Below are 72,089 nucleotides of genomic sequence, written 5' to 3'. Positions count from 1 at the left end.
GGACAGGTGGGTCCAAGTCTAAAAATGGGTCCTACTGCCACATGGTAGGGTCTGACTAGTAGTTGAACGGTCCGATCACATAGTTGGTCCGATCGGACCGGGTGGCTCGAGTCTAAGGTGGTATGTTCAATCGGGCGAGTGCTCCGATCAAACCACAGGTGATCCAATTGGTAGAGTTGAATGGTCTGACTCCGAGAGTCAGACAGCCCGAGTGTCCAATTTTGGGATTCAAACACCTACAGCCTTGTCCGACTACGTTTGCCGCGGTGTAGTTGCAAGGATGCGAGTAACGAATGCTACACGTGGGGGTCTTGGCACAAGCTCCAACTTTCCAAATCAAACAAGCACAACTCAGAGAAGGTCAAGGAATACTTGGGATGGCTGGGCGATAGCAAAAAGATCGAATTGGACCCCTTATGTATCTGCACTCACACTCTCTCTCTCAAGCTCTCTCTCTATCAATGTCTAACTGTAAAATGAGGCCTCCCCTGACCTTTTGAGCCTCTTATTTCTCTGCTCAAGTCTCCTTCAACCTTATGGTTGCCCTTCTTGCACCCATCTACTCAAGATTTAGATTTTATGCCCCTTCTCCCAGTTTTCAGCCTGTTTACAGCAACAGAAAACCCTTCTGTTTTCCCTATTTCCTTGGTCCTAATCCTATCCAAGCGCAATAAAAATCAAAAATAGTGGCTGAGGTTGATTTACGTACTTGCCTACTCAACAACAAACCAAAATACTTACTTGTTCCGAAGATCAAACCACCTAAATCTCCTATCTATCTCAAGCACCAGTTCGGGCTGAAAACCCTACCTCTATGCTTGATTCAAAGCACACGGCACTCAAGGCTCGATTCCGTTGGTCCTAGCAATGGAACCAAAATGAAGGGAGCTACAAGCTTAACCCCTGAGCCTTACCAACCGCTTATTGGTCAAGCATTTCAAGCCGAGCGGCCATGGCTACCTCTCACATAGCCGACGCGCCCTCCCTACCTATGGGGTGTAGTTAGCTTACCTTCATGCGCCATTGAGTACCCTCCTTTCCCGTGCATGCCGGTAGCTACACGATCCTTGAGGCAAGCTCAAGCAACCTCACAACAAGCTCCATCCTCCATAGCCGCGCAAGACAATAGAAGAGTAGAGAAGAGAAGTGTTGAGATATCGAGCTCCACTCGTGATATGCCAGGGTGACCGTTGTGCATTTATGTCACCGACGTGTCAGTTACAGATGCGGTTGGTACACCTCCCATGAATAATAGCTACATGATAGCTATCCTTATCTACTCTAGTTCGTGGCTCAGTTAGTATGCCACCTTAGTTAGTTGTCTTTGGTTTGAGACCCATATATAGGGTTCTTCTATTTCTTTGTATGAGAGTTCTTTTGGCTTACACAACTAAGAAGAGAAAAAAATTGTTTTCAGCCTCCACCCTTGTGTGTATTCCCCCATTGTGCAAGCAAGAAAGCTACAAGTGAGACTCCTTCCTTCTCTCCCACAATCTTGACATGGTATCAGAGCCTTGTTCGTGGTAAGGAGCTCAAGAAAGCAAGCCAAGCTTGCGGCGTTCTGGTAAGAGGAGCAATGTTGCTTTCATTTTCTGTTTTGGGAGCAAATCTCTGCAGGTAGCACAACCGGAAATTGCAAGAGTGCACTGTCTCAGGTTGAGACGCCCTTCGTGGTGAAGCAAGAGGGCAGTATATGCTTCGGGAAAGGGATTTAGCCGTTGGCGACCCTGTTTTTTTTATTTGAGACCATTTCGGGGCCTGTTTTGGAGGTGGAAGTTTTCTGCACGCACTCAAGAAAAGGCCCAGTTTTATGCTGTGCGACAACTGTTCTACAAGTCGGTGAAAAGTTACTGTAGAAATTGCATCGTATGCTTATGTGCAGAGACATTGGGAGTTACAGAATCATCCTTGTTGCCTGTTCATGCAAAATCGTCACTAGGGAGTGACTGTGTGGTCAAATACCACTTTCGTCAGTTTTGCAGATTAGCCCTTGTGAGGCTAAAGCTATGTTCTTTGCAGTGACAGAACTTTTTGCAGTGTTCTGTAATGGCGTCTGATTCTCTCTCACAGATTGTCACAGAAAAGCTTGACAAGAACAACTTCCAAGCATGGAAGTTTAGAATGACGAATTTCCTTATGGGAAAAGGATATTGGGAATTTGTTGCAGGAAATGAAGAAGAACCAGTTCTTCCTTATGTTCCCAATCAACAGCAAATGCAGGCATTTAAAGCATGGCATGAGAGAGCCAAGAAAGTTATGTACTGGCTGTCTATCAGCATTTCAGACTCTATGATTGTGCATATTCAGGATGCAAGTACGCCAAAGGAGGCATGGGATACTTTGTCAAAAATGTATAGCACAAATGCGCAAGCCACGAAAATGCAGCTCAAGCAAGAGTTGCATAATGTGCAAAGAGAAAATATGAGCATCAATGACTACCACATGAAGGTGAAGAAGATTGCAGATGCACTTGCTTCCATTGGGTCGCCAGTGGAAGATGATGATTTAGTTTCTGTGACCTTGAATGGTCTAGGAAAGGATTATGCACAGTTTTGGACATCCATTTCAGTTCGTGAAAGATTTCCTGATTTTGAGGAGTTGATTGCTATTCTAATTTCTGAGGAGCAGAGAAATGGTGGTGCATCTTCTTCAGGAGGAACTTCAAAAGAAGCTGTCTTCTACTCAAATGCTGGAAGAGGTAGAGGTAGAGATAGAGGAGGCCGATTTGGAGGCCGTGGTAGAAATCAGAATATGCAGCAAACTCAAGAAAACCAGTCCTATGGAGGAGGACGTGGTAACTCTAGAGGCAGGGGGAGTCAAAGAGGTCGTGGTGGATGGCAAAGAGGCCAAAATGCAAACATTAATGTTGAATGCTACTACTGTGGTAAAATGGGTCATATGTCTAAAGACTGCTATAAAAAGCAGAATGACATCATGAATGGAAAACTGCAACAAGGAAATTATGCATCTTCTAGTAGACAGGGTGATGACAGAAATGAGCATTTGTTTATGGTGCAGCACATGAACAATTCTGTGACAAGTGCAGAAGAAAGCAACGATGTGTGGTATGTTGACTCAAGTGCATCAAACCATATGACAGGTCATGAAGAATGGATGGAGGATGCAAGGAAAATGAAAAAATCAGGATTTGTGGAGACTGGTGATGATACTGCACATCCTATTGTGCAGATTGGAAAATTTCCTTTGTCTATGCAGGATGGGAAAAAGAAATACCTGTCCGATGTATTTCATGTCCCGAATATCACCAAGAATCTAGTTTCTGTTGGTCAAATGGTTGAACAGGGCTTGCAGGTCAAATTTAATCCTCATGGATGCTTTGTTGAGGATATGAAAAATAAGGGTCGCTTGATAGCAAAAGGAAAGAAGAAGGGTAGAATGTTTACGTTGGATGCAGACATGTGTGAATTGAGTGCAGCAATGTTTGCACATGGGACTGGTGTAGTTGCAGATATTGATATCTGGCATAAACGCATTGGTCATGTTAATGTACAGCGACTTAAATCAATGCAGGCCCAAAATATTGTTACAGGATTGCCCAAATTCAAGGTTGCAGAAATGCATAAGATATGTGAAGCATGTCAATTTGGAAAACAGGCAAGGAAACCATTTCCTAGACATGTTCAAGAGAGTAAGAAGCCATTGGAATTAATCCACTCTGATGTGTGGACTACTAAAGCTACATCTCTTGAAGGCTGTCATTATTTTGTCACTTTTATTGATGACTATAGCAGAAAAGTTTGGGTGTATTTTATGAAAAAGAAAAGTGAAGTTTTTGGGCATTTCAAAACTCTTAAAGCTATGGTTGAAAAAGAAACAGACCTGCAAATAAAATGCCTAAGGTCAGATGGAGGGGGAGAGTACCTCTCAAATGAGTTTGCAAGGTTCCTACAGGAGCATGGCATAAAGCAGCAATATTCATGCAGTCATACCCCACAACAAAGTGGAATTGCAGAAAGGAAAAACAGGCATATTGGAGAGGTATCTCGCGCCATGCTCAATGAAAAAGACTTGCCAGATTTTTATTGGGCTGAAGCAGTTGCTACAGCAGTCTACATAATGAACAGGACTCCCACTGCAGCAATACATGGAATGACTCCAGAGGAGAGGTATACTAGTAGGAAACCAGATATTTCTCATTTGAAAATTTTTGGCTGCATTGCCTGTGTACATGTGCCAGATGAGCTGAGATCCAAGTTGGATCCAAAAGCTGAGAAGTACATCTTTATTGGTTACTCTCTGCAGCAAAAAGGGTATAGATGCTATAACCCTTCTACTCGTAAATTTACAGTGAGCAGAGATGTTGTTTTTGATGAGATGAGTAGCTGGTATAAACCAGTAAATGTGATTGATGATGTAGATGCACAAAATGGTAATGCTGCACAGAATTCACAACAGCAGTCACAAAATATTAGTGGACCTGGAGTGTCCTCTAGCAGTGGTTCACATTCTTCACCATGGACAGGCAGATTGAGATCAGGAGAATCTTCTCAAGGCAGTGCAAATAGTGGTATGCAGGTGTCACGAAAAGGAAAAGAGAAGGTAGATCAGCCCATGTTTGATGTTAATGCAGGTCATTCTTATGTGGATGGTGAATCCAGTGGCTCAGAACAGAGCATTGATGATGAGTTGGGTATTCCTTCTATTGTTACACCTGGAGTAAGGAAGACCAGGGATGTTTTGAGAGTACCTGGGAGTGAACCTACTTTGCGCAGGTCAACCAGAGTTAGGTATCCTGTGGATAGGCTGAAATATGATGGATTTACAGCCATTCACTATGTATATATGGTCAAAGTGATACAGGAACCAGAACCCACTTCTTTTGAGCAAGCCATGGGAAAAGAAAAATGGGAGAAAGCCATGGATGAAGAAATGGATGCCTTGGAAGCAAATGCTACATGGGAATTGGTACCTTTGCCTAAAGGTAAGAATGCAATTGGCTGTAAGTGGGTTTATAAGGTGAAGCACAATGCAGATGGTTCTGTGAACAGATACAAGGCAAGATTAGTAGTCAAGGGGTATGCACAAACATATGGCATTGACTATGAAGAAACATTCAGTCCGGTTGCAAGGATGGCAACTGTAAGAGCAGTCATTGCTATGGCTGCATCAAAGGGATGGTCTTTACATCAGATGGATGTAAAGAATGCCTTCTTGCATGGTGATTTGCAAGAAGAGGTCTATATGGAGCAGCCACCAGGTTATGTGCATGTTGTTCATCCTGAGTTTGTTTGCAGGTTGAAGAAAGCATTGTATGGCTTAAAGCAAGCACCTAGAGCATGGTCTGACAAGATAGGATAGTATCTTGTCACTATTGGCTTTCAGATTTCCAAGGCAGATTTCTCACTTTATGTGAGAAAAACAGAGAAAGGTATTATGCTACTTGTCATTTATGTTGATGATTTGATTATGACATGTGACAGTGATGAAGATATCCTTCATGTGAAAATGCTATTGAAGCAGAAGTTTGAGATGAAGGATTTGGGAGAGCTGCGTTATTTCTTGGGCATTGAGGTGATTAGATCACCAAGTGGGATATAGCTCTTGCAGAGGCGGTATGGATTAGACATGCTGTCCAAATATGGGATGACAGGCTGTAAGCCTATTTCAGTTCCTTTGGAGCAGAATGTGAAGCTGAGCGCAGATGCAGGTGAGCTTCTGGAAGACCCTACTATGTACAGACGCATAGTAGGAAGCTTGATTTATATGACTATTACCAGGTCAGATTTGAGCTATGCTGTTGGATTGGTAAGTCAGCTTATGCAGGCTCCAAGGAAATCGCATTTGGATGCGGCTAGATGCATACTCAGGTATGTGAAGTCCACATTGCAGTATGGACTATTTTATGAGACTGGGGTTCAGATACAGTTGCATGGATACACTGATGCTGATTGGGCTGGTAGCATTTCTGATAGACGATCTACCAGTGGATATGTGTTCTCTTTTGGGAGTGCTGCAGTCACTTGGAGCAGCAAGAAACAGCCTACAGTTGCCTTATCCAGCACAGAGGCCGAGTACAGGGGTGCAGCAATGGCTGCATGTGAGGTAGCTTGGTTGCATAAGCTACTTTATGATATGCATGAGCCTACAGATGGGCCAGTTGTCATTTATTGTGACAACATGAGTAGTATACACTTGGCAAATAACCCAGTCTATCATGCTAGAACAAAGCACATTGAGGTGCATTATCACTATGTGCGAGAGAGGGTTTTACTAGGTCTTATTGATCTAGTTTATGTCAGCACAGAGGATCAGGTAGCTAACATATTCACGAAGGCATTGGGCGCAGAGAAGCTCCGCAAGTTTAGAGACCTGCTTGGTGTGCAGGAATTGGGATTGAGCTCGAGGGGGAGTGTTGAGATATCGAGCTCCACTCGTGATATGCCAGGGTGACCGTTGTGCATTTATGTCACCGACGTGTCAGTGCAGATGCGGTTGGTACACCGCCCATGAATAATAGCTACATGATAGCTATCCTTATCTACTCTAGTTCGTGTCTCAGTTAGTATGCCACCTTAGTTAGTTGTCTTTGGTTTGAGACCCATATATAGGGTTCTTCTATTTCTTTGTACGAGAGTTCTTTTGGCTTACACAACTAAGAAGAGAAAAAACCTGTTTTCAGCCTCCACCCTTGTGTGTATTCCCCCATTGTGCAAGCAAGAAAGCTACAAGTGAGACTCCTTCCTTCTCTCCCACAATCTTGACAAGAAGAAGTTGAAGAGAGGAGATGGGGAGCTTCTTCTCCTCGATCCCTCACTCTCACACACTCACTCCCTCACACTCACTCACTCCCTCTCTCAAGCACAAGCAAGAAGGCGAGAAGAAGAGAAGAAGAAGAAGAAGCTTTTTGCCACACACAAGAATGAGCTTCTCATTTACTTTTCAAGTTTATATACATGCCCTACTTCCCGCGGGCGGTCATCCTCAATTTTTACATGGCCAGCCATGGCCTAGGCCCTTTTTCTCCATTCTTTCACTTCCTAGCTAGTCATACCGCCCTTCTAAGTTTACAATTTGCACAGGAGGGAGCCTGACGCTCCTTTACAAGGATTTGAGAGCGCCTTTGCATTAAAAGGTGCTCTTTCTTGCTTTTAACTCCTCCAGACTTCGACGGCTGTGCCTTGGACTTTTGGCGGTTACTCCCATACTTTTAGATTTTTTTTGGACTTATTATTCTTCTAGGTGCCTTCTCCATGCCTGCCCTACACATTTTCCTGCTTCTTAGATTTTTCTATTTTCTCACTTTTTTCCTGTTACTAGTGTTGTAGTAAACAAATTCGATGGAACGAGTATGCGTAATGTTTTCGAGACGTCATGGCATGCTAATTAATGGATTTGGTGGTGTCAATGGCTATGTAATGGTATCAATGGCTCCAATTTATCAAAGATCGATGCGTCACATGTGCGGGTTTTAGCATAAGTATTGTTTTATTTTATTAAGTGTTGTGTCTTCATTTTTATTTATGATAAAATGGTTGAAAATGCTTAAAAATGATTGAAAATGTCAGAAATAATGGAAAATTTAGTCACTTTTAGTCTTGCATATGAGAAATAATAAAATCAAAAACTCAAAACACCATATCTAATGGAAAAATAGAGGTTTTGTTGGGTTTTTATAGTCAAATGTTGTTCATATGGAATAAGAATGAATATGCTCATAGACCACACTCCATACTAATTTTTAGAAAAAAAAACCTTTAAAATATGTTAATTTATATTCAAAAAATAACTTTTGGAGAAGAAAAGGTTATAGAAATTTTAGTTTTGGTGCATATAAAATTACAAAAATTAGGAGTGTGTTCGTGGATGCATAATGAAGATAGGGCATGAGAATGGCCTCATCCTACCTCCATTTATGTGTGAAAAGTGTGTGTTTGTCACTTATTTGCATGAAAAATCAATGGCAAACCTTTCTACATCTATGCACAAAAGCACAATCTAAACAATTGAGGGAATAGGGTTGATAATGTTATAATTGAATGGTCTCTAATTTCTTTGCATCATATGGCATACAAGCTGTGATTTATTTAAGTTTGAAGAGAAACGAAAGCACATGATATCCCGATTCCGTTTCCTCATCCCAGCACGGTGTTGCACAGAATACGCGCAAGAGTTCATGAAGTCGCCCATCGCAGGGACGCTTTGCGAGATGGAATCACGAAAATGGTTTGTCGCAGGGACACTATGCAAGAAGCCCTCCACTTTCCTCTCAAGATACAAGAAACTTAACAAGGAGAAGAGTAAGACAAGGGCCTCTTATCAAGAAACAATAAGCTTTACAAGGAGTAGGGTAAGGTAAGGGCCTCTTATCAAGATCAAGATACAAGAAGTTTTACAAGGAGTAGGGTAAGGTAAGGGCCTCTTGTCAAGATCAAGATACAAGAAGTTTTACAAGGAGTAGGGTAAGGTGAGGCTCTTCTCACCTCTCCTCCTTATATAGTTTTCCACACCCACACATATGTTGGGTTTTTATGGGCTTTTGCTTTTCCAAAAAGCCTAAGGAGTTTTAAGCCTTAGCTTTGCCTAAAATCCTTTTACGTTTATGGAAGAAATCAAAAGCTTTAAAATATTAATCTTTTTTTTAATAAGCTAAAAGCTTATGGCAAACTATAGAAGCTATCATCCTGGCCAAAATATTCCACCATGTCATCTATCAATCATACCGCCTAAACGGACTACTTGCATTGTGTCATCAATCCACCATCAATGTTGCCATCCTTCCCCTACAATATAAGCAGTCGCCATCTTTCTTTATGATCTAGCCTATGCTCATACTATGTTTCAAAACACCACATGCTTTTTATTAATGTCATATCCTCAATTCTTCATCAATTGGTGATCACTAAATATGGAACATAGCTTTTTTTTAGTCCTGCTCTCCTTCTCAAACTCATCAACATAACTTGAGCGTGTTCGTATAACTTCCATAATTCATTGGCAAGGTGGAAACAATCTTACTCTCAATCTCATCCATGAAAGGCTCTTCGCAGAATAACATGCCTTAGAAGCTTAAATATGAAATATGGGATGTCAAAGTTTGTAAGAGTAATTCCCAAGTAACTCCAATCCTTCCAAAGATAAACCCTTCAAGCATCTTTATGTTGTATAGACCTTCATCACAATCTTGACTAAATTAAGGCACAATGAGGCTTTTCTTATCAACTTTGCTCCATTCATAAAGCATTTTTTTGCCAAATGTGATAAGCTTGATTCTCTTTCCTGCAACAATTGGAATCCACAAGGCTATACCATCAAGCTCTACTAAGGAATACGTAGCATTGTCATGGACATGCTGCACCAAATAAGGCCCAAACCATCGTCTTGAAACCTTGCGGATAGCACCGTACTGGTTGTCTAGACTGCTGTCATAGACCAACACCCAATCTCCTTCCTCAATCTCTCTAGGTCTCAATCTATGTTTGCTATCAAATCAATCTTTACTCTGAATTTTGTCTTCTTTGAGCTTCTAAACAACTCTCTCAATATCCTTAGATATCCTCTCCAACTGACAAATACAAAGAGCCATAAGACCCTCTCTAGTCATCTCATCTTGTTGCCATGGTAAAGCACTCCAAGTGAGCATGCAAGTCTCTATAGGCATGATTGGTTTCTGTCCATACATCAACTCAGCTGGCATGTAACCTGTGGTCACACTATGGGTAGTGCGATCAGCCCGTAAAGCATAAGGCAACAATCTAGGCCAGTCCCTGACACTACGTGCTTTGGCCAAGGCTTTCACAATCGGCGGATGGCCTCTCTTGCTCTTCCCATTGCCTTCTAGCTTATATGCTAAAGTCAAAGCAAATTTAATGCCAAGGCAAGAGAAAAACTTACAGACCACTGAAGTAGTCTTTGTCCTCAATGCTCTTCCTTCCACCTGATTCGTGAGATCCTCTCATGCCAAAACAATGTAAGGCATCTGTAACAATCCAAGCAGATATTAATGATGGACTGCTTGGTTAGATGGGTCCACACATCTACACTTAGCATGTCAGTGGTTATTATGACTCTCACATAGCCACTGACTCATTACTTATTATATTCAGGTTGTTACACCTATTTACAGCTGGCATAGTTATAGCGCCAGTCGACTAGTGTAGTCAGTTATGCATTGTTTGACTTAGTAGGCCACTTTTCTTTATGTTGTATCTTATCTATACTTTGTATACATTGTAAAGAGTGTGGAAGAAGAAGAAGAAACTAGCAAGAAAACGTTTTGGCCTCCATCTCTCTTCTTGTCTCTTGAGTGAGCTTCTCCTTGTGCATTCTATGTGTGCTTGGCACCGCAACTCAAGCAAGTCCCCCCACCATGCAATTCTTGGCATGGTATCAGAACCGCGCCACTGAGAGAGGCTGATCTCGAAGGCTGAAGTGAAGGAGAACAAGCAAGGTTTGAGTAAGCAAGCCATGGGTAAGAAGCTCTCCCATTCTTCCACTCTTTCTCTTGGACAGTGCCTCTAGAGGCACCTGAAGCAAGGCAGAGCAAAAATCTCAGATTGCATTGAGATTTGGTGTGCGCGAAGAGCGCTGTATATTCTGCAGATTAGCCCTTTAGGGTTTTCCCGCTGCTATTTTGGCCATCCAAGGTCATTTCAGGCCCCGTTTTAGAGCCGCAAGGTTGCGGATAGTAGTTCGAGATACCCTGCAATTTCAGCTGTGTCTGCCGTATACAAGTGCACAGGTTACAGATTTCAGATCTGTAAGTTCAAAGGTGTTTACTAGCAAATAAACACAAGGTTTATCTGCAAACTGGTTGCAGATTGCATGTATTGTTGAGCAGACAGTGAAAAAGGCTGTTTGGTGTATTGCTGTGTACTATAGGTCGAGGGTTGCAGAAGATTTGCTTGCTGTTTGGTATTAGTTTTGTGATAATGGCAGAGAACAGTGGAAACCCCATCATTGAGAAGCTCGACAAGAACAAGTACCCTTCATGGAAGTTCCATGTTATGAACTTCCTTATTGGAAAAGGCCTCTACGAGTTTGTTTCAGGTGAAGAAAAGGAGTCGAAGGTGAGTGATCCTCCAACTGCAAAAGAGACAAAGGCACGAAAGGAATGGAATGCAAAAGACAAAAAGGTCATGTATTGGCTGTCTGCAGTAATTAACATTAATATGCTGGGACATATTAGAAATGCAGAGAATTCATATGCAGCTTGGACCATACTTGAAAGTGTGTTTTCTGTAAATACAAAGGCACGAAATATTCAACTCAAGCAAGAGTTGAATACATTGAAGAAAGGGAAGATGTCTATCAATGAGTATGCACTGAAGGTAAAGAGCATTGCAGATGCCTTGGCAGCGATTGATGCAATGCCCGATGATGATGATTTGATGTCATCTACCTTGGGTGGACTTAACAATGAAAAGGCTTGGAAGTATTTTGTAACTTTCGTATATGTCAGAAAGCCATTTCCACATTTCGATGAGTTGGTCTCCCTTATGATCACTGAAGAGATCAACATGCAGAGTGAGACATCTGAAAGAAGTGGTGAACAGGTCCAAGCTTTCTACTCCAGTTCAAGAAGGGGATGTGGCAGGTTCTCTTCAAGAGGCCGTGGTACAGGACGTGCTAGTGACAACCAGAAAAAGAGATTGAATCAGCAATTTGGCGATATGCAGGTTTCAGGAGGTCATGGTAACTTTAGAGGCAGGGGGAGCTTTAGAGGAAGAGGTGGATGGCAGAACAGAGGTTCTAACAACTTTGGTATTGTGTGTCACTACTGTGGCAAAATAGGTCATATTGCAGCCCAATGTTATGCTAAGAAAGATGATATTCGCAGTGGTAAGTTGCAGCAAGGAAACTATGCATCATCTTCACGACATAATGAAGACAAAAATGAACGTATGTTTGTTATGCAGCATATGATGAATGCTGTTACACGAAAGGGAACACATGATGATGTTTGGTATGTTAATTCAAGTGCATCCAATTATATGACCAGCCATGCAGAATGGCTTGGAGAGATACAGGATTTGCAAAATGCAGGTTATGTGCAGACGGGTGATGATTCATGCCACCCAATTTCACACATTGGAAAAGTTCCCTTGTTCTTGCATGATGGTAAGACAAAGAGTCTTTCAGATGTATTACATGTGGCATCTATTACAAAGAACTTGGTGTCAGTCGGTCAAATGGTAGAGCAAGGGCTGCAACTCAAATTTAATGCAAAGGGCTACTTTGTAGAAGACTTCAATGACAAGTGCAAGTTGGTTGCAAAGGGAAGTAGAGTTGGACGTATGTTTACTCTGGATGCTGGAATTCCTACTATGAATGTTGCTATGTATGCTAAAGGAAAAGGTGTTGTTGCAGATATTGAACTTTGGCACAAATGCATTGGACATGCACATGTACAAAGGCTGAAATTAATGCAGTCCCCAAAGGGTTGGTTACAAGTTTGCCTACATTTAGAGTTGCAGAATTTCATAAGGTATACGAAGCATGTCAGTTTGGTAAGCAGGCAAGACAACCCTTTTCACATGACAGAGATGTAAGCAGAAATATCCTTGATGTTTTGCATATAGATATTTGGGGGCCTACACAAAATGTATCTCTTGGAGGCAATTCATACTTTGTCACATTCATTGATGATTGTTCTAGAAAGCTGTGGGTATACTTTATGAAGGAAAAGAGTGAAGCGTTTGAGCACTTTAGAACTTTCAAGGCTACAGTTGAAAGAGAAACAGGCTTGAAAGTAAAGTGCTTGAGGTCAGATGGAGGGGGAGAGTACCTCTCGAATGAGTTCAGTGATTTTCTGAGATCTCATGGGATAAAGAGACAGTTCACATGCAGGTATACCCCACAGCAAAATGGGGTTACAGAAAGGAAAACATGCATATTGCAGAAGTTGCAAGTGTCTTGATAGCTGAAAAGAATATGCCTAAGCATTTTTGGTCTGAGGCTGTTCATACTGCTGTTTATATTATGAACAGAACTCCCACAGCTGCAATTCATGAGATGACTCATGAAGAATGCTTTACTGGCAAGAAGCCTGATGTATCGCACTTGAAGGTATTTGGCTGTGTTGCATATGTTCATGTGCCAGATGAGCTACGGAAGAAGCTTGATCCAAAGGCAGAAAAATGTGTCTTTATTGGATACTCTTTAGAGCAGAAAGGGTATCGATGTTATAACCCTATCAGATGTAAGTTCAGAGTGAGCGGGGATGTCAACTTTGATGAAATGAGCAGTTTAGTATGCATCTAGTGGTGATGCATTGGATGATGATGATGATCATGACACTCATGTGCAGGCTAAAAAGCAAGAATCACGGACTCTTAGTGGACCAGAGACATCATCTAGTAGTCCTTGGTCTGGGAGACTAAGGAGTAGCTCTGCATCTTCAAGTGCATCTAGTAGCACTACAGGTAAAGACAAAGGAAAGAATAAAGTGTCAGATGGCATTGATGCAATTCTTGATGGAGACTCAAGTGGCTCAGAGAGCTTGGATGATGAGCTTGGTATTCCTTCTGTCAGGACACCAGTGTACAAAGAGCTCATAGTAATGTAAAGGTTCCATTGAGTGATCCGGTGATACGCAGATCTAGCAGGGTCAGATACCCTGTTAAAAGATTTGGTTTTGAAGGTTATGCAACTCACCATTATGCTTATATGGTGAAACTAGTTGAGGATGTTGAGCCCACATGTTTTGAGGAGGCCGTTGGTCATGCTCATTGGGATGCAGCAATGGATGAGGAGATGGCTGCATTAGAGGCCAATAAGACTTGGGATCTAGTATCATTGCCGAAGGGCAAGAAAGCTATTGGATGTAAGTGGGTTTATAAGATTAAGCACAATGCAGATGGTTCTATTATCAAGTACAAAGCTAGGCTGGTTGCAAAAGACTATGCCCAAACATATGGCATAGACTATGAAGAAACCTTCAGTCCAGTTGCTAGGATGGCAACTGTCAGATGTGTGATTACTGTGGCAGCAGCCAAAGGTTGGAGGTTGCAGCAAATGGATGTGAAGAATGCCTTCTTGCATGATGATTTGCAAGAAGAAGTGTATATGGATCAACCAGCAGGTTATGAAGATTTAGAGCATCCCACGTATGTGTGCAGGTTGAAGAAGGTGCTCTATGGGCTCAAGCAAGCACCTAGAGCATGGTCTGACAAGATCAGAGAGTATCTTGTCAATATTGGATTTTATATTTCTGATATGCTGATCACTCACTTTATGTGAGAAAGGGAGATGCAGGTTTGGTCATCATAGTCATCTATGTGGATGACTTGATTATTTCAAGTGATAGTGATAGTGGGATTGCTGAAGTCAATGACTTTTTGAAGAAGAAGTTTGAGATGAAGGATTTAGGTGAACTAAGGTACTTCCTTGGCATTGAGGTAATCAGATGTGATAATGGTATATGATTGTCCCAAAGACAGTATGGCTTGGATATGTTGTCCAAGTATGGTATGATAGCATGCAAACCACTTTCAGTCCCATTGGAGCACAATGTAAAGTTGAGTGCTAATGTTGGGGATGAGATAGAAGACCCTACTATGTTCAGGAGGATAGTGGGGAGTTTGATCTACATGACCATTACAAGGCCATACTTGAGCTACGCTGTTGGCCTTGTGAGTCAATTTATGCAAGTACCTAGAAAGTCACATTTGGATGCAGTCAGACGCATATTGAGATATGTGAAGTCCACATTACATTATGGACTTTTCTATGAGGCAGGTACAGTTGTACAGGTATTTGGATACACAGATGCAGACTGGGCTAGTAGTATGTCTGATAGAAGATCTACCAGCGGATACATGTTCTCTCTTGGTAGTGCAGCAGTTACTTGGAGCAGCAAAAAATAATCTACAATTGCTTTGTCGAGTGCAGAGGCTGAGTATAGAGGTGCTGTTGTTGTAGCATGTGAGGTAGTATGGCTGCAAAAGTTATTGGTTGATTTAGATGTGCAGGTGGAAGGTCCAGTTATCATTTATTGTGACAACATGAGTAGTATACAGTTGGCTAGGAACCCTGTGTTCCATGCAAGGACAAAACATATTGAGGTACACTACCACTTTGTGAGAGAGAAGGTACTAGCAGGTGAGATTGACTTTGTGTATCAGCACACAGGATCAGATAGCTGACATCTTCACGAAGACATTGAATACAGAGAAGCTTCAAAAGGTTCGAAGCTTACTTGGAGTTGCAGAGATGCAGTTGAGCTTGAGGGGGAGTGTTGAGATGACAAGCTCAACACATATGGATATTAATGATGGACCGCCTGGTTAGATGGGTCCACACATCTACACTTAGCATGTCAATGGTCATTATGACTCTCACATGGCCACTGACTCATTACTTATTATATTCAGGTTGTTACACCTATTTACAACTGGCATAGTTATAGAGCCAGTCGACTAGTGTAGTCAATTATACATTGCTTGACTTAGTATGCCACTTTCCTTTATGTTGTATCTTATCTATACTTTGTGTACATTGTAAAGAGTGTGAAAGAAGAAGAAGAACTAGCAAGAAAATATTTTGGCCTCCATCTCTCTTCTTGTCTCTTTAGTGAGCTTCTCCTTGTGCATTTTGTGTGTTTGGCGCCACAACTCAAGCAAGGCCCCCCACCACGCAATTCTTGACAAATGCATAGCAGATAAGTAGGGAAAAGCTTGTCTCTATGCCTCATTGAAGAAAACAGCTGACAATCAGTGTATGTCTCAACAAACTGTGAGATATCTCTGTACATGCCTCTCCACCAATAGAGCTCTCTAATCTTCTCATAGTTTACCCAAATAGCTCTATGTTGTGCCCAAATAGCTCTATGTTGTGCCCAACGACTTTCATAAAACTCTCTCATGATTTGCCCTTGTGAAGCTCTATCACATACAGCTCTCAATGGCTATCCTCTTCACTTTCGTGGATGCTTCCAAATATCCCACTCCACAAGAAGAAACCATGAACTTCTTGAAGTTTGCATTAGTCCATCCATCCTATCTAGACATGGTACTCAATAACGGCCAATCTACAAATACTCTCCTGTATACAAAGACTCATCAAAGCTCTCCAAAGCAAATACATGACAAGTATGATCAGCATGCATGGCTGAAAGATCAACCCCATCATCAACATCATTAGTGCAAGAAGAATCCATATCTCACTCATGAAAGCATATCGGCTATGGGGTTGTATTTACATGCTATGTGCCTAAGCTCAGGATTCATGGATTTTATGTACCCAATCCACCTAAGCATGGAAATTTCGAGAGTAGAACAACTTGTGATCATACCTAGAAGAGGTAAACAATTAGTCTTGACCACCATAATAGCACCAATGAAGTACTCTTTATCATTCTCAAGAGTTGTGATAACTCCCAAGAGCTCCCTCTTAATCTGTGGATACCTACGATGTCGTTCATTTAGGACTGTCACCCCAAACCGAATGGCATACCTATTCCCATCTGCATTGTCTTGGGGCTAACAACCCATCCAATTTCGATAGGACTAATATCAACAGTGAGTACAATAGGTCTCCCACACTCATAATCTTCTTTTCGAAGTGTCAGCTCTCAACAATCTCTTCAGCTTCTGCATAGCTCTAGTGGGTCTCATGTCTCAAGAAAAATGTTTCCCTTTCCGCAAGAGCTGGTAGAGATCATCTACAATATGAGCAAAATGAGGAATCCAAATATGATAAAATACACAATCTCCAAGAAACCTACGAACCTCCAAAGTAGAAGAGCAAGTCTTGCAATCTTTTGTATGGCATCAACCTTCGCAGAGGAAGGCCTCCTGCCATAATAACCACACATATGTCCAACAATCAAAACCTCTCTAGCACCAAAAATAGACTTCATCCCCGACAATGTCAAACTCACTTCCTCTATCTTGCAAAGAATCCTCTCAACACCTCTAATATATGTGCAGCCACAAAGTACTTGCATCCATGATCATCTAAAGTCTCATCCTTCTCTTTCTCCAAACAACCCTTGATAGGCGGATCATGTAATAAAGCTAAATTCCACAACAAGATTTTAAACTAAAAATACAAGAAATAGACATAAAATGCCAAGAAGCCATAGCCAAGGTGGCTTGGCAAGAAATTATATTACCAATATTGGTTGAGACTCAAATGATGAGAGGCCGTAGCAAGGTATGCACCCCAAGCTATGGTGGCTTGGTAAGAAATGGTATTACCAACATTGGTTGAGACTCAAATGATGAGAGGCCACAGCAAGGTATGCACCCCAAGCTATGGTGGCCAAGAGTATTCACCCTCTTAGATGGTGGGAGGTTGAGACCTCAAACAAGTAATGTTTGTAAAATGGAAAAAAGATGCTACACATGTTACACCTCTACCTTTTATACTTACCCTAGACTAAGGCATTTATGCTAGGCATTTATGCTTTATTACAAGCCATCCCGGCCTAAAAGAGCTTTGTCTTAAAAGTTGGAATTGGGACAATTGATGAAGAAATATTACAAGAATAGCCTGTAAGTGATGAATCCATGCTGTAATGAAACTCCAAGCTGAAGAAGATCTCATATATCAATGAAGCATAGGTATGAAATTTGTATATACTGTTGGAAGCTGTCCAAAACAGGCTGCTACACAAGAATGGACATAACTTGAAGAAGGAATGTCCAATCATCATGTATGAGCTATAGAAATGTAGAGGACAATCCCAAGTATCCAGCCATGCCATAAAAATCCAATTTTGATGACCATAGAGCAATTATTTTTATGATAGAAATTTAATACAGCAAGTTGTCATGTTCAGATATTACTTTGTTTCCTGCAAAAGCCATGGAAAAGAATCAAGGTATGATGATGGTTTCCAAGTAGACTCCTCTATGGGCAAACCTTGCCATTTAATAAGGTACTTCAGTAGTGAATCGTTCCTTAAAACCTTTTCTCTATTACCAATAACCTTTTCAAGCTCATAAATGATAAGACCATCTTCATCCATGGGAGGTAACTCTTCTAAAACCTTTATGGATGGACCCACATATTTCTTAAGTTAGGAAACATGAAAGGTAGAATGAATCCTTGTTGAAGAAGGAAAATCGAGCTGTATGCAAGCTCACCAACTCTTTTGAGGATTTGATAAGGCCCATAGTAACGATGAGCCAACTTATTGTGACTGCCTTTGAGAGAAGCATACTAGATTTAGGCACTTTGAGGAATACCCAATCCTCTTCTTCAAACTCCAAAGGTCTCCGCTTTTCATCAGCATAAGCCTTCATAATATCTTGTGCCTTCCGAATGTTTTCCTTGCATTGATGCAAAAGAGCTTCCATTTTCTCAACTTTAGCCTTGGCTTATGGATTCACGTCTTCATGAAAAAGGGCTGAAGGTATTTGCATTTTGTATCCATAAGAAGCGCTTCAAATGGTGACATGCCAATGCTCATATGATGAGTATTATTGTAGTAGAATTTAGCAAGATGTAACCAATGATCCCACAAAGCTTGAGTGTCATGGCAAAAATGGCGAAGATAGACTTCCAACCATTTATTGACATGCTCCGTTTGGCCATCGGTTTGGGGATGATACGTTGTGCTAGGAGTCAAAATTGTTCCCATAAAAGTGAATAAACTCCTCCAAAAGCTTCCCATGAACTTAGTATCATGATAGGATACTATCTTCAATGGCATACCATGAAGCTTAAAAACACATTCCATGAGCTGTTCAGCCACTTGCTTTGCTGTAAATTGAGCCTTGGTAGGGATCAAATGAGCTGATTTAGTCAACCGGTCTACCACCACATAAATGCTATTCCACCCATGCTTTGTTGTAGGTAAGCCCACAATAAAATCCATTGTAATATCAATCCACTTGCCTTGAGGAATAGAAAGTGGCTGAAGTAAACCACCGGGTAGAAGAGAGGAATCTTTATGTTGTTGACACTGAAGACATTGCATAACATAATCCTTAACATCCCTCCAAATGCCCTTCCAATAGAAACTTTTATGGATATTGTCAAATGTTTTGAACAACCCATGGTGTTTCGCTAAGGGTGAAGAGTGCATCTCATGCAAGATACGGTCTTTGAAAGAAGATTGTGGTGTCAAGAATACTCTACCACGATACCATAAAAGACCGTTGTGCCATTTGAAATTTGGATACTCTTTTCTTTTGCCTTGCTGAAATTCCTTCCTCATCTTTGATGCTTGCTCATCAAGCAAATACTCCTCTTGAATATCATGGATGCAATCCTTATGCACGGTTGAAATGGTAGAAATGGAACATGCCCACATTCTTGGTAAGGCATCTGCCACCACATTGTCTTTTCCAACCATGTAAGATATATCCTTGAAGAGTAGCTAACCATCTTCATTACTTGGGAGATAAATTTTGTTGTGAAAGAAAATATTTCAGCACACAATGATCGCTTTTGACCTTGAAATGGCTGCCATAAATGTAATGATGCCACTTTTTGACAGCATGCAATATTGCTAACATCTCTTGCTCATAAACATGTAATTGACACTCCTTCTCATCAAGCTTTCAACTCTTAGAAGCTATGGCTCCATGATCTTGACATAAAATAGCTCCAATTCCTCTTCCACTAGCATCCGCACATATGATAAACTCCTTAGAGAAATCCGGACATACAAGGATGGGTGCTGAAATTAGAAGATATTTCAGCTCATTGAAACTTTGATCGGCAATGGAGTCCCAAAAGAAAGCTTCCTTTTTGAGCCTATCCGTCAATGGAGCTGCCACATGAGCAAAATTCTTGATTAACCTTCTATAGAAGGATGACAATTGAAGGAATCCTCTCAAAGAAGTTGCATTCGTAGGAGTAGGCCATTCTTTGATACATTTTACCTTATTGGGTTCCACTCTAATTCCTTGTTCTCCCACAACATGACCTAAGTATTCAACTTTATCTTCCATGAAAGAACACCGTCATCTTGGCAAAGAGTGTGTGTCTTCGTAAATTGTCAAAGACCTCTCTCATATACTTCAAATTCTCATCCTTGGATTACTATAGATTAGGATATCATCAAAGAAAACAAGAACTGTTTTGAACAAGAAGGGCTGCAATATTTTATTCATGAGGACTTGAAAAGTAGCGGGTGCATTGGAAAGTCCAGGTGGCATAACCAAGAAGTGGTATAACCCTCTTTGAGTTCTAAAGGTTGTTTTGAACTCATCTCCTTCCTTTACTCGAATTTGATGATAACCCGATCGAAGTTTTATTCTGGTGAAGACCTTTGCATCTTTAAGCTCATCCAAAAGATCTTCAATTCAAGGAATAGGATACCTATTCTTAGTGCACAAATCGGATGTTGTATGCTCGCGTAGTGAACACCGGAAGGTCCCCAAGAACAAAAGAACTCTACTTTTTGTACAAAACTCAAGGTAGAAAGCATGCACAACATGAACAAGAGACCAATTGGGTGCAACCTCCCCCCATGCCTTGTGTGAGCGCTCCACAAAGCATGTATTTTATGTATTAATCATCTTCAAGCTCAAATAATAGCCCAAATTACAAAATAGCACGCTTTTGGCTTTTGAGTTTGCTTTAGCACAAAATAGAAATAAAGCTAATGGGCGAGCGCCCAAAAGGGTCAAGCATACCCAATACAATGTCCAAATACAAACATAATCGTGCGTCCATGCGCATACAAAATAATAAATAAATATCCAATGCCTTAATAAATAGGCGCGACAAAATATAGGCACCATGCCTAAGGTATGCGCCCATCAAAATATAAGTGAAAACTCGAATACACGCTATCCTCCAATGCTTTCCTCCGCCACTGCTGCTATCTCTACATATCAACTGAAGCATTCAAAATCGTTAGTAATATAATACAATTAAACCGACAAAAGTGAATACCTAGCAGTCTTCAACTACATAAATAAATCAACTGGTTAGAAATCAATCCTAACCTTAATTTATTACGAGTGCGCACTCTAAACTCATAAACGTTTATTAATTTAATATGTATTTTGCGGAATCACACGCTATGGAATCACCCATGTACACACTAAATTAATGAAACGCCCGAAAAGGATAGGCATCCCCATCAACTTCTCGCACAAAGAATCCACTTTGTGTATGAGCCCCGGTCAACAAAGTTTACGGAATCCACCGTAAAACCTCACGGAATCCACCGTGAAATATGCCTCCTGGCATCATACCCCCGAGGTGGGATAGCAATTGTCCTCAATTGCTATTAGCTCAATGTGGAGCTAACAGAGTGGGGAAAGCATTTAAGTCTCTAGCGTGCATCCATTGGGCTTCCTCAACATGATGGTTTTTAAACTTAACCAAATATCTAGAATATCTACGACCAGTTCTAGTAGTCATAAAGTCAGTATCTATGATAGCTTCAGGCTCAAGTATCTCAGTCTCTTCATCTAACAAAGGTGAGTTTTCATAAACATGGTGTACAGGTAATTGGACTCTAAAGGGTCGTAATAAACTAATGTGAAAGGTGTTGTGAATTTTCCAATGAGGTGGTAGTTCTAATTTGAATACATTGTCATTGATTTTGTAAATGATCTTAAATGGTCCATAGAATCTAGGTGCTAATTTCACAACTGGGTGTTTATCTACACTTTGTAGTCTACGTTTTTCTATTCTCAACCAAACATAGTCATCAACTTTGAAATTCATGGCCTATCTTTTCTTATTGACTTGTTTTGTATATGATTGCTGGGCTTTGGCAATCATGTTTTTAACCTCATCAAAAATAGTAGCGTGCATGTTAGCAATATCATCAGCACTTTGAATTCTATTTGATAAAGATGCAACAGGTGTAGGCAATCTATAACCATAAATCACTTCAAACGGTACTTTCTTTGTAGTTGTGTATGGTGTATTGTTATATGCAAACTGCAGTAAATGTAAATGTGTGTCCCATGGCTATGGTTTAGAAATAGTGTAAGCACGTAAAAGATCTAAAATAGTACTATTAGTGGCTTCTGTGTGTCCATTAATTTCAGGATGAAATGCACATGAAAAATCAATCTTTGTTCCTAGGTTAGCAAACAAAATAATCCAAAATTTGTTACAAAATCTAGAATCACGGTCAAAAATAATAACTTTTGGTAATCCATGATTAGTGAAAACAGTTTTCAAAAATAATTGTGCTGCCTGAGATGCTGTTAAAGTTTTCTTACATGGAATGAAATATGCTTGTTTACTAAACATGTCTACTATAGTCCAAATCATATCATGGTTAGCTTTAGTATTAGGTAAACCAGTAATAAAGTCCATAGAAATATGTTCCCATGGTCTTGATGGAATAGATAAAGGCATAAGTAAACCATACTGTTTACCATGATGTCTCTTAACTCTTTGACAAACCAAACATTCAGAAACAAAGTTAGATACATCAGTGTATTGTCCATATGTGGCCAATAAAAATCTTCAGTCAATGTACGTAAAGTAGATATGATACCTCTATGATCTTGATATGGAGGACAATGAATCTCATTCAAAACAAAAGATCTAAATGGAACTGTAACACATAATCTCTTTTCATAAAACATGAATCCATCATTATAAGGTAGTGAATCAGTAGGAATCCAGTTATTTCCAACTAATTTATTCCAATCAGCATGAAAAGTAATGTCTTCATTATAAGTATCTTTCATAGGAGTTAGAGAATCAAATGATATGACAGAGATATTATGAATGGTCGGTCTTCTACTTAATGCATCAGCCACTACATTTTCTTTACCTGGTTGATATTGGATAAGAGGATGAAAACTCTGAATAAAAGCTGCCCAATTGATATGTCGGTCAGATATTTGGGGTTGACTAAGGAGATGTCTAATGCTTTGTTGATCAGTCTTAATGGTGCGCAGATCGGACGCTGTATGCTCGCGTAGTGAATGCCAGAAGGTCCCCAAGCACAAAAGAACTCTACTTTCTGCACAAAACTCAAGGTAGAAAGCATGCACGACATGAAGAAGAGACCAATTAGGTGCAATCTCCCCCATGCCTTATGTGAGCACTCCACAAAGCATGTATTTTATGTATTAATCATCTTCAAGCTCAAATAATAGCCCAAATTACAAAATAGCATGCTTTTGGCTTTTGAGTTTGCTTTAGCACAAAAATAGAAATAAAGGTGATGGACGGGCGCCCAAAGAGTCAGGCGTACCCAATACAAAGTCCAAATACAAATATCACAATCGTGCGCCCATGCGCATACAAAATAATAAATAAATATCCAACGCCTTAATAAATAGGCATGACAAAATATAGGCGCCATGCCTAAGGTATGCGCCCATCAAAATATAAGTGATAACTCGAATACACGCTATCCTCCAATGTTTTCCTCTGCCACTACTGCTATCTCTACACATTAACTGAAGCATTCACAATCGTTAGTAATATAATACAATTAAACCGACAAAAGTGAATACCTAGCAGTCTTCAACTACATAAATAAATCAACTGGTTAGACATCAATCCTAACCTTACTTTATTACGAGTGTGCACTCTAAACTCATAAATGTTTATTAATTTAATATGTATTTTGCGGAATCACCCATGTATACACTAAATTAATGAAACGTCCGAAAAGGATAGGCGTCCCCATCAACTTCTCGCACAAAGAATCCACTTTGTGTATGAGCCCTGGTCAACAAAGTTTACGGAATCCATCGTAAAACCTTACGGAATCCACCGTGAAATATGCCTCCTGGCATCATACCCCCGGGGTGGGATAGCAATTGTCCTCAATTGCTATTAGCTCAATGTGGAGCTAACAAAGTGGGGAAAGCATTTAAGTCTCTAGCGTGCATCCATTGGGCTTCCTCAACAGGATGGTTTTTAAACTTGACCAAATATCTAGAATATCTACGACCCGTTCTAGTAGTCATAAAGTTAGTATCTATGATAGCTTCAAGCTCAAGTATCTCAGTCTCTTCATCTAACAAAGGTGAGTTTTCATAAACATGGTGTACAGGTAATTGGACTCTAAAGGGTCGTAATAAACTAATGTGAAAGGTGTTGTGAATTTTCCAATGAGGTGGTAGTTCTAATTTGAATGCATTGTCATTGATTTTGTAAATGATCTTAAATGGTCCATAGAATCTAGGTGCTAATTTCACAACTGGGTGTTTATCTATACTTTGTAATCTACATTTTTTCTATTCTCAACCAAACATAGTCATCAACTTTGAAATTCATGGCCTGTCTTTTCTTATTGGCTTGTTTTGTATATGATTGCTGGGCTTTGGCAATCGTGTTTTTAACCTCATCAAAAATAGTAGCGTGCATGTTAGCAATATCATCAGCACTTTGAATTCTATTTGATAAAGATGCAACAGGTGTAGGCAATCTATAACCATAAATCACTTCAAACGGTGCTTTCTTTGTAGTTGTGTGTGGTGTATTGTTACATGCAAACTGCAGTAAATGTAAATGTGTGTCCCATGTCTATGGTTTAGAAATAGTGTAAGCACGTAAAAGATCTAAAATAGTACTGTTAGTGGCTTATGTTTGCCCATTAGTTTCGGGATGAAATGCAGATGAAAAGTCAACCTTTGTTCCTAAGCTAGCAAACAAAATAATCCAAAATTTGTTACAAAATCTAGAATCACGGTCAGAAATAATAACTTTTGGTAATCCATGATTAGTGAAAATAGTTTTCAAAAACAATTGTGCTGCCTGAGATGCTGTTAAAGTTTTCTTACATGGAATGAAATATGCTTGTTTACTAAATCTTTCTACTACAGTCCAAATCATATCATGGTTAGCTTTAGTATTAGGTAAACCAGTAATAAAATCCATAGAAATCTATTCCCATGGTCTTGATGGAATCGATAAAGGCATAAGTAATCCATACTATTTACCATGATGTCTCTTAACTCTTTGACAAATCAAACATTGAGAAACAAAGTTAGATACATCAGTGTCCATATGTGGCCAATAAAAATCTTCAGTCAATGTACGCAAAGTAGATATGATACCTCTATGACCTTGATATGGAGGACAATAAATCTCATTCAAAACAAAAGATCTAAATGGAACTATAACACATAATCTTTTTTCATAAAACATGAATCCATCATTATAAGACAGTGAATCAATAGGAATCCAGTTATTTCCAACTAATTTATTTCAATCAGCATGAAAAGTAATGTCCTGATGATAAGTATCTTTCATAGGAGTTAGAGAATCAAATTATATGACATAGATATTATGAATGATCAGTCTTCTACTTAATGCATCGGCCACTACATTTTCTTTACCTGGTTGATATTGAATAATGGGATGAAAACTCTGAATAAAAGCTGCCCATTTGATATGTCGGTCAGATATTTGAGGTTGACTAAGTAAATTTCTAATACTTTGTTGATCAGTCTTAATCATAAACTCAAAACCCATTAAGTAATGTTTCCATTGTCTTAAAGTTTGTACCACAGCTAATAATTCTTTATCATATGTGGAATATTTAAGTTCGGAGGGTTTCAGTTTACAACTAGAATAGGCTATGGGATGATTATCTTGCATAAGTACGGCTCCTATTCCAGATCCGCTAGCATCAATAACTACTAAAAAGAATGGTCTATTAAAATCAGGTAGTTGTAATACAGGAGCATGGGTTAATGCATGTTTCAATAAATCAAAAGATTTCTTTTGATTATCAGACCAATGATAAACAATACCTTTCTTTAAAAGTTTAGTCAAAGGCAAAGCAAGTAATGAAAAATTTCGCACAAATTTCCTGTAAAAACTAGCAAGACCTAGAAAAGAACGTAACTCATGCACATTTTTAGGTATTGGCCAGTTCAATATTGCTTCTATCTTCTTAGGGTCAACTTTAATACCATCTGATGACACAATATGACCTAAATATTCAATTTATGTTTGAAAGAACTCACTTTTTTCCGGATTAGCATACAATTGATTATCATTCGACAACTTGAAAACCAAAGACAGATGTTCATAATGTTCTTTCTCATTTTTACTAAATACCAAGATATCATCAAAGAATACAATAACACAATGCTGATATTTCAAAATAATATGATTCATCATTCTACTAAATGTAGCAGGTGCATTAGTCAATCCAAAAGGCATCACTAAAAATTCATAATGACCAAATTGTGTTCTAAATGCAGTCTTGAATATGTCAGACTTATCTAATCTCACCTGATGATAACCAGATTTAAGATCTATTTTACTAAATATGGAAGAATCTTGTAGTTTATCCATAAGATCATCGACTCTAGGAATTGAATATCTATTCTTTACAGTAATCTTATTTAGGGCACGATAATCAATGCACATACGATAAGTAATATTCTTCTTCTTTACCAACAAAACAGGTGCACCAAATGGAGAACTACTAGGTCTAATCAATCCTCTATTTAGTAATTCCTCGACTTGATTTTGAATTTCTTTTTACTCTATCTGGTTATGCCTATATGGTGCTTTACAAGGTGGTTGTGTACCAGGAATTAAATCTATTTTGTGGTCTTCAGGACGTGAAGGAGGTAAGCCAGGTGGTAGATCTTCAGCAAAACAATCTTTAAATTGTGCAAGAAATTCTTTATGCCTAGGGTGCATATGTTTTTCTTTAGCTTGCAGTTCATTCACCCAAATTAGATAAGATTTACTACTTTTGTGTAATGCACGTTTAGCTTGAGTATGAGTAAGTAGTGGAAAAGCATTAGATGCATGCATACCATACAATGTAATGTATTTTCCTTGAAAATGAATGTTAATTGAATGCATAGAATAATCTATGTCAGGATTATGCTAATGACGCCAAGGCATACCTAAAATAATATCACTGGACTGTAATGGTACAACTAGAAAATTTCTTATTTCAGTATATTCACCAATTTGAATTTCTAAATCATGCACCTCTTGTATTCCATTATACATTGTGCCTAAGAATGCTGCTTTAATGCGATAATGCATAGTAACAGTTTGTAATTTCAGTTCTTTCACTAACTTTGCAAAAATAAAATCATGTGTACTACCATCATCATGCAAAATAATCTTTTCTTTTCCATGCACTAAACATTTCATTGTCAACAAAGAATGTGGAGTTGGCATACGTGGTAAAGTATCCGGAGTAGTAACGTCGTCCTCATCTTCCGTAAAGTCAGGCGTTTCCTCATGTTTTTCATATTCCATTGCTCCAAGATAGTTGATATGCACAGGGGGCTTCTTCGATTGGCAATTGACTGCTAGATGTCCAGGTTGATGGCATTTGTAACACACTATAGGTTTGGCTTTAGATACATTGTTTGCAATGGCAAGAAGTCTAGGAATATTAGGATTTGGCTGTGAAGATGGCTTAGGGTTTTGATTGGTATTTGATGACAAAGCAGGTGGTTTTGTCCAAGACTTATGGAAAGATGATGAAGGAAATCAACCTTGATTGAATCTTCTAAAATTTGAATTGAATTGCTTAGAGCCATAGTTACCATTTGCTTGAAATTGTTGTGGACTCTTGTCTCTTCCTCAAAGCTTGTCTTCAATGTCATGAGCTAAAGAAATTGCATCTTCAAGAGTTGCAGGCTTGAACATATTGACTTCAGCGTAGTAATGCCCAAGTAATCCAGACATATACTTGCGCTTGTGAGTCGCTTCAGGTACGTCTTCAAGCATGCGTAACTGGAGTAATGCATTCCAAAAGCGTTCGGTGTACTGAGGAATAGGCTCACAATCTCTTTGCTGAAGAAGGTCCCATTGCTTTATGGCTTTTTCATGGAATTGTGGAGGAAGGAAATTCTGCATAAACTTCTTCTTGAAACACTCCCAGGTAGTGGGACAATCTATTCTCTTACGAACCACGGTCCACCAAAGAGATGCTCTATCCACTAAATGATTAGTGACACACTTGATTTTATCTTTTTCAGCGTATGTTTCCTCATGAGAGTAATCATCAAACTGACTGATGAATGCAAGAACAGTATTTCCATCTCGAGTGCCATTGAAAGTATGGAATTTGAAATTTATTTTACTTATCTTTGTTTCTTTGCAGATGGATTGAGCTTCAAGAGTCGCATCAATGGTACGTCGGATAAGATCTTCAGATTGTGGTTCTTCTTTATCGGTAGTCGATCTTTGTAAATTGGCCAATTGAACTTGTAAGGCTTGTCGGGCTCTCCAACTGAATCATAATTAAATCCAACTTTTGTTCCACCGTAGGTTCAGGAAGATCACCTTTAGCTATCAAATCATCCATATTTTGTTTCATCATCCTGCAAAACTTCAAAAGACCTCACACTCTCAAAATCCAATTAGCGGGATGAGCGTAGCTCAAGATCGGGTGTACAAGGCTTATATATTTTTGTTTGGCTTTCACGATCTTCGTCTTTGACAATTGCGAGATTTGAAGTCTTTGAAAAATCTATGTTTTGACCTTCTCCGCGTGCAGAAACTGGTTTAGCAAGTCTGTGTATGCGAACAGAGCCTTCCAGGGAACAACTTTGCAATTCGGTGCTTCTGCGTAGGAACAGTCCTTATAGGAGTTTTGAACACAAGTCAGTTCTGACTTCAGGTTACTTGCCGGACTTGCAGAGTTGCAGACTTACGAAACTTGCAAAGTTTTTGGAGCTTTATGTGATTCAGGACTTGTGTAACTAAGCTTTAAGCTTAGTGATTAAAATCGTCGAATTGTAGGGGGGCCCGTTTTTGGCGCCACGAAAATCACAGAAGGGCCGCCCTGCTGCCGTCGAATTAAAATTTTGAAGCTCTTAAGCTTCTTTAAGCTTTATAAGCTTTATTTAAAGCTTTTAAGCTTATGAAGTTATGAAACTTATCTCTATTTACTGTAAGAAGACGACTTGGAGAAGAGGATGTAGGAGTGGTCTTCTGCCGTTACAGGCCGGTCCTTCATGATCAGAGGCTGTAAACAGAGGTTCTTGACCACCAGGAATCCCCCCGTATCGACCGTTCGCGATGAGACTGACCGTAGAGCTCGATCGTTCCAAGAGCTCCGCCTTCGCACAAGATGGGTAGCGATTGGAAGCTCTCGATCTTAGCTTCGCTCTGATACCACTGATGCGTAGATCTAACGTTGTATGCTCGTGTAGTGAATGTCGGAAGGTCCCCAAGAACAAAAGAACTCTACTTTTTGCACAAAACTCAAGGTAGAAAGCATGCACGACATGAACAAGAGACCAATTGGGTGCAATCTCCCCCCATGCCTTGTGTGAGCGCTCCACAAAGCATGTATTTTATGTATTAATCATCTTCAAGCTCAATTAATAGCCCAAATTACAAAATAGCACGCTTTTGACTTTTAAGTTTGCTTTAGCACAAAAATAGAAATAAAGCTAATGGGCAGGCACCCAAAGAGTCAGGCGTACCCAATACAATGTCCAAATACAAATATCATAATCGTGCGCCCATGAGCATACAAAATAATAAATAAATATCCAACGCCTCAATAAATAGGCGCGACAAAATATAGGCGCCATGCCTAAGGTATGTGCCCATCAAAATATAAGTGATAACTCGAATACACGCTATCCTCCAATGCTTTCCTCCGCCACCACTGCTCCTATCTTTATACATCAACTGAAGCATTCACAATCGTTAGTAAAATAATACAATTAAACTGACAAAAGTGAATACCTAGTAGTCTTCAGCTACATAAATAAATCAACTGGTTAGAAATCAATCCTAACCTTAATTTATTACGAGTGCGCACTCTAAACTCATAAACGTTTATTAATTAATACGTATTTTGTGGAATCACCCACTATGGAATCACCCATATACACACTAAATTAATGAAACGCCCGAAAAGTATAGGCATCCCCATCGACTTCTCGCACAAAGAATCCACTTTGTGTATGAGCCCCGGTCAACAAAGTTTACGGAATCCACCGTAAAACCTCACGGAATCCACCGTGGCACAGAATCCACCGTGAAATATGCCTCCTGGCATCACTTAATCATAAACTTAGAACCCATTAAGTAATGTTTCCATTGTCTTAAAGCTTGTACAACAGCTAACAATTCTTTATCGTATGTGGAATATTTAAGTTCGGAGGGTTTTAGTTTACAGTTAGAATACGCTATGGGATGATTATCTTGCATAAGTAAGGCTCCTATTCCAGATCCGCTAGCATCAGTAACTACTAAAAAGAATGGTCTATTAAAATCAGGTAGTTGTAATACAGGAGCATGGGTTAATGCATGTTTCAATAAATCAAAAGATTTCTGTTGATTATCAAACCAATGATAAACAATACCTTTCTTTAAAAGTTTAGTCAAAGGCAAAGCAAGTAATGAAAAATTTCGCACAAATTTCTTGTAAAAACTAGCAAGACCTAGAAAAGAACGTAACTCATGCACATTTTTGGGTATAGGCCAGTTCAATATTGCTTCTATCTTCTTAGGGTCGACCTTAATACCTTCTGATGACACAATATGACCTAAATATTCAATTTCTGTTTGAAAGAACTCACTCTTTTCCGGATTAGCATACAATTGATTATCTTTCAACAACTTGAAAACCAAAGATAGATGTTCATAATGTTCTTTCTCATTTTTACTAAATACCAAGATATCATCAAAGAATACTATAACACAATGCTGATATTTCAAAAATATATGATTCATCTTTCTACTAAATGTAGCAGGTGCATTAGTCAATCCAAAAGGCATCACTAGAAATTCATAATGACTAAATTGTGTTCTAAATGCAGTCTTAAATATATCATATTTATCTAATCTCACCTGATGATAACCAAATTTAAGATCTATTTTACTAAATATGGCAGAACCTTGTAGTTTATCCATAAAATCATCTACCCTAGGAATTGGATATCTATTCTTTACAGTAATCTTATTTAGGGCACGATAATCAATGCACATACGATAAGTATTATTCTTCTTCTTTACCAATAAAATAGGTGCACCAAATGGAGAACTACTAGGTCTAATTAATTCTCTATTTAATAATTCCTCAACTTGATTTTGAATTTCTTTCTGCTCTATCTGGTTATGCCTATATGGTGCTTTACAAGGTGGTTGTGTACCAGGAATTAAATCTATTTTGTGGTCTTTAGGACGTGAAGGAGGTAGTCCAAGTGGTAGATCTTCAGCAAAACAATCTTTAAATTATGCAAGGAATTCTTTATGCCTAGGGTGCATATGTTTTTCTTTAGCTTGCAGTTCATTCACCCAAATTAGATAAGATTTACTACTTTTGTGTAATGCATGTTTAGCTTGAGTATGAGTAAGTAGTGGAAAAGCATTAGATGCGTGCATACCATACAATGTAATGTATTTTCCTTGAAAATGAATGTTAATTGAATGCATAGAATAATCTATGTCAGGATTATGCTAATGACGCCAAGGCATACCTAAAATAATATCACTGGACTGTAATGGTACAACTAGAAAATTTCTTATTTCAGTATATTCACCAATTTGAATTTCTAAATCATACACCTCTTGTATTCCATTATACCTTGTGCCTAAGAATGCTGCTTTAATGCAATAATGCATAGTAACAGTTTGTAATTTCAGTTCTTTCACTAACTTTGCAAAAATAAAATCATGTGTACTACCATCATCATGCAAAATAATCTTTTCTTTTCCATGCACTAAACATTTCATTGTCAACAAAGAATGTGGAGTTGGCATACGTGGTAAAGTATCCGAAGGAGTAGTAATGTCGTCCTCATCTTCCGTAAAGTCAGGCATTTCCTCATGTTTTTCATATTCCATTGCTCCAAGATAGTTGATATGCACAGGGGGCTTCTTCGATTGGCAATTGGCTGCTAGATGTCCAGGTTGATGGCATTTGTAACACACTATAGGTTTGGCTTTAGATACGTTGTTTGCAATGGCAAGAAGTCTAGGAATATTAGGATTTGGCTGTGAAGATGGCTTAGGGTTTTGATTGGTATTTGATGACAAAGCAGGTGGTTTTGTCCAAGACTTATGGAAAGATGATGAAGGAAATCAACCTTGATTGAATCTTCTAAAATTTGAATTGAATTGCTTAGAACCATAGTTACTTTTTGCTTGAAATTGTTGTGGACACTTGTCTCTTCCTCGAATTTTGTCTTCAGTGTCATGAGCTAAAGAAATTGCATCTTCAAGAGTTGCAGGCTTGAACATATTGACTTCAGCGTAGTAATGCCCAAGTAATCCAGACATATACTTGCGCTTGTGAGTCGCTTCAGGTACGTCTTCAAGCATGCGTAGTTGGAGTAAGGCATTCCAAAAGCATTCGGTGTACTAGGAAATAGGCTCACGATCTCTTTGCTGAAGAAGATCCCATTGCTTTATGTCTTTTTCATGGAATTGTGGAGGGAGGAAATTCTGCATAAACTTCTTCTTGAAACTCTCCCAGGTAGTGGGACAATCTATGCTCTTATGAACCATGGTCCACCAAAGAGATGCTCTATCCACTAAATAATTAGTGACACACTTGATTTTATCTTTTTCAGCGTATGTTTCCTCATGAAAGTAATCATCAAACTGACTGATGAATGCAAGAACAGTCTTTCCATCTCGAGTGCCATTGAAAGTACGGAATTTGAAATTTCTTTTACTTATCTTTGTTTCTTTGTGGATGGATTGAGCTTCAAGAGTCGCATCGATGGTTCGTTGAATAAGATCTTTAGGTTGTGGTCCATCTTTGTCGGTAGTCGATCTTTGTAAATTGGCCAATTAAACTTGCAATGCTTGCCGGGCTCTTCGTTCTTCATCCAACTGCAGCATAATTAAATCCAACTTTTGTTCCATCGTAGGTTCAGGAAGATTGCCTTCAGCCATTAAATCATCCATATTTTGTTCCGCCATCCTATAAAAATTCAAAAGACCTCACACTCTCAAAATCCAATTAGCGGGATGAGCGTAGCTCAAAATCGGGTGTACAAGGCTTATAGATTTTTGTTTGGCTTTCACGATCTTCAACTTTGGCAATTGCGGGGTTTTAAAATCTTCGTAAAATCTGCATATGTCCTTCTGCGTGTGCTGAAACCGGTTTAGCAAGTCTGCATATGCGAACAGAGTCTTCCAGGGAACAACTTTGCAGTTCGGTGCTTTTGCGCAGGAACAGTCCTTATGGGAGTTTTTGGCACAAGTCAGTTGTGAATTTTGGTGACTTGCTAGACTTGCACAGTAACAAACTTATGAAACTTGATAAACTTTTGGAGCTTTGTGTTATTTGAGACTTGGGTGATTTAGCTTATAGCTAATCTGAGTAAAAACGGTGAATTTTAGGGGGGGCGTTTTTTGCGCCGCCGAATCCGTTGAGAAGATGCCGAGTTACTGGTCGATGATTTTTGTGGGGCCTTAAGCTTTTAAATAAGCTTATTAAGCTTTTGACTTAAGCTTTTAAGCTTTTGTTTATGGAGGAAAGCTTACTGTTCACTGTGAGAAAACGACTTGGTGTAGGAGATGTTGACATGGTCCTCCGCCGTTACAGGCCGGTCCTTCGTGATCAGAGGCTGTAAACAGAGGTTCTTGACCACCAAGAATCCACCCGTATCGACCGTTCGCGATGAGACTGACCGTAGAGCTCGATCGTTCCAGGAGCTTCGCCTTTACGCAAGATGGGTAGCGATTGAAAGCTCTCGATCTCAGCTTCGCTCTAATACCACTAGTGCACTGATCGAATGCTGTATGCTCGCGTAGTGAACGCCACAAGGTCCCCAAGAACAAAAGAACTCTACTTTTTGCACAAAACTCAAGGTAGAAAGCATGCATGACATGAACAAGAGACCAATTGGGTGCAATCTCCCCCCATGCCTTGTGTGAGCGCTCCACAAAGCATGTATTTTATGTATTAATCATCTTCAAGCTCAAATAATAGCCCAAATTACAAAATAGCACGCTTTTGGCTTTTGAGTTTGCTTTAGCACAAAATAGAAATAAAGCTAATGGGCGGGCGCCCAAAAGGGTCAAGCATACCCAATACAATGTCCAAATACAAATATCATAATCGTGCGTCCATGCACATACAAAATAATAAATAAATATCCAACGCCTTAATAAATAGGTGAGAAAAAATATAGGCGCCATGCCTAAGGTATGCGCCCATCAAAATATAAGTGAAAACTCGAATACACGCTATCCTCCAATGCTTTCCTCCGTTCACTACTGCTATCTCTACACATCAACTGAAGCATTCACAATCATTAGTAAAATAATACAATTAAACCGACAAAAGTGAATACCTAGCAGTCTTCAACTACATAAATAAATCAACTGGTTAGAAATCAATCCTAACCTTAATTTATTACGAGTGCGCACTCTAAACTCATAAATGTTTATTAATTCACTATGTATTTTGCGGAATCACCCGCTATGGAATCACCCATGTACACACTAAATTAATGAAACGCCCAAAAAGGATAGGCGTCTCCATCAACTTCTCGCACAAAGAACCCACTATGTGTATGAGCCCCAGTCAACAAAGTTTACGGAATCCACCGTAAAACCTCACGGAATCCACCATGAAATATGCCTCCTAGCATCAATTCTTGACCGTTGACTTGTTAAAATCCTGATAATCAATACACATGCGAAATGATCCATGCTTCTTTTTTACTAAGAGCACGGGAGAGGAAAATACTGATTGACTTTGCTGAATTAAACCCATTTCTTAACTTGACGCTCCACTTCTTCCCTTTCAAACTTGGACAAGCGATAGGGAGGTTTGTTGATGGGTTTTGTATTGGGCAACAAGTCAATAGGATGGTCAACCTCTCGCTTTCGAGGTAAAGATGATGGTGGCTGAAATAAATCATTGTACTCCTCCAATAGCTCTTCTAATATTGGATCCCTTTCCTTTGAAGAAAAAGATGGCTGATTTGTTGATTATCCTTCATCTACATTCGCAAGCAAAAGAGTGAAGATGCATGCCTTTGCATTGATTTCTTTTCGCAATTTCTTTATGGAGATGAGTTCTATTTATTTGTGGTCTATGCCTTTTAACTCTATGTACTGTCGTTGCCAATTAAATTCCAGTAGCATTTGCTCCAAGTCCAAGGTAAATTTGCCAAGTGTTTTCAGCCAATTACAACCAATGACAACGTCAATAGGCCCCATATCCAAAGTGATCAAGTCCACTTTTATTGTGCAAGAGGGAGATAACTCAATTGAGGTACATGGACACACTTCTTTACTAGACTCATATGTACCATTGGCAACTTGTATCCGTAAGGAAGAATCCATATCAATGGGTAGCAACTTCAACCCATTCAAAGATTTGGTGTTGACGAAGCTATGAGTGCTGCCTGTATCCACTAAAATATGTGAAACCTTGCCATTAATGAAACCTTTGAGTGTAAGTGTATTTTCCCCTTTGGAACCGGTCCATGCATCATGTGAGATGGTATAAAAGGAAAGATGAGAATCATGATTACCACCTGGATCAAATGAAAATCCATCCATGGGATCATAGAATTCTTTATTGGTGGCATGCTCTTCTTCATGAATCTCTTCAACCATTGGGTATGCATCAACATGTAATAAATTTCCCTCTTGATCTTCTTCTTCTTCAACTTCCACTTCCTAAGTGATCACCATGTTGATTTTTGAGTTCTTAGCTTTACACTTCATCTTATGATCTTGTGACCACTTCCCCCCACACTTGAAGCATAATCCTTTTGCATGCATTTTCCGAAGTTTGTCGTGAGGAAGGAAGTTGTTGTTAGAACTGTTTTGGGACAGTTTACGAGTATTTTCAGCTCTTGAAAAATTACTTCTTGGCTCAGCTAGATTTTTGAAAGTTTGTCCCTATTTTGGTATAAATTTCCACTACATTTAGAGGTATAAACAGTGGAAAATGTTGGCACTTTGTTGTTATAACTGTTTGGACTATTATAACCTCTGTTTTCTTGTCTAAAAGAGTCTCTTGATTGGCTGAAAACTTGCCCATACTTTGTAGGTTGATTGGAAATGTTATTACCTATACTTCTTTGCTAAAAATTTCATACATCCCTTTTGTACTTCAAAGAATATCTTTCAGCCAATTATATGGTCTCCTATAATGTTTTTGGTTGTTGAGCTCCTACCTCCGATGACAGGGCAGGGTCAAGACCAAAAATGTATTTATTTAGCTTAGCAAAATTTGAAATACCTTCAACATACATGAAAAGATTCAAGTAGGCATTGGAATAGTCTCTAACGGACATTCCCCTTTGAGTGCACGCATACCATCTTCTTTGAAGCCTTTGTTTTTCCAAAGGAGACACAAAGACATCAATCATCGCTTGCTTAAACTCCTCCCAAGAGTCAAAACTTTGCCCAATCTTTTGCATGTAATGCCACCAAGTTGGGCATAACCTTCAAGATGAAGAGCCGCAAAATAAATTTTGGCCTCTTCACTTCTAGGGTAAATGGTGAAGTATAATTCAAGCTTATTGATCCACTCCTCCCATTCTGAAGGTGATGCATTATCTCCTTTGAAATTAGAGATATTGATCTTCTCTTTATATTCCTTTTCATTGTAAGATGGCTGCCCATGAGATTTTTGTCTCCATGAATCTTTATTCCATGAATTTTGTCTAAAAGTAGGTGGCCTAAAACCATGAGATGAGGGTTGTCCATTTGAAACACACTCTTGGTTTGGGATGTCATGGGCCTCATCATGCCTTCCACCTTCATGAACTTGATTATTGACCGCATTTCCTTTTTGTGCATTTGAGGGCTGATGATAAAAATTCTTGTAGAAGGGGTCACATCCATGATAAGCACTGTCCCATCGAGTGTTGTCATGTTCCTCTTCATGTCTATGATTATCCTTTGGACTACTAAACTGAGGCCTTGGGTTATGAATACCATGAATTTGTGAAGGATGATGGTTTCCCCTGACTCTAGATGGCTCTCCCCTTTCAAAGGTGTGCATTAATCACTGAGACTTTTCTTTATTTGGATGGAAAGGATTACCAACAAAGAGAATTGCATGGGAGTTTTCAATATTTTGAGGTTCACTTTGTGGTTTGCTTCCGATTTCCTTTATGGTTGAGATGAGCTCTTGGAATAAGAATTTATTACTTTGCTGCAATTCAGAGATTCCTTGGTTTATCTATGCCATCCCTTGCAACAAGCCTTGATTCATATGGATTAAACCTTCATTAAAATCCTTCAAATCCTTAGAAAGGCCTTCATTGACATGTCCCAGCTCTTTTGACAGTAGGAGATAATCATTCCCTGCATACTCTTCATGTATGTCCTGATGTCCTTGATGTGTGCTATGAGCAATCCCAATGCTTAATTCTTCATATACTTGATCGACATTATGGGCTTCAATTTTTTAATTTTGATCCTCTTGGAAGTCTCTGACACCATCATTCAATGCCTCAGTAATAGGGTCTTTCTTCTTATTCCTGACCATTAGGAAATAGTGATGTAATAGTAGACAGTTTGTCACTAAACCCCTCATTTCTCTCTGAATATGGCACCAATCCCAATGCTTAATAGATCTATGGAAAGCTTATTATATAGGAATATACTAGATTTAGTAATATCTCAACTTGCAATAAGGTATATAGGTAGATTGAACTCAAACAGTGTATTCCAGACAGCCTGTTTAGGTGCAGTCCACTAGACCCCCTGTCAGTAAATTGGCCTTAACTTTTGCTACCAATGTCGAATTTACAAAATTTTTGATTCAAAACAGAGATTAGGATCCTCTCTTCAAATCAAGCTATTAAGATCCCAAATTAGATCACAATGGAATTTTTTGTAATAGGAACAGTGTACCTGTCCAGAGAATTCCTGCAACTTGTTAACACCCTATGGAAACCCTATTTTACCCTGTAGGAATACCCTGAGTGAAGGAAACCCTTGTAAACCACTGTAGCAACTAGGAGATGGTTATGGGGCACCTATAGGGCTCAAGAACAACCTGTAAATGGATATATACCTACTATTTTATCTATCAAACACCTGTAGGTATCCTGAAAATAGAAGATGCTCTACTCCTCTTCCAATGGTTCACCAACCACTTATGGAACCCTGATTATTGCTTATCAATTGTGTACTTGGGCCAAACTCTGATAATGGAAATGTAGCTGCACCTAAATTTTAAATAGCATGGGCTCCAAGACAAGAGGGGTGTGCAAAGTTCCACCTCAAGCCAGGTTGTGCACCCCTTTAGGGTCTTAATCGGGAAGGGAGGGTCACCTCTCTTTTGTCTTCCCTACTCGCCTAGCATCCGCTTTTCCTCGCGGGAACCAACATGGAAAGTACATTCTAATGGCTAATCAAACAAGAATGCTATGCATTGACTAAAAGAGCCTTTGAACTTTTAATGAAATGCAAGTGGGTATTGGAAAATGACTGAATTGAAAAGGCTATGGATAGGGCATTACCCTTTTGCAGTGACTCACTGCTTTTACAATGTTTCCACTTACCATTTCCATCATTATTTCAGTCCTATAGCATCAATGCTCAACCATCCAACAAAAATCCAAGTGAAGTAGGGAGTGAGTAGCATTTATACAATCAATTGAGCTTCAACATTTGAATGGGCAAAAAAGAACTCATCAAACAATCATAATCAGTCCTGGGTTGAATTCTACATGCCTTCAATAGGAATTAAGAGGTTCTACTACACTTAATCTCTCTTATGAACAATAGGACTGGTTCAATAACTAGATAAAAGAGAGATTAAGCTAAAAGTACTAGAATTACCTCTTTAATGCTGATGGAAAGTAGTGGATGAATCCAATCAATTGACCTTCAGCATAAGACCCCATCAATAGACCAAGATATAAATCAATAAAACCAATCTTCAAGAAGGATTTGTCCAATATGATTGCTCCCAAGTAATCTTCAGCTCCCAATCAATAAGATTGCTCCAATGCAATCAAAAGAAGTCAATGACTTGATAGGAATCCACAATAGCTCGTTGCAGAAGATCCTTTGAGCTTTGATACGTGTAATTTCTCATTAAATGCATGGATTCCATGAATTTTTAGACATTGCCATGTACAAAGGGCTGAAAATGCTTTGAAACTATAGGAATTCCTCCAATGTAAACCAAATCATCGAAGAATACCTTCAATTGAACCTTCCAGGGATTGTAGACAACAAAAGCCCCATGAAATTGAAGAAGATAATCCAAGAATTGGATTCTTGAAGCTTGCTGCCCTATTTTGACTCCATAGCCACCATATTTTGAAGCTTCACATCCAAGGAGGCTTCAATGTCGCTCCCTTGAGTGTTGAGGAAGCTCCAGGATACTTGTTAGAGTAAAAGCCCTTTGATTTTTTGAAGAAATTCCAAGAAAATCACTGCTATCCTGAAATCTGCCATAACTAGGGTTTGAGAGCTCAAGAATGCTCAAGAGAATGGGCTTCAGCTAAGTATACTAGAATGGAGACTCAGGGATTGATGATTACTTATTTCAAGCCATAGGTGATGCCTTTGACTGCTGGAAATAGGGAGAAGATGAGCAGGAAATTCAGTGCAAAATGTGTTGATTCAGCCTGCTATCCTGGCTGATCACACTCTCGCATGGATCAAAGTCCATGCTCTGATACCAATGTAATAAATCTAAATTCCACAGCAAGCTTTTAAACTAAAAATACAAGAAATAGACATAAAATGCCAAGAAACCATAGCCAAGGTGGCTTGGCAAGAAATGGTATTACCAATATTGGTTGAGAATCAAATGATGAGAGGCTATAGCAAGGTATGCACCCCAAGCTATGGTGGCCAAGAGTATTCACCCTCTTAGATGGTGGGAGGTTGAGACCTCAAACAAGTAATGTTTGTAAAATGGCAAAAAGATGCTACACATATTACACCTCTACCTTTTATACTTACCCTAGACTAAGGCATTATGCTAGGCATTTATGCTTTATTACAGATCATCAATAAGGCATGATAAGCTCTGGAATAAAATCCTGTAAGACCTTGTTCATCCCATTCATCATATGAGCAACCGAATTAGTAGCTCCCTATGGAAGTGTACACATCCGGACAAGACCTAAAGGTGTCTTCATCGTAGTCCAATCTCTACTCTCAAGGGCAAGCTGGAACTAGTCATAGTCAGAATAAATATCACCAAGTGAATAGATAGCACATCCAGCAAAAGCCTTTGCAAACTCATCCCTAATAGGTCCTGCACCAACATTCTGTATAGTGACCCTATTCACTAGCTATAAGTCTTGTATGAATCTGAGTGTCCCATTCTTCTTGGGAACCATGAACCATCTATTAGTATACAGAGTTGAAGATGGTTCTAGAATTCCCATCCTAATCCACTCATTCAAAATCTCCACCAATTTAGGCAAGTGATCCCTATCCACAAGAATAGGCCGCAGATTCCAAGGGACATGCGAAATGGTAAAAATAACCATAGGCGTCACAACCCTAGGATCAACGCATCCAATCTCATGCAGGAAAAAAGCAAAGGCTCTCCCATGCCTGCTCAATATCTCCTCAAAACATCCCACCTCTGCTGGAAGCAAAAAATCTTCAGTCCCAATCTTCATCTCTTTCAGTGTCTCGGCTGAAAACCTATGTCCAATACCTATAGGATCTCGTAAAGGAGGTTGCATAGCTGCTCTCTTCATCATCTCATCATTGTCCAAAGGTAGTAGTCCTACAAAACTAATCTGTCCTTCTTGTCAAGTGTCTTATATTTTCTATGTACTCTGCTTCTTTCCTACAACCTGCAAATTTCAGCCCTTGCTGTAAATACCCTGGTAAACACAAATTTTGATGTGTATAAACAGCACCTTGTAAATCTTTTGGCTGAAATATTTCAGCAAATAACACTTTTTATTAAGAATTCTTAGCACCCAAATTTTCTTAAAGCATGAAATTAGCACTTTCACAATACATCGCCAGAGAATGGACCTATAAGACATATGACAACTTTTGATTTTCAATTTTAAACAATGCTGAAAGATCATCCATAGTATTCAAGCATGAAAGCCCGTCATAGAGGCCATCTACCCTATCTTCATCCTATAAAAGACCTGCAAGCTTCAATTCTTTTTCTTTTCTCTTCAAATACTACCTGGCATCTCTAGCATATCTGTAATATGCTGAAAACACAAAATGCTTTCAGGAAACACATCATAAACTCCTGAGGAAAAACTGCCACTGCCAGGAGGTGAGAGCTTTCCTTGTCTCGTACCACGGTCGTCTCATAAGGACAGTGGTACCTAACAAAAATCTAGCTCTCATGCTGGAAGAGGGGAATCCCTCAAAGAATCCTTATTCTGCTGATGGTTGACACAAATTGTCATGAACTGAACAGCCCTCTTTCCATCCTTGCTTCGGATCTGCACATAAGCAGACCCATTGTCCAAAACCTTAGCAATGAATGGCTCCCCCAAAATAATAGGATAGGAACAAGAGTTTTGCACAAATAAATGATAAGTCTCATCCACATCTCCAATAGAAATCTTCAAGTTTGGACAAGAAGCATACAAATCTCCAGCAATATTGTTGATTGCATGCATGTGCCAACCATGATTCACATCAACTAGCCATCTACCAATATCATACAATCCATACACTATGACATTAATCTCGGAGCCGTGATCAAAAAGAGCAACACAAGGGGTCTCTATCTCACCAAGCTTGACTACCGTCTCCGTAGTCGCATGAGCCCAATGACTGCGAGAAAAATGGCTATGAGGCACCAATCTATGCGTGTCATCACTCTTCGCATACTATACAGGCTGAAGAGCGTTCTTTGATTGCATAAGTAAAGCTCCATCTGTAGAATCCTCAGTAGTCTCCTCATTAGAATCAATCTCCTCAATCTGCAAGCCATAGATAAATGCCTCAGCAACTACTAAAGTCTCTCGATGGATCATATCATGTGTCAGATCTTCAATAAATTTCAATTTTTTTAAATGATGTCAATGATAACATCATGAAATTCTATTTTGGTAATTCCCAAGACTTCTCCAAGAGTGAATTCAATTTTTCAGTTAAGAATCCAATCCTCAAGCACCTTCTTCAAGTCTGTAGTCGTCTCAATGTCAGAAAGCAGCTTGAATCCAGGTTACTTTTTCGGCTTCAAATCCTTTGTCTTTGGGGCTTTGTGATCTTCTAGTACTTTTGGCTTCTGAACATCAGCCATACTCTGCTCTAGTCCTAAAGAAGAAGGCTATGAAACTGGATCACTTCTCCTAGTCACCCTCGTCAAACCTTCAGGCTGATCATCATCTCTTTTTCGTTTCTCCTCAACAAGCGCTTCAAATCCCTAAGATTTCACCATATAGGCATAGGTAGAAAAGACATCAACTTGATCATCCCATCCAGTCCCTTTCCTGATTGCATCACCTATGACTCAAAGTTCGAATATTGAAGCTTTTCCCTTTTTCTCTACATGCAATGCATAGGACCATTAAGGAGATTTGCCCTTCGGCAAACTACTCTAACTGAGGGCCATAGGCAGCAACTTGTCTTGCCACCCCTCGCATCACATAAGAAGACAATAAAAGAGACTCCTCTAACAATTTCTTCACACCACCCTTACCAAAATTTGGTTTGATCAGCTGCTCTAAATATCCAAAATATATCATCTTGTCTTTCCAAACTACCAACTTCAGCCTTCTCACCTCTTTAAAATCTTGATAGTCCTTCTGCTCATGATCTGGACAATCACACCACATGCAACGATAGACACAATCATTCCTGGGAGAATTTGTAGGAGTAGAATAAAGTTGGGGCTGAAACTGGAGCTAGAATAAGCGGCTTCTGCTCCATTCTAGTCATCTTGATTTGTAGGTCTTTGAAGTTCTTTGATATCTCCTCCACCATATCTTCGATAGTTAGTTTTGCAGTCGGTCTAACAATCATAGCAGGAATAGGCATAGGCATAGACACAAGCTGAAAAATAGGAGAAGTAGTGGATGGTGCAATAGGAGAACTAGAAGAAGTCATGGTAGAAGAAAACACCGCTAGTGGTGACTGCATCCTGTTCTATAAGCGAGCCTTCCATCTCCGCCTCTATGTCAGTGTTGAAACTGCATTGGCAGTGTCCTGCCAATATGTCTTCAATCCCATAGGCTGCGTACAGTCCTCTAGCAGGTCTCCCAACTCATCCTGAAGTGCAGGATCAGCCACCTCTTGTAAGAGTAACTCCGTTTTCTCTGAGTTTAGAGCTCTTTGCTCTAGTGTATCCAACTAGTTGTATCGTTCTTCAAACTCCCACAACAATTCAGAAGCAACAAGTCCTTTGTTGGACTGATAAACCCACTTTATGAATGTCTTTTACGTAGCAATACCATAATCCCCAAATTTGTGCAAATATAGGCACCAAAATGTGCTCAACATGGAAACATCTTTTGTGAAATGGCATTTTGCTTTTGTACAAATATGAAGCAATGTAACAATGTGTAGTCCAAAAGGCTCACATTAAAAAATGTAGAAAGGAAAAGAATGGTTAACACCTTTTGTCTCATGCTAAAATAAAGGGTCTTTAGACCTTAGCCAAGATGTATGCAAATTCAATTTTATATATCAAGAAAAAAAATGGAAGAGGCTTCTCGGGTGATTTGAGGAGGTGGGAGGTTGAAGTGGTTACACTCTCTCTCTTCCTTTATCTTCTCCTCTCACATTTCATTTCTCTCTCTCCCATTTTGGCACAACTCTTGCTCTCTTTCCTTTCTTGTGCTTTATTGCTTTATTTCTTCCATGGAAGAAGGAGAGAAGTGAGGATGAAGATCATGGTCATATTTCTTATGTGCCAGATTCTTGTGTCTGTGAGCATGGTTTCTTGTTGAGAGGAATGGTGTTTCTTGTAGGTTTTTGAGGGCATGGGAATTGTAGATGCCACCATGAGGCCTGCTTTCTTGGTAGATTTGGTGTTGTCCATTGGGATATTCACTAGCTCTCACCCAGCACACCAAGAAGCACAAAACCAGGGTACCAAGCAGCAAAATATATGCTTGGAGCTTTACTCCTCACCAAAAACCTACAAACACACCTCTCTTTCCATAAGAAACCTCATGAGTCAAGTATCTCCTCTAAGGCACCCATCATCTTCACCCTCTTCATCACTCTCAACCTCCATGAGAGAAGAAAAGACAGGAAAGCACAAGAGAGGAAGAGAATTCTGCAAGAAAGTGTGAGGAGAAGAGAGAGGGAAAGAAGAAGGAAGAGACACCTAAATGTGTCGTGCCCTCTCCCAACCACCTTTCTCTTTGTTTCTAATTTAATTTAATAGAAATTTTAATACATATTTGAAGGCCTAAGATTGAAAAACATTATGTAATATGGAAATAGAAAATAATCCTTGCACCTCCAAAGTTTAAGATCACATACATAAGTTAGGTCATTGCAAAGTTAATATGGGGACCCGCTAATAAGCCATGCCTTTTACAATGCATTTGAAAAGGATTTTCCAAAGAAATTACATCAATTGAATGACTAAACTTTTAGAAATTTTCCATTGAAGATTTTGAAATGTGCCTATTTGTTGCACAAATTGTGGGTTAACATTCCTCCTCTTCCAATCTTGTGAGCATTCTCGCGAACACTTCAAACAAAGCTTTGCCTTTAACCACCTGAAGTTGATGAAGAACTCCACCATAATCACACTTCACAAATTTTTGCCTCATTTAGGCATCCCAAAACACTTTCTTTCTTTTTTTTAATCCTCTTCTCAACCTTCCATCAAACACCTACAAGAAAAGATGAGGCTAAAGCAAAATCCAAAAATGTCATTGAAGATCAACCACAAGCTTTGGGAGAAGAGAATTGCCAAAACCACCCATTAAGAACCAAAGAATATCCACAGAAGCAACCATGGAAAAATCCCCAACTCGTCATTTAACTTGAAAGCACACCTTCTTGAAGAGTATGTCGATGAAGACCTCGACCCACTAACATTAGTGTATGACCATCTTTAAGGGCAAGAGATTTGATGTAAATGTGAAAAAAAGGAAAAGAAATTAAAACCTCTTGATGAATGAGGCTCTTGGGTACATGATTGTTGAGAATTTGGTGGCATTTGAGAGTGGAAGATAGGAGATAAGAACTTGGCATGTGAAGAAGAGGTTTGAATAATCCTCAAATCAAACCTTAGGGTTTTCTTTTCAAAGGTTATCTTTTGGCTAAGGTCCTTTTCTACACACGTCATCATTTCATTTTGTTTATGTTCTTTCCTCCGCCATGCTCACAGATTTGCTACAAACTAAGGTTTCGCTAACACAACGAAAAGGAGGGAAGGCTTGGAGGTGAATCATCGAGCCAAAAAGCTTTGATAATAAACTCATCTTCTTTGCGCTGTCCTTTGGCCATCCTCCGTGAAGATGAGCTCTCGCTTCTCATCCTCTTCCTCTTGATGCCTTAAAGCACAACCATCTTTTCATTTTTGTTTGTTGCTTGAATGATCTTGACACCTTTAATGCTCTTCTAGTCCAGGTTGATGAGATTTGTCATGGGTGAAGTTCAATGACATTCGGCACCATCGAAGGGAATGCTTCTGTCTGTCTTCTTCTTGTAGCCAACTAATGAATTTTTTCTTCCTTTCTTCACAAAACTCCTATGATTTTCCTCCTTTCAATTTACCCCAGGCCTCTATTATTTGCAGCAAACCGAATCTATGCCTTCTTTGGCTTCTCATGTCACTTTACTTATCGTACTCAAATGGCCTTCATCGGGTCTACAAAAGAACTGGTGCAATATCCAAGCTTGGTGCATTCAATTTGAGGCCTGTTGAAATTGTGGGTTGTCAAGAATCGCGTGATGGGGGGATGTGCTTGAGCTGCTGCACCAAACACACACTGTATACACAAGAGGAAGCTCACTCAAGAACATAAGAAGAGGGATGGAGGCCAAAACGTTTTCTTGTTGGTTTCTTCTTCTTCTTCTTCCACACACTATACAATGTACACAAAGTATAGATAAGATACAACATAAAGGAAAGTGGCCTTCTAAGTCAAACAGTGCATAACTGACTACACTAATCGACTGGCATTATATCTTTGCCAGCTATAGGTAGGTGTAATAAACTAAATATAATAAATGATAAGTCAGTGGCCATGTGAGTATCATAATGACCACCAACGTGCTAAGTGTAGACGTGCGGACTCATCTAGCCAGGCGGTCCATCATCAATGTCTGCACATGTTGAGCTTGCCATCTCAACACTCCCCCTCAAGCTCAACTCTATCTCTGCAACTCCAAGTAAGCTTCGAAACTTTCAAAGCTTCTATGCACAAAATGCCTTTGTGAAAATTCAGCTATCTAATCCTGTGTGCTGACATATACCAAGTCAATCTCTCCTGCAAGTACCTTCTCTCTCACAAAGTGGTAGTGCACCTCAATGTGTTTTGTCCTAGCATGGAACGTTGGATTTCTAGCTAGCTGTATACTGCTCATGTTGTCACAATGAATGACAACTGGACCATCTCCCTGCACGTCCAAATCACCTAATAACTTTTACAGCCATACCACCTCACATGCTGCCATAGCAGCACCTCTATATTCAGCCTCAGTACTCGATAAAGCAATTGCACGTTGCTTTTTGCTGCTCCATGTAACTGCTGCACTACCAAGGGAAAACATGAATCCACTTGTAGATCTTCTCTCTGACATGCTACCAGCCCAATCTGCATCTGTGTATCCAAAAACTTGTACGTCCTTATCTACCTCATAAAAAAGTCCATAATGTAAAGTGGACTTCACATACCTCAATATACATCTAACTGCATCCAAATGAGGCTTTCTAGGCATCTGCATAAACTGACTGACAAGGCCAATAGCATAGCTCAAGTCTGGCATTGTGATAGTCATGTAAATCAAACTCCCTACTATCCTCCTGAACATAGTTGGGTCTTCTATCTCATCCCCAATATCAGCACTCAGCTTCACATTTTGCTCCAATAGTACTGAAAGAGGCTTACATGATGTCATACCATACTTGGATAGCATATCCAAGCCATACTGCCTTTGGGATAGCCATATACCATCATCACATCTGATCACCTCAATACCAAGAAAGTATCTCAACTCACCCAAATCTTTCATCTCAAACTTCTTCTTTAAAAAGTCCTTAACTTCAGCAATCCCATTGTCACTGTCACATGTAATAATCAAGTCATCCACATAGATGACTATGATGACCAACCCTACATCTCCCTTTCTCACATAAAGTAAGTGATCAACATCAGAAATACAAAATCCAATATTGACAAGATACTCTCCAATCTTGTCAGACCATGCTCTAGGTGCTTGTTTCAGCCCATAGAGCACCTTCTTTAACCTACACACATATGTGGATACTCTAAATCCTCATAACCTGTTGGCTACTCCATATACACATCTTCTTGCAATTCACCATGCAAGAAGGCATTCTTAACATCCATTTGCTGCAAAATCCAACCTTTGGCTGTTACCAAGGCAATCACACACCTAACAGTTGCCATCCTAGCAACTGGACTGAATGTCTCGTCATAATATATGCCATATGTTTGAGCATAGCCTTTTGCAACCAGCCTAGCCTTATACCTGCTAATTGAACCATCTGCATTATGCTTGACTTTGTAAACCCACTTTACAGCCAATAACTTTCTTACCCTTAGGTAAGGGTACCAAATCCCAAGTCTTATTGGCTTCTAATGCAGCCATCTCCTCATCCATTGCTGCATCCCAATGAGCATGACCAATAGCATCCTCAAAACAGGTGGGCTCAACATCCTCAACTAGTTTCACCATATAAGCATAATGGTGAGCTACAAAACCTTCAAAACCAAATCTTTTAGCAAGGTATCTAACCTGCTAGATCTACGTACCATCAGATCACTCAATGGATCCTTTACATTACTGTGAGCTATATGTACACCTGGTGTCCTAACTGAAGGAATGCCAAGCTCATCATCCAAAATCTCCAAACCACTAGAATCTCCATCATTCCCAAATGACTGGTAGATGCATCATTACCATCCAGCACTTTCTTCTTTCATTTTTCCTTCCCTGCAACACTTATATATCCACCTGAAGATGTGGGACTACTCCTTAGTCTCCCAAACCAAGGGCTCACTATAGATATAGTACCAGATTATGTTTCTAGTTCACTAAGACTATGTGACTCTTGTTTTTCTTTTTGCACATAGCTGTCCTGATCATTATCATCATCTAATACATCTCCAGTAGGTGCATACCAGCTGTCCATCTCATCAAAGATAACATCCCTGCTCACTCTGAACTCACCTTGACAAGGTTATAATAGTGGTACCCTTTCTGCTCTAAAGAGTACCCAATAAAAATATATTTTTCAGCCTTTGGATCGAGCTTCTTCCGTAGCTCAACTGGCACATGAACATGTGCAACACATCCAAATACCTTCAAGTGCGATAGATCGGGCTTCTTGCCAATAAGGCACTCTTTAGGAGTCATCCCATGAACTACAACTGTGGGAGTTCTGTTCATAATGTAGACAGTAGTATGGACAGCCTCAGATGAAAAATGTTTGGGCATATTCTTTTCAGCCATTAATGCCAGTGTAACTTCTACAATATGCATGTTTTTTCTTTTTGCAACACCATTTTGCTGTGGGATATACCTGCAAAGTAAATTGCCTCTTTATCCCATGAGTCCTCAAGAAGCCACTGAACTCATTAGAGAGGGACTCTCCCCCTCCATCTGATCTCAAGCACTTCACTTTTTAGCCTATTTCTGTTTCAACAGCTGCCTTAAAAGATTTGAAGTGCTCAAACGCATCACTCTTTTCCTTCATGAAGTATACCCATAGCTTCCTTGAAATGTGACAAAGTATTTGCTGCCACCAAGAGATACATTCTGTGTAGGCCCCCAAACATCTCTATGTACTACATCAAGTATATTTCTGCTCATTCTCTATCATGCGAGAAGGATTGTCTCACCTGCTTACCAAACTGGCATGCTTTATATACTTTATGCAATTCTGCAACTCTAAAAGAAGGCAACCCTGTAACCAATCCTCTAGACTGCATTAATTTCAGCCTTTGCACATTTGCATGTCCAATACATTTATGCCATATTTCAATATCTGTAGCTACTCCTTTTCCTTTAGCATACATAGCAGCATCCATTGCAGGAATTCCAATATCTAAAGTGAACATTCGGCCAACTCTACTTCCTTTTGCGACCAACCTGCACTTATCATTAAAGTATTCTACAAAACAACCTTTTGCATTGAATCGAACCTGCAACCCTTGCTCTAGCATTTGGCCAACAAATATTAGATTCTTTGTAATTGATGGCACATGTAATACATCTGTCAGACTCTTTGTCTGGCCATCATACAAGGACAAGGGAACCTTTCCAATGTGTGAAATTGGGTAGCATGAATCATCACCCGTCTACACATAACCTGGATTTTGTAAGTCCTGCATCTCTCCAAACCATTCAACATGATTGGTCATATGATTAGATGCACCTGAATCGACATACCATATATCATCATGTGTCCCCTTTCCTGTAACTGCATTCATCATATATTGCATAACAAACAGACTCTCATTTTTGTCTTCATTCTATCGTGAAGACGATGCATAGTTTCCTTGTTGCAATTTACCACTGCAAATATCATCCTTCTTTGCATAGCAGTGGACTACAATATGGCCTATTTTGCCACAATAATGGCAAACAATAGCAAATTTTCCAAACCCTCTGTTCTGCCATCCACCTCTCCTCCTGCCTCTAAAGTTTCCTCTGCCTCCAAAAACCTATATTTCACCAAACTCTTGATTGAACCTGTTTTGTTGGTTATCGCCAGCACATCCCATACCACGGCCTCTTGAAGAGGATCTACCACGTCCCCTTTCTGAACTCGAGTAAAATGCTTGTACCTGTTCACCATTTCTTTCAGACAAATCACCCTACACATTGATCTCTTCAGTAATCATGAGAGAGATCAGCTGATCAAAATCTGGAAATGGCTTCCATACATATACTGAAGTAACAAATGATTTCCATGCCTTCTCATTGTTAAGGCCACTCAAAGTGGATGAAACTAAATCATCATCATCTGGCATTGCATCAATCGCTGCTAAAGCATCTGCAATGCTCCTCACCTTCAACACATACTCATTGACAGACATTTACCCTTTCTTCAAGGCATTCAACTCTTGCTTGAGTTGAATCTTTCAAGCATTTGTATTTATTGAAAACATGCTCTCAAAAATTGTCCAAACTACATGTGAAGTTTCTATATTCTTGATATGTCCTAGCATGGTATTATCAATGACTGCAGATACTCTTTCCATGCTTTTAACTCATTTGCAGTCCAAGGGATACCCAGCTCTGGCTCCTTTTCTTCACCTGAGACAAACTCATAAAGGCCCTTTCCAATGAGGAAGTTCGTCACACTGAACTTCCATGAAGAGTAGTTGTTCTTGTCGAGCTTCTCAATAATGGGATTTCCACTGTTCTCTACCATTATCACAAACAAGGATACAACACAACAAGCCAGTCTTCTGCAATCTTTCACAACACGTGCACAGCAATACACCAAGCAACCTTTTTCACTGATTGCTTAATAGTATATGTAATCTGCAACCTGTTTGCAGATAAACCTTATGTTTGCTTCTTGCAAACACCTCAAAAATTATAGATTTGCAATCTGTAACCTGCGCACCCACTTTCGGTCAATACAACCGAAATCATAGTGTACCCTAAAACTATTGTCCGCAACCTTGCGGCTCTAAAATGGGGCCTGAAAAGGCCTCAGACGCCCAAAACAACAATCTGGGATTTTTGCTTGACCGTAAAATATACAGTGATATGTTCGCACACCAAATCTCACAGCAATTTGAGATTTTTGCTCGACCCTGCTTTCGGTGCCTCCACAGGCACTATCCAAGAGAGAGAGTGGAAGAATGGGAGAGCTTCTTACCTGTTGCTTGATTACTCGAACCTTGCTTCTTCTCCTTCACTTCAACCTTTGAAATCAGCCTCTCTCAGTGGCGCGGCTCTGATACCATGTCAAGAATCGTGTGATGGGGGGATGTGCTTGAGCTAATGTGCCAAACACACACTGTATACACAAGAGGAAGCTCACTCAAGAACACAAGAAGAGGAATGGAGGCCAAAACATTTTCTTGCTAGTTTGTTCTTCTTCTTCTTCTTCCACACACTATACAATGTACACAAAGTATAGATAAGATACAACATCAAGGAAACTGGCCTTCTAAGTCAAACACTGCATAAGTAACTATACTAATCAACTGGTGTTATATCTTTGCCAACTGTAGGTAGGTGTATCAAACTAAATATTTTGAGTGATAAGTCGGTGGCCATGTGAGTATCATAATGACCACCAACGTGCTAAGTGTAGATGTACGGACTCATCTAGCCAGCGGTCCATGATCAATGTCTGCACGTGTTGAGCTTGCCATCTCAACACACGTCAAACCATTCTGCCATGCGCAGGTCTGCCAACTACATGTGTCATCAACCTTCCTAGCAAGATTGGCATCGATCATGGTCTTGATGGGCATTAGAGGGGTATGATATATGAAATGATTGGTTGTACCATTGTCAGATACATTGCATCTGCAAGGATTGCTATGATGTTTGTAGACTTTGAGAGTCGCGAATGCTCTGGATCACAGGATACCATCATGAAAGCTAGATGTCTCAAAATCTCTCCCCTTCTTCCTCTTCATCACGACTCTTCTTGCAGACTCCATAGTGAGCCTAGTCCCAGCAATGGAACCAATAATTGCTGGCTCTCACTAAGCACACCAAGAAGCACAAAACTAGGGTATCAAGTAGCAAAATATATGCTTGGAACTTTGCTCCTCACCATGAGACCTGCAAACACACCTCTCTTGCCATAAGAAACCTCATGAGTCAAGTATCTCCTTTGAGACACCCATCATCTTCACCCTCTTCATCACTCTCAACCTCCATGAGAGAAGAAAAGACAGGAAAGCACAAGAGAGGAAGAGAATTCTGCAAGAAAGCATGAGAAGAGGAGAGAAGGAAAGAAGTAGGAAGAGACACTCAAATGTGTCATGCGCTCTTCAAACCGACTCCTCCAACCACCTTTCTCTTTGTTTCTAATTTAATTTGATAAAAATTCTAATACATATTTGAAGGCCAAAGGTTGAAAACCCTTATGCAATATGGAAATAGAAAATAATCCCTACACCTCCAAAGTTTAAGATCGCATGTTGAAAGATAAGCATAGGAACTCTCCTTACGCTAAGGATATAAATAGCCTAAAGTACACACTCAATGTAGAGGAGAGTGTACTAGCTGTACCTTGAACAACTGACTAAACAAGATCTTGTTCTTGTACTTGAGCTCTCTCTCTCCCTCTTATGCACATTCTCTCATGCTTCCAACTCTGATTTGCAACATGCTATCAAAGCCTCCTCTAATTCTTTTAGCTTCCTATACCCTCAGCTTCACTAAGTGCACATGATTTTCCATCATCTTCACCTTTTTCCTCTTACCTCCATAGCCAAACCTTGACCCCCTGACCTTGGAGGACCTGGGGAAGCCAAAGGAGATCACTCTAGCTCTTGACCTCAACTGAGAACTTCTTCCCCAACACAAGGTGACCTGGCATGGCATATCAAAGGGCCACATTATGCATTGTGGAGGGCAACATTGAAAAGAAATGTAGGAAAAGGTGCAGTTTAGGCAGCGTGGCAACTCTGCATGTGGTGCGGTTTGCTCTGGTGGTGCATTCTTCTCGGCCACCATAAGGCTTTCATAGCCCCTAGTGGTCCATCTCCCCCTAAGAGGGTTTGGAGAAATTCCATCTCTGCTCTAGCTGTTATAAGCCAAACCCTAACTATGGGTCTCTGTTGGGGGTAAAAGCGCCTCCACCTAGCCGCCCGTGTATTACTACACTGACAGTCACCATCACTGCACACTGTAGGTGGTGAGCGCCCGTCACCGTCACTTTATTCTTTATTCTTTTAGTGACACTTTTAATCAAGGAAGGCCCAGTCACACATTGTGACTATTGGAGTTTCCATTTCTTGTCTCACTCTTTCTTGCTCTTGCTCTCCCGCCATAGCTCTTGGGTGCAAGCTTCAATCCTTCTCACCTTTCAACTGGTATCATAGCATGGCTTCCGACTCTTGAGCTTGGCTTGTGGCATTCTCAGCTTCCCATCGACTCCCCACTCGCATTGGGTCTCCTTCCCGATAGCCATAGCTCATTCTCTTAAGCTCCCGTCACTCCTCGGCTTCCCGAGCTTCTTCCCGGCCTATTGAGGCACCATCAGGGCATTGACATTGAGGTATTGCTTCATTATTTCAGAGATTTATCTTAGTCCACAAGTCTAGGTAAACAGGGTTTTCACAGGTTGTGGGCAGCCATAGCTCACACCTCTTGGAGCTTCCTTCACCTGGATCTTGCTTCCAGCCTATCAAGGCTTGCTGAGGCTTGGTGTAGGCCTTCTTGTGCCCCCTTTGGGCCCCATTGTTGACACGTGGGACAGCAGACCCCCCCAGCTAGCTCACGTTTTTTTTGCGCATGTTTCAAAATCTGGCCCAAAAATCACACTTTTTGTCATATCTCGAGCATTCGAAACCCGATTCAGGCAAGGTAAGAGTATAAGTTGGGGTTTTGACACGCTCCGGACGTGATGGTGATGTCGGATTTTCCAAATTTTGATGATAGAATATTCTGCAACAGATTTCAGGTCTGAGACAGCATGTATTTGTATGCCTATGGCTTATGTGATGCTTCTATTAATGTCTATTGATACCAAATCGCTTGTGGATATTATGCCTCTTATGTGAGACACATTTGGAGCTGATTTAGCTCAGCCATTGACTATTTTGAACAATCCCAGATCTGTCCAAAATAGGGTAGCCACCTGTTACTTCAATTTTATGCTTACAGGTCTTGGCATTTGATGTCTGATTATGCCCGGTTGGTGCCTATACATACAGGAATATATGCCTATGGTTTGCCTATGGATTTGAGCTTGGATTGAGCATTGATTTTCTCAGTCTACAGAGGTTATATGCTGTTGAAAACTTCAGGGCTGAAGCTATTTATGCTACAGTTGGGTTATGCCTATTGGTCACGAGGTGCTCCTGGCTACTCGGTATGATGTCATGATGTATTTGGACTATGCCACATGTCTTGTTTATGCTCCGGAATGCTTTTGAGCTGAGATTAGAACTCGATTTGGGTTTGACTGTCACCTCTTTGCAACTGGCATTTCATCTATGACATGGTTTATGCCTAGGCTACCCAGTATGGGTTATGATGTCTTGGTGAATGCTTTATGCTTTGGCTATGGATGGCAGTTGTTTGAGCTCGTCTCGACATTCATTTGAGTATTCCCTTGAGCAATTGGACTTTGACTTGGATTTTTCTATTACGACTTGGCTTTTTCCATTACGACCTTGGATGCTATTGGGACATTGTCTTGGTTACCTGTCTTTGGTACTTTTACTTGGTTTGCTTGAGTTGTTGAGCTCGTTTATCTGCCTTTTGGGCCAGTGGGAGCATCTTGTATGCTTGACTGACATTGAGTAGGAGGTTTATGCTATTTGAGCATTTTGCAGATACTTGAGACTTTGGGATCTCTTACACTTACATGTTGTATGGTTCATGCACTGATATCTTGGAATTGCTTTTGACCTGAGCTTGGGCTTTGCACTCTAGTGAGCATATACCTACTGGTGTCAGGTCTTGCCAGTGTTATGTATACTTTGCCCTACTATCCAGGGGGTATGCCTACTCACTAACAGATGCTTTGGTGACATGTTTGGGTGTTTGCTCAGGGTCTTGATGATTGTTTGGTGTTGATTTATGCCCGTTTATGGCTAGTCATGTCTTGGCTATCATTTATTGACTTGGTGCAGTGATTTAGTCAGCAGTTGACTCTCACAGAACCCTGTTGTCATTTATTACAGCAAGCATATAACTCGGGACTGACATGGATTTTGCATACTGAAATATTCTGAAATGATGTACTTTCACTAGTACTTGGTGGGTAGCAACTTTGGTTACACTTTTCTCGCCAGTTTTGGTCATTTTCTACAGTAAACAACAAGCAGTTTTAAACTGTTTGTGGTCTTCCAGCCTGCATTATGGCGAGTTCTTCCACTAATCATGCTATTTTTAATATCACTAAGCTTGATGGTACGAATTACTCTTATTGGAAGAGCAAATTTGGTAGGTGTTGGTGTAGAAATCGCATATCAAACCTTTGAGGTTGAGCGGGCATCCGCCTGCAACTATGCCAGATGAGGAATGGCTTGAACTTGATGAGTTATGCAAGTCCATTATTGTATTATCTCTGACATAACATGTCCATTACAATGTATTTGAGGAAGAACGGAGTGCATGGGAGTTGTGAGATAAAATCAAGAATCTCTATGACAAGAAAAGTCCAACGAGTCAGATGTATTGGCTGAAGCAGCTTATGGATCTGTGCATGAAGGAGAATGTGACCATGTCTACTCACTTGAGCCAGCTCCATGCTATACTCAAGAGCTTGACTTTGCAGGACATCACTTTTGCAGAGGATGTCACTCCTCTTTTCTTGCTTGGTACTCTTAATGAGTCATGGGATGTATTTCACACTGCATTATGTGCCTCTGCTACTACCTTGAAATTATTTGATGTTGAGAGTGCTCTTCTGCAGGAAGAGGATAACCGTAAGAATTTGGATGCCTCTCGTGTGTCGCATGCTATGACAGTTAGGGGCAGGAATTATGGGTATGGAAAGCATGGCAATGGCAGTGGCCATGGACGAGATTCTCAGAAATCTCAGTCCAAGTCTCGTGGAAAGTAACGTAGCAAATCCCATGGCAGGAATGCAGATGTTACTTGTCACCATTGTGGGAAAAAGGGCCATATTAGGCTACAATGTCATGAACTGCGCAATGAAAGGCGCAAAGATAAAGGGAAAGATAAAGTGCATGATAAGTATTCTGATCGCAGCATAGTGCCTGCAAAGTCCAATGTTAAAATTGAAGAGATCAATGTTATGTAGCCTGAGGATGTTGATGATGACGATTATATCCTTGCAGCTTCTAGTGCTTCGCACATGACAGAGATACACTCTATTTATGCACACGGTTGGATCTTGGACTCAGGTGCATCCTTTCATGTGACACCTTGCCGAGAGTGATTTCATTCATATAGTATTGTTTCGGGTTATGTGAGGCTGGGTGATGACAGCTCTCTTGATATTGTGGGCATTGGTGATGTTAGGCTGCAGGTTCCTTCTGGCAACAGTTTTGTTATGCAGGATGTACGTCATGTACCTGCTTTGACACACGGTCTCATGTCAACTGGACAGCTTGATGACACAAGTTATCATATATCTTTTGGAGACTTTGCATGGAAGATCACTCGTGTGGCAGACTTGTGATTGTGAGAGGTGCTAAGGCTAGCAGCCTCTATCCCTTGATTGTATCTGCTTCTTCCCTTGATCATGTTTTCCCACATGTATCTCTTTGGCATGCCCTTTGGGCCATATGTCTTTGAAGGGAATGAAAATGTTTTCTAGTTTGTAGTACTTACCGCCCCTTGATTATGCATGTTTTGATTCATGTGAGCATTGTCTTTATGGCTGGCAGACTAGGTCTACGCATAAGAAGTCTAGTAGGCCACGATGAGTGAGCCCTTGGCATTGGTACATTCGAATGTCTACAAGCCCATGCCTTGTCAGTCTATGGGTGGTGCCAAGTATTTTGTTACTTTCATAGATGATTTTTCACAGAAAGTTTGGGCTTATCCCATTAAGTTGAAATCCAATGCCTTGGCTGTGTTTCAGAGATGGCTTGCATTGGTTGAGAACCAGTCTGGATATAGGCTAAAATGCCTAAGGATAGATAATGGGGGTGAGTATGTCTCACGTGCTTTTGAGCAGTTATGTGATGAGAGGGGTATTAAGCATCAGTTGACTGCCCCCCCAGAATGGTTTGGCTGATCGGATGAATAGAACCATCCAGGAGCATGTATGTAGTATGCTTAACCAAGTAGGCCTACCACATAGCTTTTGGGCTGAGGCAGCTAGTACAGCTGTGCATATCATAAACAGATCACCTTCTAGTGGTTTGGATTTCCAGGTTTCCGAGGAGGTATGGACTGGAAAACCTCCCTCTTATGCGCATCTCCGTGTCTTTGGATGTGAGGCATTTTGCCATGTGCCCAGGGACAAGAGAAGTAAGCTGGATCCTAAGAGTGTCAAATGCATTTTCCTTGGTTATGGCGATGCAGGCGAGATGGGTTACCGTCTTTGGGATCCGCATGCGTGAAAAGTCATCCGCAGTCATGATGTAGTCTTCCATGAAGACAAGATGCATAGGCAGCCTGAGAGAGTTGTTGAGATCCATAGGGTCATATTTCAAGAGGAGCTGAGAACTCCCGCACAGCCAATTGGACAGTCTACAGCTACAGCAAATGCTCATGGTCAGGGTGTTGGACATGTACCTGGGCAAAGCAGTGATAGATTTCAGCCCTCTTTGCATTATGTATTGGTTAGAGATGCAGGAGAGCCTTTCACTTATGATGAGGCTATGTGCAGGGGTGATAGTCACTCCTGGGAGACGGCTATGCAGTTTGAGATAAACTCCTTGCATAAGAATGAGACTTGGGATTTGGTTTCCTTGCCTAAGGGCAAGAAGGCTTTGCCATGCAAGTGGGTGTACAAGCTAAAAAGTACCCTTGGACAACCCAAGCCGGCATACAAGGCTAGATTAGTAGCAAAGGGTTTTAAGCAGGAGCATGGTGTGGAATTTGATGAGGTCTTTTCTCTTGTAGTTAAGATGACCACCCTACGCTTAGTCTTGGCTTTGGTTGCTCAGCTTGACTTCGATTTATACAAGATGGATGTCAAGACGGCTTGGGGACTTGCATGATGAGATTTATATGGAGCAGCCTAAGGGCTTTGCAGAACCTGGCAGGGAGCACCTAATGTGCAAATTGAATAAAAGGTTTTATGGCTTGAAACAAGCACCTAGGGAGTGATATCATAAGTTTGATGCCTTTATGCAGTCACAGGACTACAGTAGGAGTGATATGGATCCGTGTCTTTACACGAAGAAAGCCCGTGATGGTTCTTTATTGATTTTGGTACTCTATGTGGATGATATGTTGATAGCAGGGAAAGCTCATGATGAGCTAGATGCTCTTAAGGCTTAGCTCAAGTAGAGCTTTAAGATGAAAGATCTAGGACAGGCCGCTCACATACTTGGTATGCGCACTAGATGCGACAGGCATCAAGGACTTCTCTACTTGTCACAGAGGGAGTACATTCATAAAGTCCTTGAGCGCTTCCGCATGCAGGACGTAAAGTCTATTAGCTGTCCATTGCCTTCTTATGTGAAGGTATCATAGCCTGACTGTCCACAGACAGATGAGCAGAGGGCCGAGATGGCCAAGATTACCTATGCATCCGCCATGGGCAATCTTATGTATGCCATGATAGCCACTCGTCCAAATTTCCTTTGCACTTGGTGTTGTGGCACGCTATATGGCTACACCTGGCAATAAGCATTAGGATGCCGTGAAGGGTATCATGAAGTACCTAAAGGGCACTGCAGATATGTGCATATGCTATGGCATTTAGGATACAGGAGTCGTGGGGTACACTAACTCTGATTATGCAGGACATGCAAATAGTAGGAAGTCCACTTCCGGCTATGTATTCACCTATGTTGGAGGTGTTGTTTCTTGGATGTCCAGGGTGCAGAAATGCACGGCCCTTTTTACTACAGAGGCTGAGTATGTTGTAGCCACTGAGGCTTGCAAGGAGGTTTGGTTGGGTCATTTGGTTACTGACCTTGGTATTGATGCTACCCCTACATTGCATTCGGATTCTATGAGTGCTATTCAGTTAGCCAAGAATCCGGTCTTCCATGCGAAGATGAAACACATCGAGGTGAGGTATCACTTCATATGTGGGGTCGTTGAGGACAAGTCTATTGATCTTGTCAAGATCTCAACTGACCAGAATCCTGCAGATCTGCTCACAAAAAGCCTCTCTACAAAGCGCTTTGCCTTCCTTGGGAGGCTAATGGGCGTGGGATGAGATGACGTCTTTCCTCATCCTATTGTACATGTGTACATGTTGTACTGTCTTTTTTCTTTTTCTTTTCACTCCTCACTAGGGCTGATTCGCCTTTACGTGGGAGGTTGTTGGGGGTAAAGGCACCTCCCCTAGCCGCCCGTGTATTACTACACTGACAGTCACCACCATTGCACACTGCAGGTGGCAGCAGGCGCCCGTCACCATCACTTTATTCTTTATTCTTTTAGTGATAGTTTGAATAAAGGAAGGCCCGGTCACACATTGTGAATGTTGGAGTTCCCATTTCCTGTCTCTCTCTTTCTTGCTCTTGCTCTCCCACCATAGCTCTCGGGTGCAAGCTTCGATCCTTCTCACCTTTCAGTCTTTGGCAGCCATAGCCAGGAAGCTTCAAGCTTCTTCAACCTTCAAATTTTTCAATGTTTGGTCATTAACAGTGATTTTAATCACTGATTCATCTCTTCCAGAGTCAGTTACTAATCTGAGAACTTCATTTCAGAGGTTCTTTTACTTGGAAGGTCATGATCAAGCTCATCAAGACCAACATCTACCATCCCTAGATACATAAACTAGATATAAGTGCTTGTAAGCACTAAGGCACATTGCTCAATCATTATTGCTACTGGTACTTACACAATCTGAGTTTTTTCATCAGAAAATTAAAGTAATTGAGTGATTTACTTCATTTTGTAAGGCTATGTGTACAACTATAAACACATAGACCATCCTATCCTAAAGTTGTATTGCATATCATGTGTGGTTTTTTTCAAGTACCCTAGTCAATGAAATCAGAGGGATGAGTGTCATTGTACTCTCCTTGGAGTCATCAACAACAAGCATTGAAATCATAGATCGTCCTTGTCCAACACAAGGCTCATATACTAAGCCATACCACAAGAAGGAGCCCGAAGTCCAGTCTAGGTTCACATCATTAAAGCCTAAAAATACCATTAAACCTTGGAAGAAGATTGCACATAAGAAAGGACCACCAAAGTCATATTTTGAAATATTACATATGTATGATTTTCAACCTTTCTCCTCATTACAACTTTGATATCAATTGTTTGTAAGGGAGTCCTTGATTTGCTTACGCATTCAGTGGCAAGGTTGTAAGGGACTAGAAACTGTCCTTTGTCCTAAGAAGTGGTAAGACCTTCCCAATGGCCACAACATATGTTGATCTCCGTTCACAAATTCAAAAATTTAATGGAAAAGATTTTCGTCCTTGGCAAGTCTTGGTCAAATACAAAATTATGGAAAGAGGATACTGACCCTTAATAAAAGGGACCAAAGTAATTGACCCATCCAATCCCCTTGATGTAGAAGATGATGAACGGGCTCATGCCATCATCATGCTTCATTTAGATGAATATTTAATTCATCACATTGACCAACTCTCAACTGCAAAAGAAAAGTGGGATGAGCTTGAAAAGCTCTACGATGCTACAAGGAAGAACTCCAAGATATTTTTCAAGATTGAGGTTTTTAAGCTTGGAAGACAAACAAGGAGAAGATCTAAGCAAGTTTATTTCACATATGAAGGAGCTTATGGCACAACTTGCCTCCATTCAAGCACCCATCCATGATGAAGATGCCATTGCCATCCTGCTAAAGTCTGTAAAGAAGGCTTTTCCAACCCTTGTGACTACCCTAACTTATACCCTAAACCCAACTTTAGCAAGTACCATCCAGTCATGCCTGGAATGAAGAGAAGAGAAACCATACTAAAGGGTCTTCAGCATTTACTTCCCATGAGCAAGTGTTAGTCCATACAACTTCTACTAAGGGCTCCTTCTATTAAAAAAAAGGGCATATTGTGAGCAACTACTGGAAGAAATATCCTGACAAAATGAAGTGCAATAAATGCAAAAAGACTGGACATATCATCAATAAGTGTCCCAGTGTTCCAAAAGTACCTAAGGAATTGGAGGTCCACTTTGCCTCCCAATCCACAGGTGACCAACTCTTATGAGTCTTGTAACACACTCTACCTATAACATTTTCTTGTAGCCTGATTTATAAAGGCATCTCATTGAGAATTAAGGGGAGGCATCCTATTATGTTTTATCCCATGCCACCTGGCATTGAGGGGGGTGTTGAAAGATAAGCATAAGAACTCTCCTTACACTAGAGAGGATAAGGGTAGCTAGGTGTAAATGGACTGGAGGACAAGGAAAACCCTAACCCTAACTCCTCCAGTGGCTATATAAACAACCTAAAGTACACACTCAATGTAGAGGAGAGTGTACTAGTTGTACCTTGAACAACTGACTAAACAAGATCTTGTTCTTGTACTTGAGCTCTCTCTCTCCCTCTTATGCACATTCTCTCATGCTTCCAACTCTGATTTGCAACATCGTACACATAAGCTAGGTCATGGCAAAGATAATATGTGAACCCGCTAATAAGCCATGCCTTTTACAATGCATTTGAAAAGGATTTTCCAAAGAAATTACATCAATTGAATGACTAAACTTTTAGAAATTTTCCATTGAAGATTTTGAAATGTGCCTATTTGTTGCACAAATTGTGGGTTAAGAAAAATATTCATCTTTGAGCGCTTTCTTGAAAGCATCCCAAGTAGAGTTCTGTACAAACAAATCTGTCATTCTAACCCGAAGAACTACATGTGGCTTTCAAAGGCTTTAATGTAGGCTAAAATATTTTGGCCATCAAATAAATTTGCTCACTAACCACAGCCTCGATCGCCTTGGCCTCCCCCCATGCGTATGATCCTATTCTTGATGCAACAATCATTGTCGATCCACCTGCTACTGATGCCACTGTTGCTGTTGTTGGATAGATAACTGCATATGTTGATTTTGCATCATAATGGCTGAAGAAAGAATTTCCAATAAAGTCTTCATCTCATCGGTCAAAAAGGAAGAAACAATCGATGTTGAAGGTGGATCTCCCATCTTGATGATCGAAAGCGACGCTTTCATGTCAGGTTCACCAGATGTCGCACAGAATACGCATAAGAGTTTGTGAAGTTGCTCGTCTCACAGGGATGCTTTGCAAGATGAAAGCCCTCCTTCACAAAAATTGCTTGTCACAAGGATGTTGTGCAAGAAGCCCTCCACTTTCCTCTCAAGACACAAGGAACTTAACAAGGAGAAGAGTAAGACAAGGGACTCTTATCAAGAAACAAGAAGCTTTACAAGGAGTAGGGTAAGGTAAGGGCCTCATATCAAGATCAAGATATAAGAAGTTTTACAAGGAGTAGGGTAAGGTAAGGGCCTCTTGTCAATATCAAGATACGAGAAGTTTTACAAGGAATAGGGTAATGTGAGGCTCTTCTCACCTCTCCTCCTTATATAGTTTTTCACACCCACACATACGTTGGGTTTTTGTGGGCTTTTGCTTTTCCAAAAAGCCTAAGGAGTTTTAAGCCTTAGCTTTGCCTAAAATCCTTTTACCTTTATGGAAGAAATCAAAAGCCTTAAAACATTAATCTTTTTTTTTTAATAACCTAAAAGCTTACGAAAAACTATAGAAGCTGTCATCCTGGCCAAGACATTCCACCATGTCATCTGTCAATCAGACTACCATAATTCATAAATGGAGTGCTTGCATTGCATCATCAATCTGCCATCAATGTCGTTGTCCTTCCCTTACAATATCAGATGTCGCCATCTTTCTTCATGATCTAGACTATGCCGATGCTGTGTTTCAAAAAGGATACAAAACAACCATTTACACCTATGCACCGCAACAACACCTAAACGGTGAGGGGGGATGAAGTTTGTGCGACGATCTAATTGCTGAAAAGATATAAATTCTGATTTTCCTCTTTGTGCATAGCATTTAGGGATCGTTTCATAATTAAATATAGGCGACTAGTAGCACGGAAGTTCTAGCGCTAGTCCCTAAAGCAGCGCAACATGTAACGCTTAGTTAAAATTCATGAAAGGTCTATTTTCCGCACCTCACATGGCTGATTTTTTAATCATAAAATGGTTGTGCACAATTGGCATACACCTTGCATCAAGCATCCCACGTGGTATCTCCTGGAATGCATTGCAATTGATTGGTAAACTTCGACCAACACTGAGAGGACAGGAAACCTAAGTTGTCGGTTAGACGGGTGCTTCCGTTGGGGAAAGTTTTGTGAGGCAAATCAAAATCTCCTAGAATGCTGAATTATGAAAGAGTGGAGTTTGTGCGAATGTTATATGTGTTAGCGATGCATCTTGGGGCTAATCCCTGAGGTGTAGGAGAGTCGCAGTGGAGCCGTGGCAATCAGCCAAGAGGTGCTTCCCTATGTGTGTATTACTAGGCATTATGCGTATATGTTATGGGATCCCCCTCTGAGGAGAAGGGAAGGTGAACGTTGGATTACATATTGGATACACATGCAAAATCATCATAAGCATTTAGTGCAAAGTGAGTTTTAGATGCTCCTAGCCCGCAAGGCTGTGTGGTGGGGTTGTCTGTCGTATGCATGAGGTTTGGCTAGTGCCATAGCCAATGCCGGTCCATTTTAGGTCCCATCATCATGTCTTCATCAATTGGTGATCGCTAAGTATGGAACATAGCTTTTTTAGTCCTGCTCCTTCTCAAACTCATTAACATAACTTGAGGGTGTTCCTGTAACTTCCACAATTCATTGGCAGGGTCAAAACATTTTGACTCTCAATCTTATCTGTGAAAGGCTCTTCGCAAAATAACATGCCTTAGAAGCTTAAATATGTAATATGGGTTGTCAAAGTTTGTAAGAGTAATTCCCAAGTAACTCTAGTTCTTCCAAAGATAAACACTTCAAGCATCTTTATGTTGTATAAGCCTCCATCACAATCTTGACTGAATTAAGGCACAATGAGTCATTTCTTATCAGCTTTGCTCCATTCATAAACTCAATCAAGAAGATAGAAACACTCCAAATCCTCAAACATACTTCTCAATTAGCTTGTCCTTGATACTTCTCCAACTTTTCTCCTTCATAGAACCTATCAATGTTCTTTTGATAATAATTTCCCATTGTCTTCCTTGATAAAACCTTGAGCCAACACTCTGACTCTATAGTATCCGAGTTCCAAACATTCATGAATAGTACGTCAAGTCTTCACACTCGTACATGTGACCCTCTTCTCCTATGCTTGGCAAAGCACCTTCCTCTACCATTTGCCTATAAAGGAATAAAGATTTTTCTCCCTGATCCTGTTCCACATATACCGAAACTAAAGCACTCCATAGTACCACATCATGGTTGGATCCCTGAGCAAATACACTTTCTACTTCCAAAAGGCTATAGTTGTGTAAGCCAAAAGAACTCTAGTACAGAGAAATAGAAGAACCCTATATATGGGTCTCAAACCAAACTCAACTAACTAAGGTGGTATACTAACTGAGCCACGAACTAGAGTAGATAAGGATAGTTGTCATCTAGCTATTATTCATGGGCGGTGTACCAACTGCATCTGCAACTAACAAGTCGGTGACATAAATGCACAACGGTCACCCTGGCATATCACGAGTGGAGCTCGATATCTCAACAATCCTGTCCAAGGACTAGTAGTAGAAAAACCATCACCTGTAGGTCTACTCATGGTAGTACTAGCTAAAGGATAATTTTTAGAATGAGTAAGGTTAGTTGGTCCATCAAAAACCACTACATTTGGACCACCATACCATGATGTTAGCTCATCAAACACTACATCCCTGCTAATCAAGGTCTCCTGAGTGGATGGATTATAAACTTGTAGGCCTTTCTAACTTCTGCATAGACAAGAAAGATGCTCTTTATAGCTTTCGGATCTAACTTCTTTCTCTTTTCATCAGGTACATGTACGCAAGCAATGCAACTAAACACTTTGAGATGGCTGATATCGGGCTTGTGCCCATACAATTTCTCATATCTACGAAGTAAAGTCATGAATTCTAGTTGTAGGTGTTCTATTCAATACATAAGTGACAATTGCTTTAGCATAATGAGCATTTGGCAACTTATTTTCATTAAGCATTGCCCTAGCAACTTCCATAAGTACATGATTCTTTTTCTCTACCACACCATTCTGCTGTGGTGTGGAACTGCATGTGAGCTGCCATTTTATGCTATATTTTACCAAAAACTCTCTAGAGACATGTTCTCCACCTCCATCAGATCTTAGACATGAGATATAACATCCAAACCCATTTGTAGCGTGTGTCTTAAAATCCTTGAATATGTCAAGCACCTCGTCCTTGTGCTTCAGGATATACCGCCATGTATATCTACTACAATCATCAATAAATGACGCATAATACTTGGCACCACCAAAAGATATATTATGGACAGGACCCCATACATCCGAATGTATCAACTGCAATGGTTGAGAATTGTTTTTGAGATGCCACATAAATAGAAACCTTGTTTGTTTCCCAATCTAATAAGCAGAATAGACATGTCCTAGATTAGTGTACTTAAATTTTGGCAGACCAAGTACAACCTGCTTTTGCTGTATATTTTTTGACCTATGAATTTTGACATGACCAATGTGTTTGTGCTAAATTTCTACATCCTGAACTGCTCCATTATCATGGGCAAACATGGCTGCGTTCAATTTTCACGGATAGATGCATCCAAAGTGAACATTTTGCCATCTCTCTTGCCTTTAGCGATCAATTTGTAGCCATTTCCATTTTCTTCAATAAAGCAACCATCTCTATTGAAGTTGACTTGCAGATTCTGTTTTACCATCTATCCAATTGACAATAAATTCTTACTAATAGAAGGCACATGTAGTACATCATATAAACTCTTCTTTTTGCCATCAGGCATGATTAGCAGAACCACACCTATATGCTTAATATCATATTGTATGTCATCACCAATGCATACATGTCCATGGGAACCTAGTATCAATTCATCAAACCACTCACCATGCAGACTCATATGATTAGATGCTCGTGAGTCTATATATCACTTGTCATCCTTGCCTTGCTTAGATATATTCTTAGAAAAATTCACACTTGAAAGTGTTTGGTTGTATTGTACATGTTCGTGTGTCAGATGAGCTGCGAACGAAACTTGATCCAAAGGATGAAAAATGTACTTTTATTGGATACTCTTTAGAGTATAAAAGGTATCGTTTTTATAACCTTGTCACATGTAAGTTCAAAGTGAGCATGGATGTTATTTTTTATGAGATGAGCAATTGGTATGCATCTATTGGTGATGTATTAGATGATGATAATGATCATGATAACTATGTGCAAAAAGAAAGGCAAGAATCACAAAGCCTTAGTGGACTAAAAACATCATCTAGTACCCTATAGTTAGCCCTTGGTCTGGGAGATTAAGGAGTAGCTCCACACCTTCAGGTGGATCTACAAGTATTGCAGGTAAAGACAAAGGGAAGAAGAAAGTGTTGGATATTAATCATGCATCTACTAGTCATTTGGAATTTGATGGAGATTCTAGTGGTTACAGAGAGTTTGAATGACGAGCTTGGTATTCCTTTAAGAATTCATTTTTGCATGGTGAATTTCAAGAAGAGGTGTATATGGAGCAGTGAGCAAGTTATGAGGATTTAGAGTATCCCACATATGTGTGCAGGTTAAAGAAGGTGATCTATGGGCTGAAGCAAGCACCTAAAGCATGATCTAACAAAATTGGAGAGTATCTTGTTAATATTGGCTTTTATATTTCTAATTCTGATGATCATTCACTTTATGTGAGAAAGGGAGATGCAAGTTTAGTCATCATAGTCATCTATGTGGATGACTTAATTATTACAAGTGACAGTGACAATGGGATTACTGAAGTTAAGGACTCTTTGAAGAAAAAGTTCGAGATGAAGGATTTGGGTGAGTTGAGATACATTCTTGGTATTGAGGCGATCATGTGTGATGATGATATATAACTATCCCAAAGATAGTATGGCTTGGATATGTTATCCAAGTATGGTATGACAACATATAAGTGCCACAACCTAAAACAGCCCGACATTGGCTCTATGGCACTAATCGAGCCTCTACTACACACCTCAAACCACCCCACACGGCCTCACAGCCAGGAGCATCTAAGGGGTATACTACCCTAACCTCGAATACAAAAAATTGTGTTTGTATGGATTGTAATCCAATAGATAACCCTTCCCACACTCCTCAGAGGGAGTCCCTACACATATCGATGTTATACACCACGTAAGCACAAACAAAGGAAGCACCCCTCAGCTGATTGCTACAACCCCATTATGGCTCTCCTACACCTCAAGGATTAGCCCCAAGATGCGCCCATGAACACATAAAGCACATACGACACATACTCCACTCTTTCACTCGATCGATCCATGAGGTAATGTAATCCTCACTGAATATTCCCAAAAGAGATAGAACCACTAATCTTACAGCTTTAAGATACCTCACCTCCTCAATGTAGGTCATCGTTCATGAAAATAATTGTTGTGCATCCACCAAGATGATACCATGTTTTGCGTGCAATGCAATTGTAGTGCTCAAATAATTTTCTTATTGACAACCAGCATTGTGAAGGTGCAAAAATAGTTCTATACCTTTACTCTAAACCGAGATTGTTGTGTTGCGTAGAGCTGGCACTGAGCGTGCTCGTGCTATTGGACCCTCTTAATTTTAAACCACACGTATCCTATATGTCATGCATCAGAAAAATATCAAAATTCAATGTATTATCAACACTTAAGACCCCCCTTCTCCCTACCGCTTAAGATTGTGCATTTAGTGGTAGGTTTAGAGAGTAGTTTTAATATATTTTTCCTTCATAAAAGCAAAAAACCCCACTTTAACATAAAGATAGAGCTAAACTAAGGCTAGACCTCATGGCTCAGCCTTATCATACATTCACAAACACAAATGTCATTTTTTCTAATTTTTTATTTAAAAATATTTTTTCCTTATTATTTATTATTTATTTATGGATAAATATCAATATATTTTTATTTACTAATTTAGATTAATTGATCTTATTTAGAATTATTTTTCTATCATATTCCATCCCATACAAACACTATACACACAACAAAACCCGAAAAATGCATAATTGCCCTTAAAACCGCAATGTTGCAGGTTTTGCATGTTTACAAAGAAATTATTAGGTGACTGATTTTTCTTGATTTCTTTTATATTTCTAATAAATTAGAGCATCAACAACCTAATGCAACCATTTCCAATCAAAATGTATCATAAAATAATAAAATCTAAAACTTATTCATGAAATTACGCATTTTATGACGTATGTGTCTCATGATTGGAGGCCCATTGACACTTCCCAATAGCTGCCGCTAACAATCCTTCCAACCTCTATCTATGCTCCTTTTTGCTCCAACATCATCCCATGATCAAAATCTTTCATCTTAGTCCACTCCCTTCTCTCATACATTAATCCTTGGAAACACACAAGAGGAGAGAGGAGAGAGAAATACTGAAAATCGGTATTTTGATTCCCTTTATGAAAATCCGCATGCTCACAACCAAATTGAAGCCCTTGAGGAGTAGATCAGGGATGTACAATCATCTCTTGATGATCCCTAGCATTGGAGAGACATCAAATCCCACAAATTTGGGGCATAAAAATTTTCATGCCCCCTCCTTGCTCACGGCTAATTTGTACATATTTTTTAATCATTAACATTTCATTTCATTTATAAAATATCCGATTCACACTTTGGTATTCACACTACCTAACAAGTGGATTTTTGCATTTTGGAGGGGCAAATGAACTCAAATTTGAGATATGTCTAGTGGGCCAAGCGGCTTCATGGCGTCGAAATCTATAAACTTGGCCTCCATCATGTACTTTCCAACTCCCGAATCACATAGCTGCTTTATAATGCAAAACATTGTGAGGATTAAATGGGGGGTCAACAAACATTTGATCGATGAATCGAGACTTGCATTGTGTTCCCAGCATCAAACTCTATCTAGGAAGACTCCAGCTCATCAATCTGCAACCGTTTCATTTTTCATGAAAATTTGGTCTTTTACGCCTCCCATGCCACTTTTTCACTTCAAATATAGGCTCCAAAACTTCGCTCTCATTGGTAGACACGAGTTAGGGTGACTAAGTCCATCGAATCCCATGAACTAATCTACACAAACAACAACCATAAAAAGCATCAAGGTGCCACAAAAAATAATATGCAACAAAGTACAAGAGCAGCTCTCACCCTACCCCCTGACAAAATCAAGGCATGAAAATCCTCAAGGGATGGGCCCAGCATAATCTAACAAAAATCTAGAGCGAGTCGCTAACCAACTACACCAACATAGACTAGCTAAAAAGAACTATCAAAGAAGTCATCCTAGTAGGTGGTGGCCTGAACTACCTACCTAACTTAGGATAACTAGACCAGGAGTTCCTACTAGGCGAGGACTCCTATAGCTTGGTTAGCATATATTTCCATTTAACACATTTTTCCTTTCAAGATTTCCATACTTGGGCATGTAAAAAGGAGGGATTTGAGCATAGTGACCCAAGGAGAACAAGGCATCGACCTCAGTTCCTGACTAGGTACCCAAGAACCTACCAAGCTCTCGCAAGGCAACACTTCAATCTTGTTCTTTTCCACTCACTTTTGTTTTTCTCCAACCTTCCTTGGTAATTCTTTTCCAGCTAGATGCCATCCCTAGGAAGACAAGGTATCGGCCCTAGGTCTCTAGCCCCAAGTCCTAACTCATCCCTATTAGGCACCTACCAAGCCTTCGCAAGGTGATAATCAACAACTCTTATGATTTTTCTTCCTTTTCTTTTCTATTTTAGGGGTTAGAACCCCTTTTTACACACCTTTGCATTTTTATATTTCACATATATTCAAAGTTTTCTCTTCTTTTCGCTTCAGTATTCTTCTCTAACTACCTCGCACTAGCAGTAGTAGGGACTCATAGAATAGTTGCCTAGCAGGCTAACAGAACAAGATGACTAGTACTACCTTCCAAAAACAAGTCTTCAATGCCTGACAATGTCTTTACAAGAGTTAAAAAACTACTTGAACCTCCCCCAAATATACCCAACCTAACCCTGGGACTTCATGCCTTGATTGTCAATCCCTAGAAAAAGAATAATTCTCCCCAAGTACATAAACACATATAACAGAAAAGGAAAGTACTCATAAAGGAAAACATCACCTGGACTTAGACACAAGAAGCTTCCATGTAGCAAGAGGCTCCCTCTAGGTCCCGCTAAATCTGCCTAGCATAGCACTAAAACAAAACCCATCAACCGCACCCACACTAAACAGACACATGGCCCTCTTGGCCTAATGAAATGTGACATTTCACTACAAAATAACCAGCCCTCTTGGCCTAATGAAATGTGACATTTCACTACAAAATAACTCGCCCTCTTAACCTAACAAAATGATCCATAGCATTCAATAGCATACTACTGAAACAAACCCTTGGTCCTGACATAACTCCATTGAAGCATAAAACCGACCAAGAATAAGGACTCCCCAAGCCCTACACTAAATGCATCAGGTTATTAACTAACCCCATGCATAAATAGGAAGGGGTATCCGACGAATATGATGATAAACGATCCTATGTGTCCATGACAAAATAGGAAGGTGCTCAATTGCTACCTGACATAACCCAAACTAGACCCCAAAGTAGTCCTAGGCTAATGTTAAAAAGGAATTATAAGAGCTCCCTCGGAGGACCACAATTGAAAAAATCTGCAACAAAAGCACAATTGGCCAGGGAATCTGCAAAGTGATTCCATTGTCGAGGAACTAGCTGGCAAGTCACTGTCTCAAAAATATGCAACATATCCAAGGTTGCATATGATGGTACATTTGTAGGATGGGATCCCACACACTATAGGTCCCATTTAGCTTGTTGATCACTAATTGCGAGTCACCTTTTACCAATAACTAGAGGATACCACCACATCGGGCTACATTCACCCCATATTCAAGGCTTTGTATTCTGCCATATTATTAGTAAAAGAGTGTCCTAAATATACTCCCATTTTCATAACAACCCTACGTCGGGGATCTTTAATGACCACACCAATGCTCACATGTTTAGTGGGCCCTCTAGAAGCTCTATCAAAATACAAAGTATAGACCCAGTCTTCAGTAATAGGCCATGCCATACTGGTCAACTCACTTGTACTTATGATAATCAAAGTCAAGCCGAGAGAGAGGATATAGGACAAGTACAATCCCTCCTTCCTCATTGAACCTGATAAGAATACTTGCAAGAGTCCTCTGATAGTGGTGGTAGTAGACCTTAATATCCCATGTGAAAGATTTGTCTTGCCACAAAACAACCAGATAACCTTTACTCCACCAAATCACTCAATCTTGGTGGTGGTAACATTGCTCTAAATACAGATGCTCAAGATAAAGAATGATTCTTCATATTTGATTGTCTTGCTACCTACTACAAATTAATGTTGAATCATGAAGGACCTGCACAAGCACCAAGTCTGATGTCAGCCCTCACACATAGTAAGGCTTCAACTTATTAAAGTTAACTTTATTTTTAAACTCCACCCTATTTAAATCTGCTAAAAGGGATATAAAGCCATTCTTTCCTATACATAAAATTTTAGACGGCCCATCCCATTTGGGTTCTAATTTACGAGGAAATAGCTCACAATGAGCATCATAGCACAGCACCACAACTAACCTTTCAGAAATTTATATTTCTTAGCCTGAAGGTCGTGAAGTGCTTTCATTCTCTTCTTCCCTACCTCTTGATGTTATAAATCCTACAATTGAATTTCATCCAAGATGTGCAAGATAAAATAATCTTTATTGCAATGCTTTTGCCTCACCCAATGAATGATTAAGAGCAAATCGCACAGTGGGCAACTCTATTTCCAATGGTGAGACACACTCTTTCCCATATATACTGGCTTGAATGGGGTGTGGCATGTAGCTCTCCTGAATGTTGTATTGTAAGCCCAAACCGCCACATACAATTTTTTATCCCAATCTCGCTTACTTTCAGACACTATCTTGGATAAGATCCCTATAAGTTGTTTATTCATACTCTCAACTTGACTATTTTCTTTCAGATTATATGGGATAGTTTTATTGTGTTTAATCTTCAATGCTTCTGTCAAGGCTATGATAACCTTATTCAGGAAGTGCATCCCATCAAACACTGTCTCCTTAGGTGAACCAAAACGACAAGCAATCTGCTCCTCCTTAACGTTATCCTTCATCGTTGCTCAAGCTTCAAATCACTTTGTAAAGTGTTGAGAAATAGGCAAATGATGTATGTTGCAAGAAAAGGTGCTCTATATCCCATAAGCACAGTGAAGAGA

Source organism: Lygodium microphyllum, chromosome 30 (genome assembly GCF_053477565.2).
Source record: "Lygodium microphyllum isolate KBCC chromosome 30, Lygodium_microphyllum_v1.1.10, whole genome shotgun sequence".
In the NCBI taxonomy this organism is placed as follows: Eukaryota; Viridiplantae; Streptophyta; class Polypodiopsida; order Schizaeales; family Lygodiaceae; genus Lygodium; species Lygodium microphyllum.
The sequence above is the reverse complement of the archived record's forward strand: the minus strand, read 5'-3'. Positions refer to the sequence as shown.